We start from the raw sequence: 72,089 nt of genomic DNA, 5'->3' as shown, positions 1-72,089 counted from the left end.
GTAGTGGTAATTTTCCTGAGATTTGGGAAATTTTCCTTTATTTGGGCTGTAAGTACTGCTTTTTCAGTAAGGAAGAATGCATTGTACCATGTTTTAAAAAGTTTCATGAAAAATAATGAAAAGGCTAATGAGACTAAATAAAACGTATGTGCAATCATTACCAGGTGCCTTCATGTTTTACCTCGTTTTGCAAATTTTCAAGAATTAAAATTAAAAAAAGAGGTGTTATCATTGATTCATAGTGGTAGGATTTACTATGTCCAGGGTCCACTGGGACATATGGGATCCCAGACAATGGGTATCAAAACTCATAACTCATAACAAAAATTCTGAATTGGTCCTTTAATCAGCATGCCTTCCATTAGTGAAAACATATGATATCAACAAGAAAGTCAAAGGAGAAAATAATTGAGTCACCAAAGGGTTAGCAAAACTAAAAGCAAAAAAAAAAAAAAAAAATTAAAAAGTTAATCTGTTTTATGAAACTGACCAAGATAAATTAGCAGTCGTATTTTGTGAATAGATATTATTACTTGAAATTAGCTCTTTAATAATCTTAAAGAATTTCTGGCACATATAAGACAGCCACAAAATTGATATTTGTCAAGTACATTTGTTCTAAATAAGGAATCAGAGTATTTCTTAGTTGATAAATTTTTGTTTCATTAAAAATGCATATGTTCTTTTAAAGGTATAGCATTCCATGGGTTAGGCTAAGATTAAAAAAAAATTACTAACTGGTTATCTGAAAGCATGCTATATCTAATTTTAGATTTATATTTATAGAATAATTAGGACATTGACTTGCCAGAAGAGAAGGAGATAAACTAATGGACTTAAAGTCGTTTTTGCATGCACATGCTTATGTGAGTGTGTGGTGCCTGAGTGTGTGTGTTTTATGAACCTCAAAATTTAGAATTAAAAAAAAAAAATCACCACAAATAAAGCCTATTAAGTTTGATCCTGTGGTATTTTAGAATTCCTGTATTGATTCCATCATGGTATTTCTAGCGTATATTTTTTTGTGCGTGTGACTTAGTTGAAGATGCTCATCTTTATAAAGCAGATTTTGTGCTAAAACCGCCACTTTTCCTACAGGTTGTTCTAGAGGAAGAATTCTCGATTGCCTAAACACTGAAGTTGTCTCATTGCCAAGTTCAAGAAAATAAACTTGAAGTTATAAGCCATGGTTTATTTTCTGCAAATAAAGCAGGTTATTACTCATGTCTGCAAATGAGCCTGAAAAATGATAATGTGATATGTGTTGATATGAAATAATTCTGTTAGATTCCTTTAAAAAATTGGAAAATGATGCAGAATTGAAAAGACTTATAGAATCTGTTATATGTGAAAGTCTCCTTTTTTTCCCGTTGGTTGAAGGTATTTCACTGAAACCAGAGTTTATACAGTGTATCTTCAGGGGTGGAGAGCTCAATGTGTTAGATTAATTTTTTAACAACAGCCTATTTGGTAGTGTTAAATGTATTCTTCCCCTGAACTGTTGTGAATTTAATGAACCATTCTATATGTTGGCAGGAGGTATTAGTATCGGAATTATAATGGAACATTCTAATCCATATCTTTTTAGAGAGATTGAAAATATCTTTTTTTTTTTTCCATTTATGCAGTCCCAAGGTACCTGTGAGGAATTGAGACCTCTGAAAATGAGCATTTTTATTCTGCTCTGAGATATTTGTAAGATAACTCCTCCTTAAAACACACACTCAGAATGGTATCTTGTTAACAAAGTGGTTAACATCTATAATTTACATGTGAGTTCTACCCGTAAGTATAATGCCTAAAAGATCTTTAATTATCTCAACTACTCATGTAGTTTCACTTACATCTACCCAGAGAGCATCACGGAAGGTTGTGTGGTTAATATCAGAAACTGTTTACAGATTATTAGAGAGCTTGAAGTTTCTAAGTCGATTTTGCTATATATGTGAACACGTGTATTTCCACTTATTTATTTCCAAATTAATAATGCAATTCTTAACCGCATTTGATTTTTTTTATATCAAAGTAGTTTGGATTAAAGTATAAGAGATTCTGAAGTTCAAAATGGCAGCCATATATACATTCTTTACTCATTTAATAAGCATTCATTGAATACCTTTTTTATGTACTCTAAAAAAACTAGCTTCTAAATTGGACACAAACGATTACCATGCCAAATCCTCCAATACAGGTGGTTAGACAGGACTTCTGTCCTCAATAAATTTCTAAATTGAAACTGTAGTCGTTGCTTCCATAGTACAAACTCTTCGGGGCTCAGAGAGAAACAATTTATCTTTTTTTCGCGCTCACTTCTCCAAAATCTTGCCTTCCCCCAGCTTTTGAGTTTTACAGACCTTGTCTGTCTTATTCTACTTTAATGCCAGTAGAAGCTTTCTTTTCCAAAATCTTCTGTTTTTTTTTTTTTTTTTTTTTGCAGCTGTGAGATATGTCTCTAGGGCTCTATTTCTCCCGTTACCCTACTTTTTTCAAGCTGGCCCTAAAAAAAAAAAAAGATGTTAAAAAACTTCAACTTGCCTCTGGAGTTGTTCTCATTTTTCCTTTATCAAGTGTAGGGCTGAAAATGTTTCCTGTGTCAGATCGTTTTCTATTTCCTTTCTCTTTCTTTTGATTGTAGTACCAAAATTTATTTTCAAGACAAGATCTACTTCCTCTTAAATTTCTGATGTTCCCTTTCCAAACAGTACTTTTTTATTTTTGCAAATACACCAATTCTGAAGCTTTACCAGCTTCTAACTGTGGTTTTACCTCTGCCTCTAACAAATCTGATTCTTTGAAGTGTAGTATTCCAGATGCAGAGCTTTAGGTATCATTCTAATATCATGATTTACAATAATTTCCTGAAGGTTTTCCACTATTCTGAGTCTTAATAGATGACACATTCTTAATATTAAAGAGACCCACTCATCTGTTACATTTGTTCATAAACTATCCACAACTGGTTAAAGTTTGGGTCTCTCAGATCCTGGAGTCAACCTACTCATCAAGCCACATGGCAGAAGGCAGGAAAAGAAAAATCCGGTATCCATGTACATGAACTCTTAACACAGTATCCAGGACTAATCAGTGCTCTACGTGGAAAATGATCAATTAAGTTATAAAATCAACTCTCCTGGGGGTGAGGAATGGTAGGGTGGGGAGTATAGAGAAAACTATTGGGAGAGAGAGAAAATTAATGCAGGGTTAGAAATAGTACCTAAGTTTGACTCCCAATCCAGTGTTTCATTTACTCTACTGAGAGGTGCATTCTAGCTCTTATAATGTTTACTTACAGGAACTTTCAAATTCCTTTTCAGCTCATTTATTTTCCAGTGAAGTGAATGGTCTCCACACCATTTAATGTGGTCCTTTAATTTATGCTGACTTGAGATTTTCTCTTATTTCACATTCTAAAGATCTAGTCTATTGCCTGAAGTGCAAAGGCTTCACCTTGAAGGAGGGATAAGTCATGGAGAAGAGCCAAGACTAAGATCCCAGTGCCTAGAGGAAGGTAACAAACAGGGCCAAGTTGAGGAAGGTACAAAATCAGGCATGAAGTTAAGGGACCAAACTGGAGAGAAGACAGGTGAAAGAAAGTCAACTGCATGCAGGGGGCCTTGGTTGATGGTCTTGAGTGACTTGCTAGACCATCAGCTTCTAGGGTATTGTGCCCATTAAAGAATTAAAATCATAGATCCTGGTGCTAGAAGGTCTCATTCCCCATCATTTTTATATTGCCAGAAGTAGTGGAAAGTCATCCTAAACACATTAAGACCTAATTCTGCTCTTAAAACCTCTCAAAAGGGTCTGTCAAGGCCTTCTTCCATAATTTTTCTCAAAGTTTAATGTCTCTTCCTAAGAGTAAAGTCTTCCTTATCTCAAATGTAATGATTCTTTCTTGGGTCCGTTTCCCTAAAGATGGAGAACAATTGAGCCCCACTATCTTTGACAGCCATTAATTCTCCCCCTCAAGGTTATCTCTCCCCTGCAAAATAATCCTAATGCTTTTACATTTTCTTCATCTATCACATTTGTTGATAAAATGTTATTTGATTTGGCTAATGGAGTGGGAACTTATAATTATTGAGCCCCTTTAATGTCTCTGGAAACCCTGGTGGAGTAGTGGTTAAGAGTTATGGCTGCTAACCAAAAGGTCGGCGGTTCAAATCCACCAGATGGTAAACTCTATGGGGCAGTGCTACCTTGTCCTATAGGGTCGCTATGAAATCGACTCGACAGCAACAGTTTTTTTTTTTTTTTTTGGTTAACGTCCCTGATGTGGTTTAGTCATTTCACGTGTGTTAATGAATTTGATTCTCTTTGACGCCCTATAACCTGAGTCGATTCCAACTCATAGCCACCTTATAGGACTGAGTAGCACTGCCCCATATGGTTTCCGAGACGTGGCTGGTAGATCTAAACTGCTGACCTTTTGGTTAGCGGTCAGTCTCTTAACCACTATAGATAGGCTATCTTGCTGATTTAACAAATGAGGAAATTGGACTGAGGTTTTTCTGTGGATCTAGACTCACAGTCTAGAATATGAGAAAGATTGGCCAGCAGCAAATCTCTAATCTCTAGATTTGGTTTAGAATTTTTATTTTTTAAAATTAATTTTTGTTTTTATCAAAGTAATTCATGGACACGAATAAAAATCAAATAGGACTAAAGGACTTGAATAATGAGAGCAAACATTTAACCTAGCAGATACATATGTTGGGTGCTGTTCTAAGGATTTTTATGTATTAGCTCATTTAATATTTGAAATAACTTACTGTTATTATCTCAGTCTTATAGATGGGGAAACTGAGATTCAAAGAAGTTAAATGAATTGCCTGAGGTCACAGATCTTACAAGTGGTGAGTTGAAATATAAACTCAGTTTGTCACAAGGTTCTATGTCCGTCTTCTTCTGGTTAAAAGGGAAGCAGTAGAGCCCTGCTCCACTCTTCCCCACATCTGTTTCCTCTTCCTAGAGACAATTATTCTTACTCTTTTTGATATCTCTTCTGATATATTCCTGTATATATAAATAATACATTTGCATTGCCATTTCTTGATTTAGCAATTTTAGACATTCTTTATTGAGTTCCTCTATGTAAGAAAGGGGTTTAGCTCTTTTCCATTCCTTCCACTCCTATTTATGGCCTTACTCTCTTAATCTTTTTGTCTTATAATTTCTAGTTTGTCATCATTTACCTTATTATGAGTATGTAAATTCTGATTATTTATGAACAAACTTGTTTATAATTATTACATTTTCTTTCTCATATAATATTTATTTTCCTGGAACAAATAATTGCCTCATTTTTCATTTGCTTTGTTGGCTATATATCTATTCTTATTTTACCCATATATTCCATCCAATGTCATGTGGCTCTCGGTATTTTTTCCAGATGTTCAAATATATCAAACAACCTATACAATCGATGTTTTTCCTAATGCTCTCTCTCCTGAAATGCCCACTGTCCTGTTCCACTAATGACAAGTTGTTATCTAGGTCTGCTGCTTCTATTCTGAGACATTCTGTAATAATACTCATTCTTATTTCCTGGACTCCCTGTTTTTCTTTTTTGATTTACTACTTTCCTACACTATATTAATGTTTTAGCTATATACTGGTGTATAATCAAGCACCTCAAAACTCACTGGCCTAAAACTATTTATTATCACTACCATTGAGGGGGCTAACTAGGTTGGTTCTCTGCACCAGTGGTAGTGACTGGGGTGTGGGATGACTACAGTCATCTTAGGGTTTGATTGATTTGCAAAGTCCAAGATGGCTCTCTCACATAGCTAGCAGTTGGTTTTGGCTGTTGGCTGAGAGCTCAGCTTGAGCAGTCAAACCAGAGCACTTATGAATAGCCTCTTCATGTGGTTGGGCTTTTCTTAGCATGTCAGCTGGGTTCTGTGAGGAAGCATACTAAGAAAAAAAATTTCAATATGCCCAGAAGGAAGCTGTAAGGCTTCTTATTATCAAGCTTTTGAAATCCAGAATGTCACTTTTGTTCCATTTTATTGTTAAGCAAGTCACTAAGGCAAGCCCAGGGAAGAGAATAAAACTTCTTCCCTTGATGTGAGGAGCAGCATATGTGTAGAGAGAGGGAAGGAATAGTTGGCAGCCATCTTTGAAACTAGCTGTCCTACTGAGCTAATGATAATCTGCTATAGTAAACAAACCCCAGTGTTTCAGTGACTTAACAAAATAAAATGTGTAATTTACAAAAAAAACACAAGCAAAATAAAAAAAAATTATTTCTTACTCACTTTTCTCATCATGGTGATTGATTCACTCAGACTTCTCTCATCTTATGACTCCACTTTTTCTTGGGGCCTTGTAGTTTTAGCTGGAAGATGGGGAAATACAGGTTGAAAAAGAAACCTCTGCTCCTTAACCGCGTTAGCCCAGAAAGAACACACATCACTTCTGCCCTATCCTATTGCTGAGAACTTGTCATATGGCCAAACCTAGACACAAAGGGTGCCGGAAAAAGTAGTCCCTGGCTGAGTATCAGCCTCCCAACAGAAATGGGGAACCAATGGAAAGATTGAGTTTTGGTGGATAGTTAGTTGTCCCTGACACACTTCTTTGTAAGACCATGACTTTCAATAGCTTCTTGAGAAATAATGCTTGAGAGAAAACTATTTTGATTCAAATAGTTTACTAGGATAGAGAATTTTAGGTTAAAACAAGTTTTTCTCTTACTTTTTCTCTTTACAGTTGACTAAGTCCATCAATCTGATGTGATTTTGATTCTTATTCTTTAAAAGGGAATTTGTTTTTCTCCCTGAAAGCTTTGAAGATCATTCACTAATCCCTGGAGGTTCTGCATAGATGCAAAAATCCTCAATAAAATTCTAGCCAACAGAATTCAACAACGTATCAAAAAAAAAATGTACATTATGATGAAGTGGAATTCATACCAGGTTTGCAAAGATGGTTCAACATTAGAAAATCAATAAATGTAATCTACCACATAAATAAAACAAAAGAACTACATGATCTTATCAATCAGCACAGAAAAGGTATTTGACAAAGTCCAACACACATTCCTGATAAAAACTCTTAGCAAAATAGGAAGAGAAGGGAAACTCCTCGACATAATAAAACGCTTTAAAACCAACAGCCAGCATCATTCTAAATGGAGAGAGACTGAAAGCATTCCCCTTGAGAACAGGAACCAGACAAAGATGCCCTTTATCACTGCTCTTATTCAGCATTGTGCTGGAGGGCCTAGTTAGAGCAATAAGGTAAGAAAAAGAAATAAAGGGCATCAAATTGGTAAAGAAGAGGTAAAATTACCCCTATTTGCAGATGATATGACCTTATACATAGAAAATCTCAAAGAAATCCGCAAGAAAGCTACTGGAACTAATAAAAGGTTTTAGCAAAGTTGCAGGATACAAGATTAACATACAAAAATCAGTAGGATTCCCCTCCATCAACAAAGAACTCTGAAAAGGAAATCACCAAATCAATACCACTTACAATAGCCCTCAAGAAGGTAAATTACTTAGGAATAAATCTAACCAGGGACATAAAAGACCTATACAAAGAAAACTACAAAACACTACTGCAAGAAACTAAAAGAAACCTATGTAAGTGGAAAAACATACCATGCTTGTGGGCAGGAAGACTTAACATTGTGAAAATGCCAATTCTACCTAAAGCAATCTATAGATACAATGCAATCCCATCCAAATTCCAACAGCATTTTTTAATAATATGGAGAAACAAATCACCAACTTTATATGGAAAGGGAAGAGGTCCTGGATAAGTAAAGCATTAGGAAGAAGAAGAACAAAGTGGGAGGCCTCACTCTAACTGATTTTAGAACCTATTATGCTGCCCACGGTAGTCAAAACAGCAATGAGTTTGCTGTTTGTATTCTCACTAAGAATAACTAAGAATCAAGCAGATTGAAAACAAACATAGTTTATTACTTGCAGCAAGTAAGGAGACAAGGAAATCCATCTCAAAGCACTGTCTCCTTGAACAAAAGGCTATGAGGGAAAGGGGAAAGTTATACATATTCATTAAATTCCTGGTCAGTTGCATGCGTATTTATTGTGGGGCTGGGCTAGGAACTAGCACGGAAGTAGCAGATGGACCCCTGCTTCTGAAGTTAGGTGATTTTTAGTTTCTTGGCATGAGTCTCAGAGCTCAGACCTAACTTCAGATCACTGATTATCTGACAGCACATGTATGGGGGTGTGGTTTCAGTTGGTTTGTCTGAAAGACATTGGTAAGTAGGGAGATTAGAAGGAAACAGGATGGGGGGGAGCTCACAATCTTGCCTGCAACCTGCTGTCCAGAGTTGCCCTGCAAAATCCTTCACTGGCTCAGTCCCCAGCTCAGGGCCTGCCTGTTTCCTTACTGGTCTCAGAACTGGTACAATGATAGACACATAGACCAATGGAACAGAATTGAGAACCCAGATGTAAATTCATCCATCTATGAGCAGCTGATATTTGACAAAGACCCAAAGTCCATAAAATGTGGAAAAAACAGTCTCTTTAAAAAATGGTGCTGGCATACCCAGGTATTGATCTGTAAAAAACTGAAACAGGACCTATATCTCACACCATACACAAAAACTAACTCAAAATGGATTAAAGACCTCAATATAAAATCTAAAACAGTAAAGATTATGGCAGAAAAAATAGGGACAATGTAGAAGCCCTAATACATGGCATAAACAGAATACAAACCATAACGAAGAATGCACAAACACCAGAAAAGAAACTAGATAACTGGGATCTTCTAAAAATCAAACACTTATGCTCATCAAAAGCCTTCACCGAAAGAGTAAAAAGATAATCTACAGACTGGCAAAAAGTTTTTGGCTATGACATATCCAATAAAGGTCTAGTCTCTAGAGATACTGCAACACCTCAATGACAAAAAGACAAATAATCCAACTAAAAATGGGGAAAGGATATGAACAGACATTTCACCAAAGAAGAGTTTCAGGTGGCTAACAGACACATGAGGAAATGCTCACAATCATTAGCCATTAGAAAAATGCAGATCAAAACTACATTGAGATATCATCTTACCCCAACAATGCTGGTACTAATCCAAAAAGCAAAATAACAAATGTTGGAGAGGTTGTGGGGAGCTTGGAGCTCTTATGCACTGCTTGTGGGAATGTAAAATGATACAACCACTTTGGAAACAATATGGCACTTTCTTAAAAAGCTAGACACAGAAATACCGTTTGATCCAGCAATCTTACTCCTGAGAATATACCCTAGAGAAATAAGAGCCATCACACGAACAGACATATGCGCACCCATGTTCATTGCAGCAGTATTCACAATAGGAAAAAGATGGAAACAACCTAAATGCCCTTCAACGAATGAATAAAAAAATTGTGGTACATACACACAATGGAATACTATGCAATGATAAAGAACAATGATGGATTCGTGAAGCATCTCACAACATGGATGAATCTGGACAGCATTATGCTGAGTGAAATAAGTCAGTCACGAAAGGACAAATATTGTAAGGACCACTATTATAAAAAGTCAAGAGAAGGTTTACATTTAGAAAAAAGCATTCTTTGATGGTTACAAGGATAGGGAGGGAGGAAGAGGGGAAATCACTTACTAGATAGTAGACAAGTGTCAACTTCAGTGAAGGGAAGGGCAACACACGATACAGTGGAAGCCAGCACAACTGGACCAAAGCAAAAGCGTAGAAGTTTCCTAGACATATCCAAACACTTCGAGGGACTGAGTAGCTGGGGCTGGGCCTGGGATCCATAGTCTCGGGGGACATCTAGGTCAATTGGCATAACATAGTTAATTAAGAAAATGTTCTACATCCCACCTTGGTGAGTAAAGCCTGGGGTTTTAAAAGCTGGCAGGCAGCCATCTAAGATACTATTAGTCCCATCCCAGCTGGAGCAAAGGAAAATGAAGAAAACAAAAGACACAAGGAAAATACTAGCCCAAAGGACTAAAAGACCACATGAACCAGAGACCCCACCAGGCTGAAATCAGACCATCAAAGACCACCCTGACAGGGAACACAACAGAGAGTGCTGGACAGAGCAGGAGAAAAATGTAGGACAGAATTTAAATTCATATAAAAAGACCAGACTTAATGGTCTGATAGAGATTGAAGGAACACCTGAAACTACGGCCCTCAGACTCTCTGCTAACCCAGAACTGAAGCCATTCCCCAAAGCCCACTTTTCAGACAAAGACTAGACAGACCCCTAAAACAAAAAAGAATACACTGTGCTTCTCAGTTCAATCAGATATACAAGACCGAATGGACAGCTCCTGTCTAAAAGCACAATGAGAAGGCAGGAAGGGACAGGAACTGGAGGAATGGATACAGGGAACCCGGGTGGAAAGGGGGTTTTGCTGTCACATTATGGGGATCGCACCCAATACAAAACAATATATGTATAAATTTTTGAATGAGAATTTAACTTGAGCTGTAAACTTCCACCTAAAGCACAACAAAACAAAACAAAACCCTGGGGTTCTGGATATAAGTTTGCTATAACTTCACATGGATCTCTCATTCATTGCTCTGGGCACTTGTGGGCCCATTCAATTTGGAGATTCATAAGCTTTATTTATGGAAAATTTTCCTAAATGATTGCTTTCATAATTTTTTTCTTTTCTTTTATTATTTTTTGGTTTTGTTTTCTTTCTTGTCCACTCCTCTTAGTCAGGTGTCATATGCCTTGGATCGATTATCTTGAATTGTCTTATCTTTCTCTGTTGATTGTTTTTTAAATCTACTTTTTTGGGAGGTTTCCTTAACTTTATTTTTGAACACTTCTATTGAATTAAAAAGTTTTGCTTATCACACATTAAATGTCAACAAGTGTTCCTTCTTTTTTTCTGAATTTTACCTTTCCATAGCATCTTGTTCTTGTTCATAGGATGTATTATCTTCTCTTCTGATGATATTAATTATAATTTTTTAAAACTTAAAAAAAATTTCTTGCTTCTTCTATGCCTTCTAACAAGACACAAAACAAAACAAAAACAAAAATCCAAGCCTGTTGCCGTCAAATTGATTCTGGCACATAGTGACCCTATAGGGCAGGGTAGCACTACCTCATAGGGTTCCCAAGGCTGTAATCTTTACAGAAGCAGTGTCACATCTTTCTCCCACAGAGTGACTGGTGGGTTCGAACTGCCAACCTTTTGGTTAGAAGCTGAGCACTTAACCACTGTGCCACCAGGGCTCCTTCTATGCCTTCTATTATTTGACTTTGGTCTCCATCTTTCATGTTCGAGGCTGTTTTCATATGTCTAGTGTTTTTTCATTTTCCAATTTATGTTTAAGTGTTACGTAGTTGAGAATTAAATTATTAAAAATCTGATGGGGACCTCTGAGTGGGCAAAACCTCATCCTCTGGTGAGCCTTCCTGTACGGTGATCTGGCAGCAAGTTTATTCCTTTTACTGGGGAATTTCCAAAAGTCAGTGTTTGAAAGTCTTTGGGGGTATTCAGTTTTCTCCCAACCATAATCCCCTTGCTTGCAGACTAGAGGGTGGTACATATATCAAGTTCAACATCTACACCATGTGCTGGAAGCATCTTTTTCCTCTTGATAGTTAATTTTAAACTTATTTCAAAAGATGCTAAGGAGTTACCAGATGTTTCTGAGGATAGGGATGGGGACTCAGACTATGAGTAGCAGATTATGAATCTATGTTACCTGGTCGTTTGTATTTCATATATGGACTAGCAGCAGAGAAAGTACAAGATTTTGGAATCACAGGACCTGGTTGTAAACCCCAGCCCTGCCACTACTTGCTGGGCGACTTGAAGAAATTTGCCTAACATTTCTGAACCTCAGTGTCCTTATATATAAAGTACTAATGACACCAACTTTCTGCAAGGATGCTCTGAGGGTATAAGGCAATGAGGGTAGAAAGTGGGCTTATAGTGATATTTAATAAACTGGGCTTTTTAAAACACCTTCTGAAGTATTGTTCTGACTACCAGTAAGTGGAAAGTTTCCAGAGCTACTGGCAAATATTCTTTCTTACTTTCCCCAAAAAACCTCATTTAAATACTTGAGAGAAAAGCTATCTCCTTATCGTTCCCATGAATCTTCTTTGCTTCTCATAATGCAGAAATGAGTTACAGGCTTGGAGATAGCAATATCAGGGCAATATTTTATAGTGTTATTGCACTTTGTATCCAAACATGCCCTGAGGATTTTATAAGCAAAAATGAAATTTCTTCACATCCCTGTGGCATAGGCATTTCATTACTAAATTTATAGACAGATAAACAGTGACTCACAAAAATGAAAACTTTTTTCCTCAATCTTGGCAATGACTAATGGAATTCAGGAGAAAATAGCTTTCTATGGACCTGAAAGCACCTTGTATTCAAGTCTTACGATTTGAATCATCCACTGTGTACCTACAGACTGGTGTGAAGAGTAAGGTTAAAGAAGACCCTTCTTATAAAGGCACCAGGAGTTATGTTGGGGAGGGGAGAAGAGTGTCAGAGGGAGTATCAGTGGAATGCAATATTGTAAAGACTGGGTTTTACTGGAGTACAAAAGAAAAGGTGTAAATGAGAGTCAATAAATCCAATGGAAAGAGAGGGAGTCCGGAGACTGGATTCTTTGCTTAACTAGCTGTGGTCATGGGCATGTCATTCATTTTAATAAGTGTAAATTGATTATCTACGATGTGCCAGCTACACTCAAAGTCAGCACTCTATTGAATTTTTGTCTTTAATCAGAAAATAATCCCAGTTCTTTCTTCATAGGTCTAATATGTGCATAGATAAAAATCTTTGAGATTAGTTAGTGTGATGGTTAGGGTTGCATGTCAACTTGACTGGGCCATGATCTCTGTGGTTTGGCAATTCTGATGTAGTTTGGCAATTATGTAATGACGTAATCACCTCCATGATGAGATCTGATAAAATGTAATCTTCTTCATGACGAGATCTGGTATGAGCAGCCAGTCAGTCGAAATGGAATTTACTTGGGGGTATGGCTTATACCCAATATATATAAACTTTCTGGCAAAGTTCACTGGCTTTTGCTCTGCTCTGGATCTTGCATTTGACTTGGTATCACCTCAACTCCAGTTCTTGGGACTTGAGCTGATAGTTTGCCATCTTACCTGCTAATCTTGGATTTGTCAGACTCTGCAACCCATAAGCCAGCAGCCTCCTGTCTGACCTGCTGATTTTGGGTTCTTCAGCCCCTGCAGCTATATGAGTTAGGAGACGCCTCAAGCCTGATGCCTGACTCACAGGCTTGGAACTTTCCAGCCTCTAGAACTGTGTGAGCCATTTCCTTGTTATAAATCTCTGTCTCTCAATATATGCACGTGTGTGTATATATATATGTATATATATATATATATGTTGTTGTTAGGTGCCGTCGAGTCGGTTCCGACTCATAGAGACCCCATGCACAACAGAACGAAACATTGCCTGGTCCTGCGCCATCATTACAATCGTTGTTATGCTTGACCCCATTGTTGCAGCCACTGTGTCAGTCCACCTCATTGAGGGTCTTCTTCTTTTCCGCTGACTCTGTACTCTGCCAAGCACGATGTCCTTCTCCAGGGACTGATCCCTCCTGACAACATGTCCAAAGTATGTAAGACACAGTCTCGCCATCCTTGCCTCTAAGGACCATTCTGGCCGCACTTCTTCCAAGACAGATTTGTTCGTTCTTTTGGCAGTCCATGGTATATTCAACATTCTTCACCAACACCATGATTCAAAAGCATCAGCTCTTCTTCAGTCTTCCTTATTCATTGTCCAGCTTTCACATGCATATGATGTGATTGAAAATACCATGGCTTGGGTCAGGTGCACCTTAGTCTTCAGGGTGACATATATATATATATATATATATGCTTCACTGGTTTTGCTTCTCTAGAGAACCCAGCCTAAGAAGGTAGCCTTTACTAATGCAACATTTGAATTCATTAATAATATAAATTAATCTTTATGTGTACAAAGTTTCACAAAGCAGGATCTGTGGGGATTTCAAAGACAAATAAAGATACAATTCTTCCTCCCCCAAAGTGTACACTACAACAGAGGAAGTAGACACGACAGAATGAACTGTAATGCAAGGCATATGATGATATGTTCTGCAAGAAGTTTAAAACATTCTAGAGTAGAGAGATTAAGGAGCGTCATTCTGCCTTGGAAAGACCAGAGGGAGTACCAAAGAGGAGAAGACCTTTATAAATATATAGAATCTTGATAAAGGGAGAAGTGGAGGAAAGAGATTATAGGTGGAGGAATTAGTATTCAGAAGGGCATACAGGACAAAATATTGACATTTGGGGAAATAACGAGTGGGACTATAATGTGGTAGAAGAACATCAGAAGACAACTGAAGAAAATCACTTGTGCCTCAGTATTCCCAAATGTAAAAATAGGAAACATAAGAATATTTATACTAAGTCCTTTTTAAATGCAATTTCAGTGTTTCTGTAAACTAGAGAGTAGGTCAACTTAAAAATGCCCATTGGAGAATTGGAGTAAAACCAATCAGGTGTCCTAAAGAAGAAAGCACCACTTAAATAGCCATTGGGGAATCTCTTCCTGAGAGGAACTTGACCCTCTTCTCTTAGCGCTCTTTAAAAATCCCAAGGGAAGGACTCTAATTGCTCACAGTGCTACTGCTCCAATCAAGCGTTGTGGCATGGAATGTGGGATTTCTAAGAAGATGTGTATTTTAATTTGAGTTCTTGGTTATGGTGGTGAAGAAAGAAAAGGCAGGAGAAAGGGGTGGGGAATGAAGTGCTGTTCAGGTCAGAAAAAAACAAAAAAAACAAACAAAGAAACAAACATAAATTGTCTGCTAGGGTAACTTGCCCCAGATTTCATGGGTAGTAAGTGGTGAAGCTGGTATTTGAGTTTCAAACTTCATGATCTTTCCAAATTGTTATGTTAATTCTTAAATGAGATAACCTATGTAAAATTTGGAAATTTATGAGCTTCATTTCAAGTATTACATTATTAAGTTCTAAAATTTCCATTGGATTCTTTATTATTCCTTTTATTTCTCTACTGTTTATTTAATCATTGTGCATATTTTTTCTTTAAATTCTTAAACATATTTATAATAGCTGCTTAAAGTCTTGCATCTTATGTCCAACATCTGTATCATCCCTATACCGTTTTCCATTGACTGTTGCTGTTATGGACCACATTTTCTTACTTCTTTGCATGTCTAGTTATTTTTATTGTATGCTGGACATAGTTAATGCTACATGGTCAGGGGTATGGATACTTTTTGTGTTCCTTTGAAATTTGTTGAATTTCATTTTGGTGGGCAACATATTTCTTGTGGGTCAACTTCATCCACTTGATGTCAAGCTTTCAGTTTTGTTAGAGTGGGCTAAAATAGGCCTAACTCTAGAGACAGAGTAGTACCACTCCTGAGGTATGGAATTCCTGGGATCCATTTGAATGCCTGGAATTTTCAGCAAGCATTGTCCACTCTGGCCAGTAGGAACTCATATTCTTCCCAGAACTATTCTCTGGTAGGTATTGTAGAGTCTAGACCTATACCTGCAAAGCTTAACAAATACTTAGGGGACCATTTTTGCAGATTATGGAGCTCTTTTTCTGTCCTTTTCCCTCCTCTATAGTTCCCTGGCCTATAGATTCTAGACAACTCAGTCGCCTCAAACTCTGATCTCTGCTACTATGTACTCAGACTACTAGGCTTTGGTTGAGCTCCATGCCACTGCAGTGCAGCCTGGAAAGTGCCTCCAGGCAGCAATTTAGGACAATCAGTAGGCTCACCCTGTATACCAGTTGTCTGCATATTGCCTCATTGCTCCAAGTCTGCCCCGTTCATTTCCAGGACCCTAACTGATACACCTTGTATATTCCATTTTCTCAGAGATCAAGTCCAGTGCTGCCCTTTTGTCTGATGTCTGAAAAGAATTGCTTCAAACATTTTTTTCCAGTATGATAGTTGTTTACAGTAGGAGAGCTAGTCTAGCACTAGTTATTCCATTATTGTGAGAGGTTTCATAAACTTCATAAATCACATATACACTTGGGTAGTTGCCAAGTAGGAGCCTGGAATTCAAAAGTCAGACTTTTGGATTATTTTATTGTATATATATATATATATACATATTTTGTACCACTGATGATGTAACAAAGGTTAGTCCAGAAATATCAAGATAGTTTCTCTGTGAAAGCTAGAAGGTAATCCATCTTGCAATGCCCATTATGTAATATCGGGCCTAAGGTTTCAAATCAGAGAAAGTTAACGATGCTGGTCTGAGACATTCAGATGTGCTAGAGTTCCTGGGTATGTAAGCAGTCAATGCACCCAGAGTCACTCTGGAGGAAAGGGCTGGTGATCTACTTCCAAAAAACAAAACAAAACAAAAAACAACCATTTGAAACCCTATGGAGCAATGGAGCACAGTTCTACTCTGACACATGTAAGGCTGCCATGAGTCAGAATTAACTAGATGGCAATTGGGTAGTTACTGATAGTGATAGTAAAATCAGTACAGAAGTCCTCCTGAGTGCCTCATTTTCTTAGTCAACCAGATAAATAAGGTCATTCTCATAGATTGGTAAGCAGAACTGGAGGCAAGAGCACCAAAAGCCATGCAGTGTAAAGAGCTTTAAGGGATCAAGGATATGACATGAGAACCATCTTTCATTTTTGAAGGGCTGTCATATGAAAAAAAAAAGATTGTACTTGCTCTTAGTCACCTACACAATAGGAGTAAGATCAATGGGTGGTATAGAAAGAAATGATTTGGTTCAGTTGAAAGACACTCTACAAAGATGGAAGAGGTGGCCACGGGAGGTAGTCAGCTTCATGTCAAAGGAGGTGTATTAGTTTTCCATTACTGCTGTCCTCACACGTCTGTCAATTTATTGTACTCTGGTGGCTTGCATGTTACGGTGATGCTGGAAGCTATGCCACCGGGATTTCAAATACCAACAGCATCATCCATGGGGGACAGGTTTCAGTCGCACTTCCAGACTAAGACAGACTAAGAAGGACCCGGCAGTTTACTTCTAAAGAAATTAGCCAGTGAAAATCTTATGAATAGCAGTGGAACATTATCTGATATAATGCTGGAAGATAAGCCCCTCAGGTTGGAAGGTACTCAAATTACGACTGGGGGAAGAGCTGCCTCCTCAAAGTAGAGTTGACCTTAATGATGTGGATGGAGTAAAGCTTTGGGGATCTTCATTTGCTGGTGTGGCAAGACTCAAAATGAGAAGAAACAGCAGCAAACATCCATTAAAAATAGGAACATAGAATGTATGAAGTATGAATATAAGAAAATTAGAAATCATCAAAAATGAAATGGAAATTATAAACATTGATACTCTAGGCATTAGTGAAGAGAAATGGATTAGTATTGGCCACTTTGAATTAGACAGTCACATGGTCTGCTACACTGGGAATGACAAACTGAAGAGGAATGACACTGCATCCATTGTCAAAAGAACATTTCAAGATCTGTCCTGAAGTACAACGCTGTCAGTAATAGGGTAATATCCATATGCCAATACGACTATTATTTAAACATACTCACCAATCACTAGTGCCAAAGATGAGGAAATTGAAGATTTTAACCAACTTCTGCAGTCTGAAATTGATCAAACATGCAATCAAGATGCATTGGTAATTACTGGTGATTGGAACACGAAACTTGGAAACAGAGAAGAAACAGTAGTTGGAAAACACAGCCTTGGTGTCAGAAACCATACTGGAGATCATATGGTAGAATTTTGCAAGAACAATGACTTCTTCATTGCAGCTATCTTTTTTTGCCAACATAAACGGCGGCTATACTTGTGAAACTCACCAGATGGAGTAGACAGGAATCAAATGGACTACATCTGTGGAAAGAGATGATGGAAAATCTCAATATCATCAGTCAGAATACAGCCAGGGGCCAGCTGTGGAACAGACCATCAATTGCTTGTATGCAAGTTCAAGTTGAAGCTGAAGAAAGTTAGAACAAGTCCACAAGAGTCAAAGTATGACCTTGACTATATTTCATCTGAATTTAGAGACCATCTCAAAAATAGATTTGACACATTAAACACTTAATGACCAAAGATCAGATGAGTTGTGGAATGACATCAAGGATAACACACATGAAGAAAGCAAGATGTCTTTAAAAAGTCAAGAAAGAAAGAAAAGACCCAAATGAATGTCAGAAGAGACTCTGATCTTTGGTGAAGGGAAGGACAATACACAATACAGGGGAAGTCTAAAAACGGAAGGAAAAAAAAAAAAAAGAAGAGGCTCTGAAAGTTACTCTTGAATGTAGGATAGCTAAAGTGAAAGAAATAATGAAGTAAAAGAGCCAAACAGAAGATTTCAAAGAGTGGCTGAAGAAGACAAAGTAAAGTATTGTAATGAAATGTGCAAAGTCCTAGAGTTAGAAAAGCAAAAGGGAAAAACACGCTGAAAAAAAGAAGAAAAATTCAAGCCTTAAGTTGCAATACTGAAGGATTCGACAGGAAAAATATTAAATGATGCAAGAAGCATCAAAAGAAGATGGAAGGAATACACAGAGTCCCTGTACCAAAAATAATTGGTCTATGTTCAGTCATTTCAGAGGAAGCATATAATCAAGAACTGATGATGTTGAAGGAAGAAGTCCAAGCTGCACTGAAGGCATTGGTGAAAAACAAGGCTCCAGGAATAGATGGAATACCATCTGAGATGTTTCAACAAACAGACGCAGCTCTGCAAGTGCTCACCCTTCGATGCTAAGAAATTTAGAAGACAGCTATCTGGCCAACTGACTGGAAGAGATCCGTATTTGTGCCTATTCCAAATAAAGATGATTCAGCTGAATGTGGAAATTATTGAACATATCATTAATATCACACACAAGTAAAATTTTACTGAAGAGCATTCAAAGGCAGCTGCAGCAGTACATCAAAAGGGAACTACCAGAAATTCAAGTCAGATTCAAAAGAGGACGTGGAACGAGTGATATCATTTCTGATTTCAGATGTGCCTTGGCTGAGAACAGAGAATACCAGAAAGATGTTTGCTTGTGCTTTATTGACTATTCAAAGGGATTAGACTGTGTGAATCATAACAGATTGTGGATAACATTGCAAAGAATGGGAATTCCAGAACTCTTAAGATGCTCATGGGGAACCTGTGCATAGACCAAGAGGCAGTGATTTAAACAGAGCAAGGTGATATTGCATGGTTTAAAATCAGGGAAAGTGTGTGTCATCATACTTATGCAATGTGTATGCTAAGCAAATAATCCGAGAAGCTGGACTATGTGAAGAAGAACCTGGCATCAGAATTGGAGGAAGACTCATTAACAACCTTCGATATGCAGATGATAGAACCTTGCTTCATGAAAGTGCAGAGGACTGGAAGCACTTACTGATGAAGATCAAAGACCACAGCTTTCAGTATGGATTACACTGGAACATAAATAAGACAAAAATCCTTAAAACTGAGCCAATAAGCAACATCATGATACATGGAGAAAAGATACAACTTGTCAAGGATTTCATCTTACTTGGATCCACAATCAATGCCTGTGGAAGCAGCAGTCAAGAAATCAAAAGACTCACTACACTGGGCAAACCTGCTGCAAAAGACCTCTTTAAAGTGTTAAAAAGTAAAGATGTTACCTTAAGGACTGTGGTGTGCCTGACCCATGCCATGGTGTTTTCAGTCGCCTCATATACATGCAAAAACTGAACAATGAATAAAGAAGAGCTAATTTTTTTTTTTTTTTTTTAAGAAGGTGTTAAGAAGGTGTTGGTGAAGAATATTGAATATACCATGGTCTGCCAGAAGAATGAACAAATCTGTTTTGGCAGAAGTACAACAGAATGCTCCTTAGAAGCGAGAATGGCAAGACTTCATCTCACATATCGGACATGTTATCAGTAAGGACCAGTCTCTGGAGAAGTACATCATGATTGGTAAAGAAGAGGGTCAATGAAAAAGAGGAAGACCCTCAATGAAATGGATTGACACAGTGACTGCCAAAATGGACTCAAGCATAACTACAACTGTGAGCATGGTGCAGGACCGGGCAGTGTTTCATTCTGTTGTACATAGAGCTGCTATAATTCAGAACAGACTCGACAGCACCCAACAACAACAGTGTCACAAATCACCACAAACTGCTGCTTTAAACAACACTCATTTATTATCTCACAAATCTGTTGATGAGAAGTTCATGCAGGCTTAGTGGTTGCTCTGATTAATTTCTCACAAGGCAGAAATCAAGGTGTTGGCCAATCTGGGCTCTTATCTGGAGGCTCAGAGGCAGAATCTACATCCAGGATCATTCAAGTTGTTAGCAGAATTCAATTCCTTGTGGCTTTAGGACCGGGGTCTTATTTTCTTGCTGTCATCAGTCAGGATTTGTCTTCTACTTCTAGGGGCCGTTTGCATTTCTTGTAGCCGCGTCCATCTTCAGAGTCAGCGATGGAGTTTTTGAATCCTTGTGCTTTGAATTTCTCTTGCTACTCTTTCTTCCTTACACTTTTGCCTCTAGCTGGAGAAAATTATCTGATGTTAAGGGCTCATGTGATTATATTAAGTAACCTGGATAATTTCCCTTTTTCAAAGGTCAACTGTGCCATATACCATAATGCAGTCGTGGGAATGATATGTCATTACATTCACACGTTCTGGGGACTAGGGTCTGTGGAATCTCGTGGGATAATTTTTAAATTCTGCCTATCACAGGAGATATTCTAGTGGAGGGTGAATGACCAGTCAACAGGATGTTTCCAGGATTCTCAAACATGGAATGGGCCCCTTGACTAAATGCACTTTAAGATCCTTTACAATCCTGAGACATTACGAGTATTTTATTTAATACAATAAAAAAAAAAATCTAACAGTTACTGAAACTAGGGACTATAAATAGGAACATGTTAGGGGAAATCGTTAACCGGAATAGTAAATTTAACTCATTGCTGTTCTCACTTTGACTAATAAAAGTATAATGTAGCAGGTACTTTTAGTTACAATGTTGTTGTTAGGTGCTGTCCAGTCAGTTCCGACTCATAGCGACCCTGTGCACAACAGAATGAAACACTGCCTAGTCCTGAACCATCCTTATAATCGTTTATGCTTGAACTCATTGCTGCAGCCACTGTGTGAGTCCACCTCGTTGAGGGTCTTCTTCTTTTCCGCTGACCCTGTACCCTGCCAAGCATGATGTCCTCCAGGGACTGATCTCTCCTGACAACATGTCCAAAGAACGTAAGACATAGTCTTGCCATCTTTGCTTCTAAGGAGCATTCTGGTTGGACTTCTAAGACAGATTTGTTCATTCTTTTGGCAGCCCATGGTATATTCAATATTCTTCGCCAACACCACAGTTCAAAGGCGTCAGTTCTTCTTCAGTCTTCCTTATTCACTGTCCAGCTTTCACATGCATATGATGCGATTGAAAATACCATGGCTTGGGTCAGGTGCACCTTAGTCTTCAAGGTGACATCTTTGCTCTTCAACACTTTGAAGAGGTCCTTTGCAGCAGATTTGACCAATGCAGTGAGTCTTTTGATTTCCTGACTGCTGCTTCCATGGCTGTTGATTGCGGATCCAAGTAAGATGAAATCCTTCACAACTTCAATCTTTTCTCTGTTTGTCATGACGTTGCTCACTGGTCCAGTTGTGAGGATTTTTGTTTTCTTTATGTTGAGATGCAATCCATACTGAAGGCTGTGGTCTTTGATCTTCATTAGTAAGTGCTTCAAGTCCTCTTCACTTTCAGCAAGCAAGGTTGTGTCATCTGCATAACGCAGGTTGTTAATGAGTCTTCCTCCAATCCTGATGCCCTGTTCTTCTTCCTATAGTCCAGTTTCTTGGATTATTTGCCCAGCATACAGATTGAATAGGTGTGGTGAAATGATACAACCCTGACCCACACCTTTCCTGACTTTAAACTAATCAGTATCCCCTTGTTCTGTCCGAACAACTGTCTGTCAGTTTGTCATACCGTGGGGGCTTGCATTTTGCTGTGATGCTGGAAGCTATGCCACCGGTATTCAGATAACAGTAAGGTCACCCATGGAGGACAGGTTTCAGCTGAGCGTCCAGACTAAGACAGACTAAGAAGAAGGACCCGGCAGTCTACTTCAGAAAAGCATTAGCCATTGAAAACCTTATGAATAGCAGCGGAACACTGTCTGATATAGTGCTGGAAGAAGAGCCCCCCAGATTGGAAGGCACTCAGAAAATGACTGGGGAAGAGCTGCCTCCTCAAAGTAGAGTTGACGTTAATGATGTGGATGGAGTAAAGCTTTCAGGACCTTCATTCGCTGATGTGGCAAGACTCAAAATGAGAAGAAACAGCTGCAAACATCCATTAATAATCAGAACCTGGAATGTACGAAGTATGAATCTAGGAAAATTGTCAGTTACAATGTTAGGTACACAATATTTCTTTCTTTTCCCGCTTATTCCCACTGCACTGCAGGGTTCTGCTCTACCTTTCAAAGCATCAAGAATGCTGATAGGAGCTAAAGCTTTCATTCATTTACTGGATTTTTTTGAGCCCCTTTTATGTGACAGGTTCTTTTCTGTGTACCTCAGGATTTCCGAAGATGAGGAAGACATGGTCTCTTCTCTCAAGTAACTTATAATCTAATAGAAGAAACGAAATGTTCACAAACTACTCTTATATTCGACCAAATGTGGTGTTTTCTTATAAATTGGTTGGGGAAGTGTGTAGATAAAATACCGTGAGGATTAAAAGGAGGGTAGGATGATTGTGTTGCCTAGGGGAGTCTGGGAAATATTCTGGGGAAAAGTTGACTTTTGACCTAGGTCTTGAAGGTTGGGGAGTATTCAGGAAGGTAAAAAACCCAAACCTGCTGCCATTGAGTCAATTCCAGCTCATAGCGAGCCTATAGGACAGAGTAGAACTGCCCCATAGGGTTTCCAAGGAGCACCTGGTGGATTCAAACTGCTGACCTTTTGGTCAGCAGCTGTGGCTCTTAACCACTATGCCACCAGTGTTTCCTTCAGGAAAGTAGAGATAGGGAAATGGCATTTCAGGCAGAGGGAGATGTGGGGACAAAGCTGGATACTTAGGCTGGAGTCATTTTGTAGGGCCTTGAACAAGTCTGGAGAATTTAGCTTGATTCAGTATGCAGCAGGGAGCATTCTGCTAAATGTGTAAAACAACGATGTTAACCTCCTCCCCACAAACTTTACTGAAACAAGGCAATGCCAATATTCATAAAGAACATATGCACAGGATTCTAATGGCATGCAGTAAACTTTAACAACAAGTAATAAACTAAAAATATTCCTAGGGTAGAAAAAAACACCTAGCTTTATCCTGTTTGTTCTTTTTCCTTTGCCTTTGAATTTCACCGTTCCTGTTCTGTGGTTTGAAGCTTCTTTGTGTGTGCGTCAATGAAGCTTCTGCAACGTTATAAAAGCCTTGGCTACATTATAAATTCTACTGTTTTTTTCTCAGCTGTTTTACCTACGTCTGTCAAAAGCATATTTTGAATCAGATGGAATGTATATATTCAAAGCCATTTAAAAAATTCCTTTTAAAAATAAAGTAAAATCAATTTTACTTCTTAAAGTATTCCCAGGTTGTCAGTCCTTTGATAAAGAGGCTTATTTCATATAAGAATTTTATATACCATAATTCAAAAGCAGTTGCACAGGTTTGAGGTCTGTTTGATCCTGCAAGGGCTTGTAACTTCTTGGGACTAGGTGTTATTGAAGATGGCTATTCCATGACACTTAGAAGGTGCTGGCCCATCCCCAATCTTCACATGCAAACTCCAGGGTCACTGATACTTCTGAAATTCCCACATCAGGGCTTCAGATGAATTATAGCTAAAGCCTTTATGTTGGTGTTAGTCACTGACATCTACCTCAGTGTGACCAAAGTACCTAAGAGTGAAGTTTAAGAAAGAAGATCATGAGGGTGCTGGCTATAGGAGTGGGCCAAAAGGGGGTAGTGAGTATCACAGAAGCGTGTAGGGAAAGGCATTATCGGGGGCAAAGGGCTCCAAGAACACACAGCCCTTTCTCCATTTGATGGTTGCAGCCAAATGTTATGTACAGTTACCGTTTGTTTGATATCACTCCTGATTTCTAGAAACACTTGGGGGACTCAGAAAATGCCAGCCCTGAGGGTCACTATGAGTCAGAATCGACTCGATGGCAACTGGTTAGTTTTGGGGCAGGGAAGAGCTTAGGTGTCAATTACAGTGGTCTTTTACTTGGGTCTCACAACAAGCTGGGTTACTGAAGGTAGAGCCCCTTCTACCGTTCCCTCATTGCTTCCTCTCTCTCTTGCTTGAGGGTTCTTTCCAGATGGTTTCTTTGAGACACAACAGTGCGCTTAGAATTGCAGAAACCTGGATCTACATCTTTCTTCTACAGCTTACTAGCTGTGTGACCTTAGCAAATCACCTAACTTCTTCTAGCTCGTGAGGCTATTACGTGTGAAAATGTTTGATCCGTATTAGATATATCCATTGGATTAATTTCTTTTGTATTATGAATGCATTTAATTTTGGAAATCTCTATTTCTTTTTTTTTTTTTTAATTTTTATTAAGCTTCAAGTGAACATTTACCATTCCAATCGGTCTGTCACATGTAGGTTTACATACATCTTACTCCCTTCTCCCACTTGCTCTCCCCCTATTGAGTCAGCCCTTACAGTCTCTCGTTTCGTGCCAATTTTGCCATCTTCCCTCTCTCTCTATCTTCCCATCCCCCCTCCAGTCAAGAGTTGCCAACACACTCTCCCGTGTCCACCTGATTTAATTAGCTCACTCTTCATCAGTATCTCTCTCCCCCCCACTGACCAGTCCTTTTCATGCCTGATGATTTGTCTCCGGGGATGGTTCCTGTCCTGTGCCATCAGAAGTTCTGGGGAGCATTGTCTCTGGGATTCCTCTAGTCGCAATCATACCATTAGGTGTGGTCTTTTAATGAGAATTTGGGGTCTGCATCCCATTGGTCTCCTGCTCCCTCAGGAGTTGTCTGTTGTGTTCCCTGACAGGTCAGACATCGATTGTGGCCGGGCACCAACTAGTTCTTCTGGTCTCAGGATATTGTAGGTCTCTGGTTCAAGTGGCCCTTTCTGTCTCTTGGGTTCTTAGTTGTCGTGTGACCTTGGTGTTCTTCCTTTGCCTTTGCTCCCGGTGGGTTGAGACCAATTAATGTATTTTAGATGGCTGCTTGTTGGCATTTAGGACCCCAGGTGCCACAATTCAAAGTGGGATGCATAGTGTTTTCATAATAGAATTGTTTTGCCCATTGAATTAGAAGTCCTCTCAAACCAAGTTCCCCAGACCCCAGCCCCTGCTTCGCTATCCTTTGAAGCTTTCATTTTATCTCGGAAACCTCTTTACTCTATTTCTTGTCTACCCTCTTTAACAGAGTTTTTTTCTTTAACAAGCATAGATTGGCATTTTTCTATGTTCAGATCTCCATGTTAGACATTGTGAGAATGGTAGAGTTGAAATAGACACGACTGTGCTTCATTATATGGTTCATCACATGTATCACTATGACCTCTAGTGACTGGAATGATGTCTGATGAAGATGCGAGAGTCATAAGGATGGACACTTAGCTTGTCACAAGTGAGATTTTATTCAGCAGAGTCTTCATATGTAAGGATTTAGAATGTGTGGTTTTGGCTACTCATGACACACCTAAAGCTCATGAGCTGTATGTAGTCATTTATAATTTAGCTTGGATCCACATTTGAATTTCATGAGCCCACTCTGGTGGCGTAGTGGTTAAGTGCTACAGCTGCTAACCAAGAGGTCAGCAGTTCAAATCCGCCAGGTGCGCCTTGGAAACTCTATGGGGCAGTTCTACTCTGTCCTATAGGGTCGCTATAGGGTCACTATGAGTTGGAATCGACTTGACGGCAGTGGATTTGGTTTTTGGTTTGGTTATGAGATTGGTGAGTAACTTTGGCTGATGGTCCAGTGTTACCAACTCAGTAGGGCTTTGCTACTCATTGGTAGTAAACAGTAAAGTTTGTGATGAGGTGAAAATGTTCTTTGTGACATGCTGCCAGAAAGAAGACCAATGAGTTGGTTCTGATATTGGAAGAAAAGAGAAAATGAATGAAGAGATTTAAGAAACTGATGGCTCTTTGGCAGTTTTGGATAAATAAAACAATTGAATGCTAAACCTGGTGATGGCAAACCAAAACCAAACCAAACCCAGTGCCGTTGAGTCGATTCTGACTCGTAGCAAACCTATAGGACAGAGTCGAGCTGCCCCATAGAGTTTCCAAGGAGTGCCTGGCAGATTTGAACTGCCGACCCTTTGGTTAGCAGCCATAGCACTTAACCACTATGCCACCAGGGTTTCCTTGGTGATAGCATGAATCTATTACATGAATGGATGGAACCAAATGTTCATTTTAGGTAGAAATAAGAAGGTAGTCCAAGAAAATGGGATAGTTGTCAGAGGGACACAAATCAAATTCACATCCATCACTGCTGGCGATGGAGGAAGAATGATGTCCCCGTGGGAAGGAGCTAGTTGATCTCCCTGACGTAATTCTTCCCAGAGATTCAATTTTTCTTGGAATTTTGCACCAGCTACTGTTATTACTCAGCCGACCTCCAGGAGGCATTGCTCTCTCTTAAATAAGGATAACCAGCAGGGACAAGATGCTTGCCTTAGTCCCTTGTAGCACAACAGGGTTGAGGCTGGTTTACTAAGGGCTGAGGATAACAAACTGGGAATGAATGTTGCCTGGCTAGGTATTTGGTATTACAAGCTGTAGTTATTTTACGTTTGAGACTTCCTAGCAGAAGTCTTCTTATCTAGCTCCCAGGCTACCTTCATTTGTCGCAGTTCATCTTTCCATTTCCACTTGGGGTGCTTCCCAGGGTGTTCCACTCCTCAAAGTCCAGACCCAAGAAACTGAGGCATAGACAGAGTTACTGCTCTTAACTTACCTAATGTTTGCCTACTCTGGTTTTCTATTAGAAGACCTTTTTCCTGGTGTTTTAAATCAGAAAAATGTGTTTTCTTCAAGGGAGATGCTTACCTTCAGGGGAGACTTCTTCCTCTGCATTCCAGGATGGGGCTTTATGGACAGGAAAAATATCTTTACAGTGTTGTAATGAAGAAGAATGTGGCATCGGGATATGCGATAACACAACTTGCTTGCTGAAAGTGAGGAGGACCTGAAGCACTTACTGATAAAGATCAAACACTACAGCCTTCAGTATGGATTACACCTCAACATAAATAAAACAAAAATCCTCACAACTGGTCCAGTAAGCAACATCATGATAAATGGAGAAAAGATTAAAGTTGTCAAGGATTTCATTTTACTTGGATTCACAATCAATGCCCACAGAAGCAGTAGTCAAAAAATCAAACAGTGCATTGCATTGGGCAAATCTGCTGCGAGAGGCTTCTTTAAAGTGTTCAAAAGCAAATATGTCACTTTGAGGACTAAGGTGCGCCTGTCCCAAGTCATGGTGTTTTCAGTCACCTCATATGCGTGCGAAAGCTGGAAAATGAATAAGGAAGACTAAAGAAGAATTGATGCCTTTGAGTTATACTGCGGGCAAAGACTATTGAATATACCATGGGCTAACAAAAGAACAAACAAATCTGTCTTAGAAGTACAGCCAGAATGCTCATTAGAAGCTTCATCTCACGTACTTAGGACATGTTATCAGGAGGGGTCGGTCTCTGGAGAAGGACATCATGCTTGTTAGAGTAAAAGGCAGTGGGCAGTTAAAAAATAAATTTTGGTGGAAAGGTTTCATTATTATTTGATAGTAATGATACGATATCTAGTTTATGGGAGGCTTACTACTTGTTAGGTACTGTGTTAAGTGCTTTTGGTGGAAATTTTTTTTTTTCAGTCATTGCTCTCAAAAACTTTAGGTGCTTTTATTATTTCCATTTTGGTTTTATTACTCCCATTCTGCTGATGAGTACAGGTTATTTAATGTGTCTGGTGATGGAGTAGGGGTGTGAATTCCAGCAGTCCGGCTGTGGAGCCTGGGTTCTTAAACACTGTGCTGTATAGCCTTTCATATACAGACCAGTTTCATACTGTATGTTGGAATCATTAAAGATCCACATGTTGTCGTTAGGTGCCGTTTAGTTGGCTCCAACTCAGCGGCCTTGTGTACAACTGAACAAAACACTGCCTGGTCCTGTGCCACCCTCAAAATAGTTGTTATGTTTGAACTCATTGTTGCAGCTGCTGTGTCAGTCTAACTCGTTGAGGGTCTTCCTCTTTTTCGCTGACCCTCTACTTTGCCAAGTGTGATGTTCTTCTCCAGGGATTTGTCCCTCCTGATAACATGGCCAAAGTATGTGAGATGAAGTCTCACCATCCTTGCTTCCAAAAAACACTCTGGCTGTATTTCTTCCAAGACAGATTTGTTCATTCTTCTGGCAGTCCATGGTATGTTCTACAGCCTTTGCTAACATCATAATTCAATGGCATCAATTCTTCTTCAGCCTTCCTTATTCATTGTCCAACTTTTGCATGCATATGAGGCAACTGAAAATATCATGGCATGGGTCAGGGACACCACATAGATCCACGTAGGTCATTGGAAATTTTTAGTTATATTTTACTTCCATTTACAAGCAAAATTGTATTCACTAGAGCAGCATTTTCTAACCTTCCTTAATGATAACAATCACATGGGTGGCATATGGGGAATGTGATTTCACAGGAACCTAAAATGTTGAGTTTTTAAAACGTTATTTTAAGGGGCCACTCCAGATGATTCTTACCTTTAGGGAAGATTCAGAAATTCTGAAGCGATGAGTGTTCGTGGTTCTTATCGAATTAGGAGCCCTCTAGATGCCATTATAAACTCAATTACTGTTGCGCCCACTACAGGCTTGACTTTTCTTTTGTCCTGAGCCTTTATTGCCAGCACCTTTTCTTAGCTAACAGAGGGCTTGCTTCTGCCCACTGCCATCTCCTTTTCAAAATGGACTAATAGTTGTGCAGCAAATCTCCACCCTCTACTTCTCTCTGAACTTTCCTTTTTCTAGTTGGATCTTCCAGGCTCCTAGTGTGGCTACTCACTTAAAACAGGTATTCCTGGTACAGGATCTTTGAGACTCCCCAGTGGTACACATTTTTTCTTGATGCGTAATTGGAGTACAATCCACTGCACATATTTAAAGTGTACAATTTGATAAGTTTTGACACGTGTATGCATCCATGAAACCCCCATTATAATCAAGATAATGAGCATATTATATCCATCGTTCTTAAATGTTTCTTTGGGTGCCCCTTGTAGTCCCTCCCTACAACCCTTCTTCAACCCATCTTGAACCTCCAGGCAACCAATAATTTGCTTTCTGTCTCTTTACATTAGTTTGCATTTTCTAGGATTTATTATAAAATAAAATAAAATCATAGAGTGTCTTAGTTATTTAGTGCTGCCATAACATAAACTACCACAAGTGGGTGGCTTTAAAGAATAGGTATTTATTGTCTCACTGTTCTGGAGGCTTGAAGTTGAAATCAAGGCATTGATTCTAGGGGAGGGTCCTTCTTTGTCAGTAGTTTCAGGAAATCCTTGGTAGTCGTTGGCATTTGTCTTCCCTCTGTGTATGTATGTTTTTGGGTCTATTCTGCTGCTTTTATAGCACTTAGATATGATTAGGTTTAGGCCCATCCTACTCTGATATGACTTCATTAACATAAAATGAAAAATCCTATCTCTAAATGTGATCACATCTCTAGGTACAGAGGCTAGGACTTCAATACATATTTTTGTGGGACACAATTCAATCTGTAACACAGAGTACGTACTCTCTTCTTTTTTTAGACCTGGCTTCTTTCAGTCAGGGTAATGATTCTGAGATTCATCCATATTGTTCTGTGTGGCAATAGTTTACTTCTTTGCATTACTGAGTAATATTCCATTGTATGAATATACTAAAATTTTTTTGATCCATTCACCTGATGATTATTATTTGGGTTGTTTCCAGTTTTTGACTATTACAAATAAAGTTTCTAAGAACACCTGTGTACATGTTTTTGTATGAACATAAGTTTATATTTCTGTTTGGTAAATACCTAGATGTAGAATGGCAGGGTCATATGGTAGGTATATGTTTATGAAAAACTGCCCAACTGTTTTCCAAAGTGGTTGTACCATTTTACATTTCACAGGCAGTGTATGAGAGCTTCAGTGCCACCATATGCTTGTTAACACTTGGTACGGTCAGTTTTCATTTTTCTAGGGTATATACCTAGGTGTGGAATTTCTGGTCCACACAGCAACTCTGTGTTTAATAATCTGAAGAACTGGCAAGTGCTTTCCAAAGCAGCATCACCTTTTACATTCAGACCAGCAAGGCATGAGAGTTTCAGTTTCTCCATATTCTCACTAATACTTGTTATTGTCTTTCTTTTGATTATAGCCATTCTAAACCAAAACCAAACCCACTGCCATTGAGTAGATTCCGACTCATAGCAACTCTATAGGACAGAGTAGCACTGCCCCATAAGGTTTCCAAAGTCGTAACCGTTACAGAAGCAGACTGCCACATCTTTCTCCTGCAGAGCAGCTGGTGAGTTTGAATGGCCAACCCTTCAATTAGCAGCTGAGCGCTTAACTGCTGCCCCACCAGGGCTCTTACAGCCATCCTAGTGGGGGTGAAAGGAGCCTGGGTGGTACAAGTGGTTCATGATCAGTTGCTAAAGTTTGGCATTTTGAGCCCAACCATTGGCTCTCTGAAAGAAAGACCTGGTGATCTGCGTCCATAAAGATTACAGCCAAAAAAACCCTATGGAGTAGTTCTACTCTGTAACATATGGTGTCACCATGAGCCGGGGGCAAATGGGATGGTAGCTGATGACAATAATAGTGGGAGTGAAGTGGTATCTCATTGTTGTTTTTATTTGCATTATCCTAACGACTAAAAGGAGCCTTGATGATGTAGTGGTTAAGAGCTCGACTGCTAAACAAAAGGTCCGCGGCTCAACTCTACCAGTTGCTCCTCCTCGGAAACCCTTTGGGACAGTACTGCTATGTTCTATATAGTCACTATGAATTGGAATCGACTCAACAGCAATGGAGTTTTAATGACTAAAAATGTTGAGCATTTTTTCATGTGCTTATTTGCCATTTCTATACCTTCTTTAGAGAAATGTCTGTTTATATCCTTTGTCATTTTGTAATTGAATTATTTGTCTTTTTATTATTGAATTGTTTTATTGTTATGCTGTTAGGTGCTGTTGAGTAACAGAATAAAACATTACCCGGTCCTGTACCATCCTCACAATCATTGTTATATTTGAGCCCACTGGTGCAGCCACAGTGTCAATCCTCCCTCTTTTTTTGCCTACCCACTACTTTACCAAGCATGATGTTTTTCTCCAGCGAGTGGTCTCTTTTGATGACATGCCCAAAATATGAGAGATGAAGCCTTGCCATTCTCACTTCTAAGGAGCATTCTGGTTGTACTTCCTCCAAGACAGATGTGTTCGTTCTTCTGGGAATTCTTGATATGGTCAATATTCTTCACCAACGCCACAGTTTGAATGCATCCGTTCTTCTTTGGTCTTAATTTTTCATTGTCCAGCTCTCTCATGCATATGAAAACCCAGAACCAAACTCATTGCTGTACAGTTGATTCCAATTCAAAGGGACGCTATGGGACAGGGTAGAACTGCCCCATGGGGTTTCCAAGGAGCAGGTGATGAATTTGGACTGCCAAGCTCTCAACCACTGTGCCACCAGATGGTGTAAATATCATGTCTTGGGTCACACGTGCCTTAGTCATCAAAGTGACATCATTGCCTTTTAACACTTAATATGTCATTTGATTTATTGACTACTTCTTCTGTGGGCATTGATTGTTGATCCAAGGGGATAAAATCTTTGATAAATTTAATTTCTTTGTGAGTTATCCTGGTGTTGTTTAGTGGTTCGGTTGTAAGGATTTTCTTTTTTTTTTTTTTTATGTTCAGCAGGTCTTTTGGGATTATTTTCAGCAAATTTTTGCTGGAATGTGATAATAATTGTTTGATAATTTCACATTCTGTTTGATAAGAATGGGTACGAATATGGATCTCTTCCTGTTGTTTGGCCAGGTAGCTGTCTTCCAAATTTCTTCCTTTTTTTAGAAATTATTTTTTATGTTGTTGTCGAGAATATAAACAGCAAAACGTACATGGATTCAACCATTTCTATATGTATGGTTCAGCAACATTGATTACATTCTTCGGGGTGTGCGCCATTCTTGCCCTCCTTTTCTGAGCTCTTCCTCCTCCATTAACATAAACTCACTTTCCCCTAAGATTCCTATCAAAACTTTCGAGTTATTGTTGTCAATTTGATCCCACATAGATCTTAAAAGAACATAATGCTCAAGGCAGACATTCTTTACTAGTTAAGCTAAGCTAATATTTGATTTTAAGATTTCAGGGGATATTTTTGTTTTAACCAGACTTCTTGACATAGATGAGTAAGTACTTTTAGTGTTGCATCTGTTTATTAAAGTTTCTCAACTGGTATTCCATGAATTCCTGGAGACTTGTTTTCACCAATGCTTTCAGTATTTTTTTTCCTTCAGTACCAGCAGTTCTTAATCATATGCTACCTCCTGGAATAGTTGAATGTCGGCCAGTTCTTTTTGGTACAGTGACTCTGTGTATTCCTCCCATCTTCTTTTGATGCCTTCTGTGTGATTTAATTTTTTGCCTATACCAAAACTGTTGCCACTGAGCCAATTCTGACTCATAGCAATCTTATAGGTAGAGTAGAACTGCCTTATAAGATTTCCAAGGCTGTAGTCTTTATGGAAGCAGACTACCACATTTTTCTCCTACAGAGCGGCTGGTGGGTTTCACTGATTTGTTTGTCCATCTTTATGCCAATACTAGTACAAATAGACCAATGAAACAGAATAGAAAATCCAGAAATAGACTTACAAATATATGGAGGACCAATTTTTGGCAAAGGTACAATATCAATACAGAGAATGATATCCATAAGCAAAAAAATGAAGCTGGACCTCCTTCCTCAAAACATACACAAAAATTAACTTAAAATGGTTCACAGACATAAATGTAAGACATAAAATTGTAATACTCTTAGAGAAAACATAAGAATAAATCTTTGTGACCATTAGGCAAAGGTTTCTTAGATACAAGTTACACAATAAAAATAGATAAATTGGACTTCATCAACGTTAAAAAAAATTTTTGCAAATAATACCATCAAGAAAATGAAAACTGACAGAATAGTATCTCACAAACTTGCTAAAGTCATTTGTTAGTTCTAATAGATTTTTTTATAGATTCCATTTGGATTTTCTACATAGACAATCATGTCATCTGCAAACAAAGACAGTCTTACTTCTTTCCAATATAGATTCCTTTCATTTCTTTTTTCTTGCTTTATTGCACGGGCTAAGACCTGCACTATTATGTTGGATAGAAGTAGTGAGAGTGGATATCCCTGTCTTGTTATTGATCTTAGGGAGAAAGCATTCAGTCTTTTACCACTAAGTATGTTAAATGTAGTTTTTTCAAAGATGCTATTTATTGGGTTGAAGACATTCCCTTCGATTACTACTGAGAGTTTTTATTAGGAATAGAGACAGAATTTTGTTAAATGCTTTTTCTGCATCTATTGAGATGATCATATAGGGCCTTGTTTTTTTTTAGTGTGTTTATATGGTGAATTAAATTGATTTTCAATTGTTAAAGCACACTTGCATTTATGGGATAAATTCCACTTGGTCGTTACATATGATTTTATTCAATTTGTAATTTTTTTTTTAGAATTTTATATCTATGTTTATGAGGGATATTGAATCTATATTCATGTATATTAACTGTATATATTTAATACTATCTTTCTGGTTTTGTTATCAAGAGTAATTTTAGCCTCATAGGTTGAGTTGTGAAGTATTCTATCCTCTTGTATTTGCTGGAATCAGTTGTAGAATTGGTAATGATTTTATCCTTAAATGTTTGAAAGAATGCTCCAATGAACCCATTTGGGCATAAAGTTTTCTTCTTGGAAAGTTTTTTTTTTAATAGTTAAGTGGTTTATTAGGGAAGTAACAGGTTACAATTCAGGATCAGGAACTACTCAGGTTACAGTTCTTGGGTCAGGACAGCTTTTAGGCCGTGTCTGCATGCAGGCCTCTCTCTGGCCCTCATCCCCGCACTGCTCAGCCCATCAGCCTGGCCTCTGCCCTGCTCAGGCAAGTGTTAAAAAGCTCTTTAGCTTTGTTAAGTGCCTGGGGGCACCCCACTCCACCAGGAATCCTTCTGCTGAAGGTGCTCAGCTCTTTTGCTCTGTGGATTGGTATGCCTACTGTAGCCACCTTGCTCCATGGGCTGGGAAGCCCACCATGCCTTCTTGTGCCAGTCTCCTGGTTTTGCTGCCACAGTTTCTCTGCTGCTGCTTTGCACGGTCTCATGCCGTCTCAGATGTTACAGCTCTCTCTCTCTCTGTCTCCTGGTTCTAGGAAGTTTTCAGTGTAGGGACCCTGGGTCAAAGGATGCACTCTTCTCCCATCTCTTGTCCTTGGTGGTAGTGCGGTCCCCCACTGCCCTGGAATTGGCTTTTTTTTTTTTTTTTTTTTAACTCTTTGGGTGTATATTTATTTATTTTACTGTGCTTTAAGTGAAAGTTTACAATTCAAGTCAGTTTCTCATGCAAAAATTTATACGCACATTGTTATGTGACCCTAGTTCCTCTCCCTACAATGTGACAGCACACTCCTTTCCATCCTGTATTTCCCATGTCCATTCAACCAGCTTCTGTCCCCCTCTGTGTTCACATCTCGCCTCCATACAGGAGCTGCCCACATAGTCTCATGTGTCTACTTGAGCTAAGAAGCACACTCCTCACTAGTGCCATTTTATATCTTTTAGTCTGGCCTAATCTTTGTCTGAAGAGTTGGTTTTGGGAATGGTTTTAGTTTTAGGTTAACAGAGTCTGGGGACCAAGACCTCTGGAGTTCCTCCAGTCTCAGTCAGACCATTAAGTCTGGTCTTTTTACTAGAAATTGAGGTCTGCATCCCACTTTTCTCCTGCTCCATCAGGGATTCTCTGTTGTGTTCCCTGTCAGGGATTCTTGGAAAGATTTTTCACTACAAATTCACTTGCATGAAATGATATTGAAATATTTAGGTTATCTATTTCTTCTTGAGTGCTTTGGTAGTTTGTGTCTTTGAAAATATTTATTTCAGTTAAGTGGTTGAATTTACGGGCATAAAATTGTTCTTAACATTCTCTTACATGCTTTTAATATGTGTAGAATTTATAGTGATTTTGGAGCCCTGGTGGCACAGTGGTTAAGAACTCAGGCTGCTCACCAAAAAGTCGGAAGTTCGAATCCACCAGCTGCTCCTTGGAAACCCTATGGGGCAGTTCTACTCTGTTCTATAGGGTCACTATGAGTCAGAATCAACTTGATTCTTGTCTTTTAAAATATAGGTGTTTAGTGCTATAAATCTTCCCCTAAGTACTGCTTTAACAGCATCCCATACATTTAAAAATTTTGTGTTTTTATTTTCATTCCATTCAAAATATTTTCTGATTTTACTTTTGATTTATTTCTTGACACAGAGAATACTTAGAAGTCTTAATTTCCAAATATTTAGGGATTACTTTAGAGATCTTTTGGTTATTGATTTCTAACTTAATTTCGTTTGCTAAGAGAATATACTTTGTATGACTTGAATTCTTTTTACTTTATTGATTAATTTTATGGCTCTGAATATGGTCTTTGTAGGTCAATGTTTCACGTGCATTTGAAAAGTATGTGTATTGTGTTAGTGCTGGGTAGAATATTCCGTAAATATCATTTAGATCAAGTTGTTTCATGTTATTGTTCAAGTTATCTATATCATTCCTAATTTTCTGTCTACTTATTTTATCAATTATCTACAAAAGAGTATTGAAGTATCCAATTATAATTGTGGATTTTTCTATTTCTCCTTGTGCTTCTGTCAGTTTTCCTTCGTGTACTTTGAACCTCTGTTACTAAGTGCATAAACGTTTAGAATTATTATGGCCTCTTGATGTATTGACCTCTTTTTTCCTCTGTATTTCATTTGAGATAGTTACTATTGCTGTGTCATTGCAGTTTCTTCTGATCTTATTCAATGTATTTTTTATCTCAAACGTTGTGGTTTTCATCAGTAAAAGTTTGACTTGTCTCTTTAATATGTTCCATGTCTCTATCTTTTTGACCATACAGAATGCAGTTATAGTAATTGTTGTAATGTCCTTGTGTGATCAGTGTAACATCTGTGTCTGTTTTGGATATTTTCAATTTATTGACTTGTCTTACTTTATGTCTTCCATTTTCCTGACTCTTTGCATGCCTGCTAAAATAGTTGCTTTTGTGCCTTGGGGATTTTTATACCCAGGTCAATGAACCATTTTAAGTTTGGGAGGGCATGAAAAATATGCTTTCTTTCATAAAGTGCAAAAAGGGCAATTTTTAAAAGGGAAAAAAGAAAAGAATTCATGTCTCCAACACAAGTTTGGTCACAAGCAGATCACTTTAACAAAGGGCACATATGGGAGGTAAAGGAGGATCTGGAAATGGATTCTGTTAAAGTTTTCTGAACTCATGTGTCCATTAAAAATTCTTCCAGTGAATCCAGGCTTACTTTAGTTTGAAGCACTGCAGAATTAGAGAATCCTTTCCCAGTTTCCTTGCAGTCCAACCAATTATAGTATGAGGTTACATATAACTTTTTTGCCCAAGCTTATCTTGATAATGGTTATCCTTGCTGTTCATAATGCATGTCGTCATCTTGAGTCTCTCACGCTCCAAATAGTCTTGTATCTACATATGCTACAGCCTACTCATACATGAAACTCAGGACTGGTACTTGATTCCAACAAAAATATCCACAGTATCACACTTACCTATGATTTTAAGGAAGTTTGGTAAAAATTTTTGGAAGATTTAGGGAGTTACAGCTAAGGATTATGCAACACGCCCTTCTGTCAACTTAACCCTTCTGTGCCTCAGTTTTCACAATTATAAAATGAGGGTAATAATGCCTGTGTCATAGGTTGTTATGAGGACTAGATGATGACTTTTATTATCCCAGTTGTCTTTTCTTCCTTCTTTCTTACCTCTTCACCCTCATTTCTCCAAGATTGCTTTCCTAGGAGCGCCAATATTTTTTCCTTTTAAGCTTCCCTTGATGGCAACTAGGGGGGAACTAACATTCATATTCAGAGGGACTAAACTCTTCCATAGGAAACTGTCTCCCTAAGATGAATTCTGAACCAGTTGTTGGGAGAATAAATTTTTCTCTATCTTGATAGTTGTGTACTTATAGCCTTTTTATGCAACATCAAAGTAGGTCTTTGAGGCTTATTCTTAAGTCTGCTACTATCAAATGATGTGTCAGTTCTAGGAAATTGGCATCTGAATGACAACTCCCCTCTACCTCAAACACAACAATATATATTGGAAATGCTTCTCTTGCTAATGGGTTGGAAGAAAGGCCTGATTCTGTTCTGTAACTGTGGAACAGTGGCATAACCCACTTTGAAATGCCCATAACCCAAGAGAGAAGTTTGGCATAAAGCAATCATTCAACAAATATTCACTGAATGGAACAATTCAGTATTTAGACCTTTCTCAAAACTAGTTAAAGCCTAAAGACCTCCATTAGAATGGTACTCATGAATGGTTTATTTATTCAACATGAGAGGCAGTGTAGGGTAGTGGCACAGGTAGAACCAGATGGTTAAGTTTCAAAATTAGCCCTCTCCACATACTTGCACCTCAGTTGTCTTCTCTTTAAAATGGGAGCAAGAGGCAGTTGTTCAGACAGAACAAGGGGATACTGATTGGTTTAAAGTCGGGAAAGGTGTGTGCCAGGGTTGTATTCTTTCACCATACCTATTCAGTCTCTATGCTGAGCAAATACTCCAAGAAGCTGGACTATATGAGGAAGAACAGTGCATCAGGATTGGAGGAAGACTTGTTAACAACCTGCATTATGCAGATGGCACAACCTTGCTTGCTGAAAGTGAAGAGGACTTGAAGCACTTACTAATGAAGATCAAAGACTGCAGTCTTCAGTATGGGTTGCGCCTCAACATAAAGAAAACAAAGATCCTCACAACTGGACCAATGAACAACATCATGATAAATGGAGAAAAGATTGAAGTTGTCAAGGATTTCATTTTACTTGGATCCACAATCAACACCCATGGAAGCAGCAGTCAAGAAATCAAAAGACGCATTGCATTGGGTAAATCTGCTGCAAAGGACTTCTTTAAAGTGTTGAAGAGCAAAGATGTCACCTTGAAGACTAAGGTGCACCTGACCCAAGCCATGGTATTTTCAATCACATCATATGCATGTGAAAGCTGGACAATGAATAAGAAAGACTGAAGAAGAATTGGTGCCTTTGAATTCCGGTGTTGGTGAAGAATATTGAATATACCATGGACTGCCAGAAGAACGAATAAATCTGTCTTGGAAGAAGTACAACCAGAATGCTCCTTAGAAGCAAGAATGGAGACTGCGTCTTACATACTTTGGACATGTTATCAGGAGGGATCAGTCTCTGGAGAAGGACATCATGCTTGGCAAAGTACAGGGTCAGCAGAAAAGCAGAAGACCCTCAACAAGGTTTGATTGACACAGTGGCTGCAACAATGGGGTCAAGCATAACAACGATTGTAAGGATGGCGCAGGACAGGGCAGTGTTTCATTCTGTTGTGCATAGGGTCACTATGAGTTGGAACCGACTCAACAGCACTTAACAACAATAACAACAAAATGGGAACAATTATAATGCCTATCTCATAGTGTTATTGTCATAATAAAATGAGTTAATACACAGAAGATGTTTAGAACAGTGCTTGACACATAGTAAGCACTCTATAAATGTTAGCTGTAATATAATTGAACCACCACTTGTCTATCAGTTTATCATACAGTGGTGGCTTGCATGTTACTTTGATTCTGGGGGCTCTGTCACTGGTATTTCAAATACCAGCAGAATCACACGTGGTGGTCAGTTTTCAACTGAACTTCCAGACTAAGACAGAAAAGGAAGAAGATCCTGGTGATCTACTTCTGGGAAAAAAAAAAAATTGGACAGTGAAACCTTCTAGATAGCAGTGGACCATTGTCTGATATAGTGCTGGAAGATGAGCCCCCCAAATTGAAAGGTACTCAAAATACAGTTCAAGAAGAGCTGTATCCTCAAAGTACAGTTGACCTTAATGCATGGATGGAATAAAGTTTTTTGTGACCTTCATTTCCTGATATGGCACAAGTCAAAATGAGAAGAAACATCTGCAAATATCCATTAATAATCAGAATGTGGAATGTATGAAACATGAATCTAGGAAAATTGGAAGTCATAAAAAAATGAAATGGAGCATGTAAAGATAGGCATGTAGGCATTAGAGAGCTAAAATGGACTGATATTGGCCATGTTGAATTGGAAAATCATGTGGTCTACTATGCTGGGAATGACAAATTGAAGAAGAATGGTGTCGCATTCATTGTCAAAAAGAACATTTCAAGATCTATCCTAAAGTACAACGCTGTCAGTGATAGGATAATATCCATATGTCTACAAGGAAGACCAGTTAGTACAACTGTTATTCAAACTTAAGAACTAATCACTAATGAAAAAGTAGAAGAAGTTGAAGATTTTAACCAACTTCCCTGCAGTCTGAAATTGATTGAACATGCAATCAAGGTGCATTGACAGTTACTGGTGATTCAAATGCTAAAGTTGGAAACAAAGAAGAAGGATTGGTAGTTGGAAAATGTGGCCTTAGTGATAGAAGCAATGCTGGAGATCGTATGATAGGCTTTTGTATGATCAATGACTTATTCATTGGATATACCTTTTTTCAACAACATAAATGGCAACTATGCACATGGACCTCACCAGATGAAACACACAAGGATCAAATCAGCTAGATCTGTGGAAAGAGATGATGGACAAGCAAGCTCAATATCATCACTCAGAATAAGGCCAGGGGCCAACTTCGGAACAGACTATCAATTTCTCATATACAAATTCATGTTGAAGTTGAAGAAAATTAAATCAAGTCAACAAGAGCCAATGTATGACCTTAAGTATGTCCCCCCTGAATTTAGAGACATTCTTAAGAACAGATTTGAGCATTAAGCAGTAATGACCAAAGATCAGATGAATTGTGGAACATCAAGGACATCATACATGAAAAAAGCAAAAGGTCACTAAAAAGACAGGAAACAAAACAAGACCAAAAAGGATGTCAGAAGAAACTCTGAAACTTACTCTTGAACATAGAGTAACTAAGGCAAATGGAAGAAATGATGAAGATTTCAAAGGGCAGCTATATAAGACAAAGTAAATTATTATAATGAAATATGCAAAGACCTGGAGTTAGAAAACCAAAAGAGAAGAACACGCTCTGAATTTCTCAAGCTGAAAGAATAGGTCAAGGTTCATTTCAAAAGGTCACATATGATCAAGAACCAATGGTACTGAAGGAGGAAGTCCAAGCTGCATTGAAGACTCTGGTGAAAAAGAAGGCTTCAGGAATTGATGGAATGCCAATTGAGATGTTTCAACAAATGGATGCAGCACTAGAGGTGCTCACTTGTCTATGCCAAGAAATTTGGAAGACAGCTATCTGGCCAACCGACTCAAAGAGATCCATATTTATGCCTATTCCCAAGAAAGGTGATCCAACTAAATGTGGAAATTATCTAGCCATATCATTAATACCACATGCAAGTAAAATTTTGCTGAAGAAAATTCAAAAATGGTTGCAGCACTTCATCAACAGGGAGCTGTCAGAGATTCAAGCCAGATTCAGAAGAGAACATGGAACGAGGAATATCATTGTTGATGCCAGAAGTATCTTGGCTGAAAGCAGAGAATATCAAAAAGATGTTTCCCTGTGTTTTATTGATTATACAAAGACATTCAACTGTGTGGATCATGACAAATTATGGAAAACATTGCAAAGAATGGGAATTCCAGAACACTTAATTGTGTTCTGCCAAGAGGCAGTCTTTTGAACACAACACAGGGATACTGCTTGGTTTAAAATGGGCAAGATGTGTGTCAGGCTGTAACCTTTTAGCATACTTATTTAATCTGTATGCTGAACAAATAATCCAAGGAGCCTGAATATATGAAGAAAAATGCAGCATCAGGGTTGGAGGAAGACTTGTTAACAACCTGCATTATGCAGATGACACAACCTTCCTTGGTGAAAGTTAAGAGGACTTGAAGCACTTACTGATAAAGATCAAAGATACAGCCTTAAATTGGATTACACCTCAATATAAAGAAAACAAAAATCCTCATACTTGGGCCAATAAGCAACATCCTGATAAATGGAGGAAATATTAAAGTTGTCAAGGATTTTGTTTTACTTGGATCCATGATCAAAGCTGTTGAAAGCTGCTGTTGTTGTGTGTCATCCAGTCAGTTTCAACTCATAGTGACCCTAAACTGCCCAGGTCTGAACAATTTTTGCTATGTTTGAGCCCATTGTTTCAGCCGCAGTGTCAGTCCATCTCATTGAGGGCCTGTCTGTCCTGATGGCACGTCCAAAGTGTGTGAGAAGACGTCTCCCCATCCTTGCTTCTAAGGAACATTCTGGCTGTACTTCTTCCAAAAGAGATTTGTTTATTCTTCTGGCAGTCCATGGTGTATTCAGTATTCTTCACTGACACCCTAATTCAAAGGCATCAATTCTTCTTTGGTGGTCTTTATTCATTGCCCAGCCTTTGCATGCATATGAGGTGATTGAAAATACCATGGCTTGGGTCAGGCGCAACTTAGTCCTCAAAGTGACATCTTTGCTTTTGAACACTTTAAAGAGGTCTTTTGCAGCAGATTTGCCAAAAGCAATGCATCATTTGATTTCTTGACTGCTGCTTCCATGGGCTTTGATTGTGGATCCAAGTAAAATGAAATCTTTGGCAATTTCAATCTTTTCTCCATTTATCATGATGTTGCTTGTTGGTCCAGTTGTGTGGACTTTTTTCTTTATGCTGAAGTGTAATACATACTGAAGGTTGTAGTCTTTGATCTTCATCAGTAAGTGCTTTCAGCAAGGAAGGTTGTATTATCTGCATAACACAGGTTGTTAATAAGTCTTCCTCCAGTCCTGATGCCCAGTTCTTTTTCATATAGTCCACTTTCTCAGATTATTTGCTCAGCATACAGATTGAACAAATGTGGTGAAAGAATACAACCCTGACACACACCTTTCCTGATTTTAAACCAGGCAGTATTCCCCTGTTCTGTTTGAATGACTGCCTCTTGGTCTACATACAGGTTCCGCATAAGTACAACTAAGTGTTCTGGAATTCCCATTCTTTGCAATGTTTTCCATAATTTGTCATGATCCACACAGTTGAATGTCTTTGTATAATCAATAAAACACAGGAAACATCTTTCTGGTGTTCTCTGCTTTTAGCAGAGACACCATCTGACATTAGCAATAACATCCCTCATTACATGTCCTCTTCCAAATCTGGCTTGAATTTTTGGCAGTTCATTGTTGATGTACTGTTGCCACCGCTTTTGAATGATCTTCAGCAAATTTTACTTTTGTGTGATATTGATGATTTTACTTAATAACTTCCACATTGTTTTGGATCTCCTTTATTTGGATCTCTCTCAGTTGGTTGGCCAGGTAGCTGTCTTCCAAATTTCTTGGCATAGACAAGTAAGTACTTCCAACATTGCATCCATTTGTTGAAACATCTCAGTTGGTATTCCACCAATTCCAGGAGGGTTTTTTTTTTTTTTTTTTTTGCCGATGCCTTCAGTGGAGCTTGGACTTCTTCCTTCAGTACCATTAGTTCTTGATCATATACTACCTCCTGAAATATTTGAAAGTTGACAAATTCTTTTTGGTACAGTGACTTTGTGTATTCTTTCCATCTTCTTTTACTTCATCATTTCTTCCTTTTGATTTAGCTACTCTATGATCAAGAGCAAGTTTCAGAGTCTTTTCTTACATCCATTTTTACTTTTTTTCTTTCCTTACTTTTTTTAATGAACTTTTTCTTTCTTCATGTCTGATGTCCTTGATGTCATCCCACAACTTGTCTGGTCTTTTAGTCATTAGTATTCAATGTACCAAATCTGTTCTTGAGATGGTCTCAGAATTCTGGTGGGATATATTCAAGGTCGTACTTTGGCTCTCATGGATCTATTTTAATTTTCTTCAGCTTCATCTTGAACTTCCTATGAGTGGTGGTCTGTTCTGCAGTCCCCTGGTCCTGTTCTGCCTGATGATATTGATCTTCTCCATCATATCTTTCAACAGATGTAGTTGATTCTTCTGTATTACATCTGGTGAGGTCCACATGTACAATCACTGTTTAAAAAAAAAAATTTTTTTTTATGTTATTGAGAAAAGGTATTTCCAGTGAAAATTCTATCATGCAAACTCCAGTGTTGTTTCTATTACCAAGGCCATATTTTCCTACTACTTATCCTTCTTTGTTCCCAATTTTTGCATTCCAATCCCCAGAAATTATCAATGCATCTTGTTTGCATGTTTGATCACCTTCAGACTGCAGAAGTTGTAAAAACCTTCAGTTTTTTATCTTTAGCATTAGTGGTTGTTGCATAAATTTGAACTAAAAAAAAAAAATTTTTTTTTTTTTCTGGTTGTATTAACTGGTCTTCCTTGTAGGTGTATGATATTATCCTATCACTGATAGTGCTGTATTTCAGGCTAGATCTTGAAATGTTCTTTTTGACAATGAATGCAATGGCATTTATCTTCAATTTGTCATTCCCAGCATAGTAGATTATAGGATCATCCAATTCAAAATGGTCAATATCGGTTTATTTCAGTTCACTAAAACCTTGGATATCTATCTTCAAGTGTTCAATTTCATTGCATGGAAGCAGCAGTCAAGAAATCAAACCATGTATTGCTTTCGGCTAATATGCTGCAAAAGACCTCTTTAAGGTGTTAAAAAACAAAGATATCAAGTTGAGACCTAAGGTATGCCTGATCCAAGCCATGGTATTTTCAATCACCTCATATGCATGTGAAAGCTGGACAATTAATAGGGAAGATCAAAGAAGAATTGATGCCTTTAAGTATGGTGTTGGTGAAGAATACTGAATATACCATGGACTGCCAGAAGAATGAACAAATCTTTCTTGGAAGAAGTCCAACCAGAATGTTCCTTAAAATAGAAAATGGTGAGACTTCATCTTCCATATTTTGGACATGTTATCAGGAGGGCCCAGCCCCGGGAGAAGGACATCATGCTTGGTAAATTAGAAGATCAGCAAAAAAGAGGAAGACCCTCAGTAGGATGGAATGACACAGCAGCTACAATAATGGTCTCAAACATAGCAATGATTATAAAGATGGTGCAGGGCTGGGCAGCACTTCATTCTGTTGTATATGGGTCGCTATGAGTCGGAACCAACCCAACGGCACCTAACAACAACAACATAATTGTTCAATGAGCATTTCTGCATTGAGTGTCAACAGTATCTCATAAATTGGGATGGGTGCTGGGATTTATGGAGATAAAATAGAATCCTGGACCACAAAGCATTTAGGGCCTTCTGTGGGAGGCCAAGAATTAGAACCAATGAGAAGTATGGCAATTAAGGCTGTGTTGGAGCCATGCACGGAGCACTGTGAGAGCACTGATAGGGCATCTCAAATGGGGGCAAGAATTTTGGATTTCAAAAAAACCATTTACTGTTTCTCCCCCCTGAGTCTTTACACTTACAGAAATGTTTTATACGACAGATGATGACCTAAATTTCATATCATTTTTTTCAAGTCCACTTCAGTTCTAGCAAGTTGTACAAGATAAAAGAAACATTATTTCTAACATGCTGACCTTGGAGCTGTCAATAAGGTAGAAATTTCAGGGTTACCAAGGAAAGAGTACTCAAAAAAGTAGTTTACCGGGTTTTGCTAGCAGGAATTCTGGGAAGATGACAGCCTAAACAGTCCATTGTTCTGACCCTCCCCTACAAACACAACAATAAATACAACAACGAAATGGCACTCAGCTTTTAGGGAAGCAGAGGAAAGCAGCAGGGAGCTGCAGAGAGTTAAGAATCAATGAAACAAGTCACATACAGTAGGAAAACTGCTTCTCCTACTGTCCTTGCCCCTCCCCCCAGCCACAGGGGCTGCCAGCTGCTGTGAATTGAGGAAGTGGCCCTAGAAAAACAGCCTGTTTTCCTAAGGGACAGGACCCCAAACTTCTGCTCTAAAACCAACAAGGCAGACTTTCCCAGGGGGGCCGTTTGGAGTATGTGAGCTCCTCTCCCACCTGCACACTGTGAATTGCAAGCCTACCGTGAATTGCTACAGAAATCACCCAGCAGAGGAGTCTACTCTCATAGTCAACGCTCTATCTGCCTTGCTGCAGACTCCATAGCTCATAGCTTTGAAACCAACAGGATAGACGTCCCAGGGTGTCAGTTTGGGTGTGTCTGTTCCTCCTTCTGGTCAGCTGACTGAGGATCCTGTATACTAGGAAGTAGGCATCTTGAGTGAAGGCTACACCCACAGACAACATACTACAGGAGCAACAAGAAATACCTCCCTGGGAGTTTGTTCAGGTGGTGACAACCCCTTCCCCACCCAGACACTGTCACCCGCAAGCCTGGAGTGAATTGCTGCGTAATGCTCCTGGAGTGGATTCTGCTCCCATAGTCAGCACTCTACCTGCCTCTCTGAGCACCCCATAGATCAGGCCTCTGAAACCAAGAAGACAACCTCCCCTCGGGGGTCAATTTGGGTTAGTCTGCTCCCATTTCCAGTTGGTGCTAAGAACTGCTATATGAGGCTACTGTGTGCTAGGAAGCAGGTTATCTTGAGTGGAGTTTGCATTTACAGTCAACAATCTACCAGGAGGGTGGTAGGGAGTAGTGATAGCAACAAGGCAGGCTTCTGTGGGAATCTGACCAGAGCTTGACATCTCCTCCTCCATTTGGTAACTGTTGGTTGCTAGGGTGTTGCAAACTGCTGCAGAAGGCTGCTGGAGTGGAGTCTACTCCCATAGTCAACACTCTACCTGCCTCCCTGTGCACCCCATAGCTCAGGTCTCTGAACCCCACAGGACAGACCTCCCTGGGGATGAATTTGGGTCTGTCTACTTCCCCTGACAGTTGGCACTGAGGACTGTTGACTAAGGCTGCTGTGTGCTAGGAAACAGGCATCTTGAAAGGAGTCTCAAAGCTAACACACTATGGGATGGGTTCTGATAGCAACAAGGAAGACCTCCCTGAGGGTCCATTCAGAGTGTGACAATCCCTCCCCCACCCAGTAATTCAGTAACTGCTGGCTGCTGAACTGATGCAAACTCTTACAGAAAGTGCTCTACAGTGGAACCTGGAGGAGAGTCACCTAAGGGTCACCTAAGAGGAGACTGCCCCACCACCACCACCACAGGGCCTCTGGGGCTCTGAAACCAACAAGACAGATCTCTTAAAGCTTCTGGGGAGTGTCAGGCCCTCCTCTTCCTGAGACAGAGGAGAGTCTGCTTGTGCTTCCCCTGAAAGCCAGCTCAGATAGGAGCAACCCCCACAGAGCAGGGAAGGAAGCTTCAGACAAAACTGGGGGGCAACACCCAGCCCCAAAGGGACTTCTTGGGTGTGGTTCTCTGAAAACATGGTCATGGAAACAGAGGAGGGAAGGGAGTAATAACCAGAGAGAGAGGACTGTGCCATCTGGTGGATAGATTGATTAATATAAAATATTTTGCCTGAAAGGTGGTGCCAGCTGGTGGATGGATTGATGACAGCATGTCTTCTGGTATGTTTGGGAGAGAATGAAAGTTGCAAATGGTGATCTGGAACTTTCAAATCCTAATCAAGCCAGGAAGGGAAAAGGAGCTATCACAGAGAGGGAGAGGAAATGATAAGGAAAGGCTGAAGGCTCTGCCTGCCTAAGAGTTTTTTGCATAAAGTAGTGTGGACGAAACCACCAAATACTGGGAGAAGTGAAAAAAGTTAATGCTCTTGAAAATTCCAATGCCGCAACAATGAGCCAGAAGACACACAAAAAACAGAAACAATGACCATCCAAAGGGAATGAAAATGCATCTAGGGATGACCAAATAATGAAAAAAAAAAAAAAGACAAGAAAAGGAAGAATACGTTAATATTAAAAGTAGGTAAAGACCTACGGGAAAATACAGAAAAAGAGCTAAAAGAAATAGGAAAACAGTGCAAGAACAAAATGAAGGTCTAAAGAAAAAAAAGAGATATTGCAACTGAAAGGGACAATAACTGAAATGAGAAGCACAATAGACTTACCAACAGAGTTAGCAGGCAGAAGAAATAGAGAATTAGAGGACAAGATAGTTAAAAGATATTTAAAATTATAGCGACTGAAGAGCAACAAGAACAGAGACTCAAGAAGGCTGAACACAGTTTAATGGAATTATGGGATAAGAACAAGAGACCTTATATATGTATCATGGGAATTCCAAAAGGAGACGAGAGAGAGAGACAGAAAGAATATTTGAAGAAATAATGACAGAAAATTTCCCCAATCTAATGAAGGACATGAGTCTACAAATACAAGAAGCTCAAAGAACCCAAAGCAGGATAAACCCAAAGAGATCTACATCTAGACACATCATAGTCAGGCTCTTAAAAAGTAAAGAAAGTATCCTAAAAGCAGTGAGAGAGAAGTAAACAGTCACATACAAAGGATTGCCAATAAGACCAAGTGCCAATTTCTTCACAGAAACAATGGAGGCCAGGAGGCATTGGAAAGATGTATCTGAAGTGCTGACAGAAAACAACAGCAAACTGTCAACCATGAATATTATACCTGGTGAAAGTATTCACCATCCTTCAAGAATGAGGGTGAAATTAAAACATTCCCAGATAAAGATAAGTTGAGAAAGTTTATATCTACCAGATCAGCCCTACAAAAAATGCTAATAGGAATTCTATAGATGGAAGGGAAAAGACACTAAAAGTAATTCAAATACTTGTCCACGCATTTCCCTTTATTAGGGACCTTTCTTATACATAAAAAGAAAGATCCCTAATAAAGGGAAATGTGTGGACAAGTATAAGGGCTAGTAATAAAGTATTTATGCATTCCTGATAATTCTAATTATGTTGTCCTTCATGTTTCTTAATAACAAATATGTAAAAAGCAAGGATAAAATTATGTTACAGGGTACATGAAATATAAAGACATAATTAGTGATAATGAAAGCAAAAGAGGGGGAGTGGAATGATATAGATATAAAACTTCTTGTATGTTGCTGAAGTTAAGTTGGTATCAACCCACCCTAGAGTATTATAAATACAATCTGTTAAATACAACATTCATGGTAACCACTAAGAAAACATGCAGAAAAGGAAAGGAGAAGGGAACCAAAATGACTCACCACAACAAATCAACAAAATATGAAAGCAATCGGTAGTAAAGGACAGATAAAGAAGGCTTAAAGTACACAAAAAACAAATAGCAAAATGTTAGACGTAAGTCACTTCTTATCGCTAATTACACTAAATGTAAAGGGACTAAATGCTCCAATCTAAATGCAGAGAGTGGTAGAATGGATTAAAAAAAAAAAAAAACCCGACCCAATTATATGCTGTTTACAAGAGACACACCATAGACCCAAGGACACAAAATAGGCTACAAGTGAAAGGATGGAAAAAACATTTCATGAAAAGAGAGCTGGAGTAGCAATCTTAATATCAGACAAAGTATACTTTAAGACAAAAATCTCTTAGAAGAGATAAAAATGGACATTATACAATGAAAAAAAGGGTCAGTTCATCAGGAAAATTTAACAATCGTAAGTATACATGCACCCAACATTGGAGCACCTAAATATATAAAGCAAATACTGACAGAATTGAAGGGAGAAATAGATAGCCCTATAAAATAATACACCATTTTTATTATTGAACAGAACATCTAGAAAGAAGATCAACAAGGAAACAGAGAACCTGAATGACACTATAAACCAACTAGACTTAACAGACATACATAGAACACTCCACCGAACAACAGCAAAATACACATTCTGCGCTAGTGCACATGAATAATTCTCTGGTATAGACCACGTGTTAGGTCACAAAGAAAGTCTTGATAAATTTAAAAAGATTCAAATCATATCAAGTATTTTCTCTGACCACAATGCAGTGAAGGTAGAAATTAATAACAGAAAACAAAAACAAACAAAAAACTAGGAAACATTCAAAAATTAAACAACAAACTATCAAATTACCAATGGCTGAAGGAAGAAATCAAAATAGAAATTACAGATTTTTTAGAGTGAAATGAAAATGAAAGCACAACATACCACAACTTAATGGGATGCAGCAAAGGCAGTACTCAGATGGAAACTTATAGCAATAAACACCTACATGAAAAAAGAAGAAAGATCTCAAAGCAACAGTCTAACTCTACAACTCTAGGAACTAGAAAAAGAGGAGCAAACGGAGCCTAAATCTATCAGAAGAAAGGAAATAACAAAGATCAGGGTGAAATAAATAAAATCCAAAACAGAGAAACAATAGAGAAAATCAATAAAACCAGAAGTTGGTCCTTGGAAGAGGTCAATAAAATAGACAAACATTTAGCTAGATGGGCAAAGAAAAAGAAGTGAAAAGATGCAAATAACCAAAATAAGAAACAAAAGAGGGAATATTACTAATGATCTGATAGAAATAAAGAGAAGTTTGACAGAATATTATGAACAACTGTACGGCAACAAACTGAATAACCTAGCTGAAATCGGCAAATTCTTAGAAGCATACAACCTACCTGAACCTGACTCAAGAGAAAATGAGACTCTATTCACGGATGATATGATCTCATATATAGAAAAATCCCACAGAGTCCATAGGAAAACTTCTAGAGATAAGATAATAGAAGAATTTAGCAAAGTTGCAGGGTACCAGGTCAATAAACAAAAATAGGTTGGGTTTCTGTACACCCCATAATGAGAAATCTGAAAGGAAGTTAGGGAAACAATTCCATTTACAGTAACATTTAAGAGAATAAAATACCTAGGAGTAAATCTAATGAGGGATGTGAAGGACTTATACAATGAAAACTATAAAACACTGTGAACGAGATTAAAGAAGACTTAAATAAATAGAAAGATGTTCTGTGTTCATGAATTGGAAGACTTACTGTTAAGATGCAATACTACCCAAAGTGATCTATAGATTCAACACAATTCCAATCAAAATTCCAGTAGCCTTCTCTACAGAAATAGAAAAACCAATCCTCAACTTTATATGGACTGGCAAGAGGCCCTGAATAGCTAAAGCAATGTTGAAAGAGAACAAGGTAGAACCCACACTTCTTGATTTTAAAACATACCATATAGCTACAGTGATCAAAACAGCCTGGTCCTGGTTTACCAGTAGACATATAGACCAATGGAATAGAACTGAGAGTCCAGAAATAAATGCACACATCTATGATCAACTGGTTTCTGACAAGTGTGCTAAGTCTATTCAATGGGGAAAAAAGAGTTTCTTCACAAAAACAAATTCAGACTGGTTTAAAGACCTAAATGTGCGTACTAAAACCGTAAAATTCTTAGAAGAAAATGTAGGGACAACACCGTCAGACTTAGCTTTTAACAATGGATTATCCAATATAGCAACAAAAGTACAAACAGCAAAAGAAACAAATAAATGGGAACTCATAAAAATCAAAAACATTTTTTCATCAAAAGACTTTCCCAAAAAGTGAAAAGACAAGCTACTAACTGGGAGAATATCTTTGGAAACCGTAAATTCAATAAGAATTTAATAACCAAAATATATATAAAACTTCGACGACTTAACAACAACAAAATAACCCAATCATAGCATGGGCAAAGAACTACAATAGGCATTTCACCAAAGAGGACAGCCAAATGGCCACCAAACACATGCAAAGATGTTCAGTTCATTAGCCAGCAGAGAGATGCAGATCAAAACCACAATGAGATACCATTTCATTGCCACTAGAATGGCTAAGATAAACAATAATAACAACAAAACAACAAAAAACAGAAAATAAAAAAATGTTGATGAGGGTAAGGGGAAGTTGGAACATTTATCCATTGCTGGTAGGAGTGCAAAATGGTACAGTCATTGCGAAAAACAGTGTGGTGATTCCCGAAAAAACTAAAGATAGAACTACCATACCCACTGCTGTAGATTTGATTCCAACACATAGCAACCTTATATGACCCAGCAACTCCACTCCTAGGCATATATACAAAAGACTTGACAGCAGATACTCAAACAGAGAATTGTACACCAATGTTCATTGCAGCGGTATTTCTCAATAGACAAAAGGTGGGAACAACCAAATGCCCATTACTGGATGAATGGATATACAAAACATGGTGCATGTACTGCAATGGAATACTACTCAGCCAGTGGGAGAAATGAAGCCTTCATACATGCTATAGTATGAATGGAGCTTGAAGATATTATGCTGAGTGAAATAAGCCAATCACAAAAGGACATATTGTATGACCTCACTTATATAAAAAGACAAGAAAAGGCAAATGTATAGAGACCCAAGTTTATTAGTAGTTACCAGGGGCAGGAGGGAGGGGGGAAACGGGGATTAATGGTAATGGAAAAATCTCATTCATTAAGGGTAGCTTTGCACAGCCAATTATTATACTTGCTGTCATTAAGTTGTACACTTGTAAAAAGATGAAGTGGCAAAAATTGTGTTATAGATATTGTCTTAGTTATCCAGTGCTGCTATAACAGAAATTCCACAAGTGGATGGCTTTAACAAAGAGAAATTTATTCTCTCACAGTCTAGAAGGCTAGAAGTCTGAATTTGGGGTGCCAGCTCTAGGGGAAGGCTTTCTCTCTCTGTGGGTTCTCGGGGAAGGTCCTTGTCATCAATCTCCCCCGATCAAGGAATTTCTCAACACAGGGACCCCAAGTCCGAAGGATGTGCTCTGCTCCTGGCGTTTTTTTCTTGGTCGTATGAAGTCCCCACGTCTCTCTGCTTGCTTGTCTCTTTTGTATCTCAAAAGAGATCGATTTAAAACACAACCTAATCTTGTAGATTGAGTCCTGCCTCATTAACATAACTGCTTTTGACCTGCTTCGTTAACATCATAGCGGTAGGATTTACAACGTGTAGGAAAATCATATTAGATGACAAAATGGCGGGCAATCACACAATACTGGGAATGATGGCCTAGAGAAGTTCACACACATTTCTGGGAGACACAATTCAATCCATGACAGATATATTTACAACACTGACAAAAAAAAGAGTAGCTACTGAGGCTGCTTATATATAGCCAAACACCTCATAGGATTTAGTTCCTTGGTTTGGATGTTTAGGGTCATTGTTTTATGGGCCATTCCAGTTAATTGGCCAATAATGTGTTTAGTGTTTCTGTTCTTTCTCATAGTTCATTGTGTACTGCCAGGGTCTTAAAAGCTTGCAAATGGCCATCCAAGGCACGACAATTGGTCTGTATTCACCTCCAGCAACAGAAGAAGAAGGCAAGTCAGGAATATGAGAAGGATATGGAATGTGTGGCTAATTGCCTCCATGAACAACTGCCTACAATTACTGATCATTTAAAAGATTCCATAGCAGAATCCTTATCAAAAGGGGGAAAATGCAGAACAGAATTTAAAATTTTCATGGACTTTAGGCTTTTTGGCACCTTGGAGCATGGGTAGACCCCTGGAACTATTGCTTTGAGAAAACCTTTAATGCTTAGACCAAAAGTACCCCCTGAAGTCTTCTTAAAACCAAATAATTTCGCTTAACTCGTATGAACGGTCTGCCTTGAGCATTATGCTCTTTTAAGAACTATCTATATAGGATGAAACTGACAACAGTAACTTGAAAAATCAGATGGGAAACTTAGGGAGCAGTAAGTTTATGTTAATGAGGCAGGAACAACTCAGAAAAGGAGGGTGAGAATGGTTGCAGAACCCAAAGAATATAATTAATGACACTAAATTGTAAATGTAGAAGCTGTTGAATTGGTGTATGTTTTTCTGTATACATTCTCAACAACAATGAAATAAATAAAATCTAGAAAACAAAAAACAAAACAACAACAAAAAAAGTGGTTTTTGGAAGTTTTTTTTTTTCTACTAAGGGAAATGGTAGCAATTCCAGTGTGAACAAATAAATGTTTTGGTAAAATCAGAGGTAGCAGAAATATTAGCTGCTTGGGAGAGTTGGAGAATGCTTCTCAAAGAAGATTGCATTTGAACTAGGTATTGAATGATGAGTTGGAACATGTCAGATGGGAAAAGGTGCTCCAGAAAGATAAACCAGCATGTAGAAAGGCCTGGAGGCATGGAAGATCAAGGTGTGTTGAAAGAATTTCAAATAGTTCAATTTCCTTGCAGTATAGGGGTTGGGAGAGCAAATGGTTGGCATATTTGGAAATAGAAGGCTGAGGATATTAAGGAGCTTGAAATGTCATGTAGAGATGAAGAGAAACCACTGAATGATTGTAAGAAATGGAGAGACTCGATCAGACTTGGAATTTGGAAGATTGCTCTGGTGGCCAGTGTGGATAATGGATTGGCATTGCAAAATGAGAGGCAATTGCAATGGTCCAAGTAAGGAAATGATGAGGTCTGGAGAAGGGCAGGGGCTGTGGAGACTGGTTTATTGTTGGGCCTGGATACCGCCAGCAAGTTCAAGTCCATGGGATGATTCTCTGCCATTTAAGACTCTGTGGATTTGTACAGCGCATCTCAGTTTACCTAGTGCATTTCAGTGTTTACCAGTTCTTTGTGCAGGTGTCAGGGGTATGTTTTACATCCCCATTTGGCAGAAAAAGAAACAGTTTCTTTGAGGTGAAGTGACTTATTCAAGGTCACAGAGCCAGATGGTGGTGGTGGAGCAAGGCCAAGAATCCAGGTATCTGGATTCCCATCCCAATGCCCTTTGCCATATGTACATAGATAATTCTTCATAATTCCTTTCTTCTTCATCATCCTGAAAAACATAAATGCCAATCTCTAAATTTTGATCACCCATGGCTCTTGTTACTTCACTCTTCCTACGTGCTCCTGACACCCCAATCTTCTTTCTAGATCCCTTGAGATTTGGTTTTGTGGTTACGTTTTGGTTTCTAGGTCTTCTGGTTTATAATTATGGAACCCCTGTAGTTTCTGGCCTAGTAGGACCATATTTTACTCTTTTATCCTAAATCATATTTTGTTGTTGGCTATTTTATTCTTGATAAGGATCTCATCTTTATTTTTGAGGACAAGGCAGGCTGCCCGTGTATTCCTTTGATTACTTTTGAAAGTCACTCTCTATGTACCATCGATCCTTCTCTCCATAATTGTCTATTTTCTCGAAAGAAAAGCCCTATAAAAGTATTAAATTAATGACTACCTTTAAGAGTAATTAAAGGTGGAAGATTTATAACAGGTATCCACATTCCATTGCTCTTAAAGGATTCTTTCCTCTTTCAGTCCCCACCCCTCATTTTTTTTATCTCTCTAATATAAATCTGAGGAATAGTGATAAATTTGCTCCATTAGTTCCTCTTGGGCCCCCTTGGCTTCCTCTCTCTGTTTTTACCCTACTTAGCTGGTTCCCCAGAGCCTCCCTGTCTGTGAGCACCTCAGCTCTGATACCCCTTAGCATTTGCTCTTGGAGGCCTCTGCTGATTTAGCCATCGGATGTGAAAAGAAAAGTTAGAGGTCTTTAACTCCAAGCACTTGCCTTTACAGATGAGAAAACAGAGCCATCAAGGGTGAAAATGGTTTGCCAAGGACATGCAGGCAGTTGGTTGTGGGATAGCACTAGAACCCAGGCCTCCTGCTCTCAGTCTGGGGTTTTTGCACTGTTTCACCCTGACTTCTGTCTCAACAAAGAAAATAGTAATTTAAATTAAATGTGACTCTTGGAAATCACAAGGAGCAGAAGATAGTTACTGACCTCACAGGTTGGCTGGGTGGCAAGTTTAAAACACATGGCAGGTTAAATGACAAGGCAAAGTTACTGTATGCAGTAACCTGTCAGAGGACCAGAGAACAGATACAGATACGAAGGTTAGATGGGTTCAGAGGAGGCCAATCGCAGACTTTAGAGTCAGCCAGCCATGGGTTTGAATCCCAAATCTGCTACTTGCTTGATGAGTGAACTTGGCATGTACCCTCCTGTCATTGAGCCTCAAGTTGTTGAGAACAACTTGAAGTTGCTGAAGCAATAGAGAGGCTGGGACTTAGTTCGCACTCATTAAATGGCAGCTGGAAAAGCCTCCTTGGTGTAGGGAAGAATGGAACAGGTTTAGAGGGCTGAGTGGTGTGTAGCTATGAGAAAAAAACACATTGCCACCAAGTTGATTCCGACTCATAGTGACCCAATAGGACAGTGAAGAACTGCTCCATAGGATTTCCAAGGAGTGGCTGGTGGATTCAAACTGCTGACCTTTTGGTTAAAAGCCAAGCTCTTAACCACTGCGCCACCAGGGCTCCATGAGGAAAAGAGAGGCAGAATTATTAGGGCTGAGGGCTGAAGCCAAGGGGCTAAGAATCGGTGGCCATGATGGGGGGCCAAGGAGGAGGTCTGGCTGGCTAGAGAGGAAGTTTTGGAAGAGAAGTCATGGAGTACATCTGGAAAGGTAGGTGGGGCTGGATTGAGGCAGGTTTGGCACACAAAACAAAGGAGTTTGGAATTAGAGCCATCAATTCCTATAATGTTAGAATTGGCAGAACCTGAGAGACATCTAGACTCCTGATCCCCAAACTGAACTTTATATAACACTGGGTTTGGTGCAGTGCTAATAGATATTCTTTGGTCAAACATGCCTGGGAATTCTAGATTAAACAAAGCTAAGCAAGTTTCCTTACTCAGAACTTCTTTTGAAAACCTTTTATTATAAATTCCCAAGAAAGAAATAGGAACATTGTGTTTCCGAAACTTATTTGATCACGGAACTGTTTTTAAGCTGGGCACCAATAAGGTCTTGTGTATTGTCCAGGGAAATATAGTATAGGGATTGCCAACCTAGATCAGCTGCTTGAGGGCAGTGCCTCCCAAATATTTCTCTTCCTTCTTGGCCACTGGTGTGCTGGCCTGAAGTTGCTTGACCAACTCCCATTTGTGCACCATTGTGCAGGGCAGAAAGGGTTTCTGCTCCTCGGAGCTCCCCAGAGATTTCTCCCAGGGCCACCTTTGTCCTCCAGATTGTCTCAGTTCCTTATCAGGACTTTATTCCACACAGAGGGCCAAAAGAATTTTTCTAGGGAGAGAATTATGGCCTAAAGATACCAGGAGCCCTGATGGCACAATGGTTAAGTGCTCAGCTGCTAGTGGAAAAGTTGGTGGTTTGAACCCACACAGAGGCTTTGCAAGAGGAAGACTTGGTGATCTCCTCCCATAAAGATTACCCTATAGGGCAGTTGTACTCTGTCACAAAGTTGCTATGAATCAGAAATGACTCGACTTGACAGCACCCAACAACAAAACAAAGATACCATAGCAAATTGGTAGTCAGCTTCCTGCTTGCAGGCCACCACAGTGCAGGTGGGGATGCTCACTCTTCCCCAAATGCACCGTGAATGCTCATGTTTTGGCGCCTTTGTTCCTGCATCATGCATTCTCCCTGCCCACAACACACACATACACCCATGCATTTCTCACACAGCGGGACTTGATTAATTCATTCCAGCAAATCCTAGTGAAATACCTGGAACATAACATTTTCACTCTTAACACTTAATTCATACTTATTCTGTAGTTGTCTGTATAATGCTCACAGATTCAAGGGGTAATTTTTGCCTTTATACCAATCAGTGTAGGGTTTGGCATGTACATGGCACCTTTACATTCGTTCTGCCATTTTTGCTCCTTATGACAATCTTAAGAGTGAAGAACGGTAGGGATTATGGTTCCATTTTATTGCTGGGGACTCTGAGGTGCAGAGAGGTTAAATTTCCTATCTTAGTGTTTGACCCCTGACCTCTAGACACCTGTCCATGTCTGTCCTTTCCATGGCACCACATTGCTTTCCAAGAAGCATCATCTCCCACAGTTATATATCTTAAGGCATCTGCCTTTTCCTTTTTTTTTTTTTAAATCTCTCTATCTCCTCCCCCTGACCCTGCCCACTGCAGTCTTCAATAAAACCTGCTCCTCCTCCCCTTCAGTTCCTCACAGCACAATCCACACTGAGAGTCATTCCAGTATATTCTTTTTCCCTCATCCCCTGTGGGACTTGATTCTAGGTGGGTCTAGAGCCTGGACGTGCCAGGGCTGATGCCCTGGGAAACTGACCTTAGCAATGAAAGGGGTTCTTACCAGTTCTATGCACTGGGGCAGGCAGGTGGAGTAGATGGAGTTTCTAGAAAAGTGGGGTAGCTAAAAGTATATACACCCACCAGCCACTCTTTGGAACTTGGGAAGCCTCACATGGATCAGGCAGCCCCACCGTCAGCAAACAGCCTGGTTGAGACTTGGAAGCTGGGGCGTTTTTCCTTCAATGTGGAGACTACTGCTGAGGCGCTTGCTTTGTACAATTTTCCTAAAGTAGCTCTCGTGCCTTTTATTTAAAGTAAAAGAACTTGGATTCTATATACCTATTGCTGTCTTTCTGTCAATCTCATTACCCCCTGACCCTGCATCTTTAAACAACTGCTGTCTTCTGATGCCTTCTCCCCATCTCCACTCTTACTGCCTTAGTCCTGGCTCTCACCTCCCTGCCATGATCAAATTCACCTTGCTGTTGTCCAAATGGCCTCCTTGCCCCTGCCTCCTGACTCCTGCCTCCAGTTCTGCTCCTTGCTGCAGATATTTCAGTTGAGTCGAATGAGCACGCCCAGTGCACTTCTCCCACCACATCACACAGCTCCGCGCACTAAACCAGGGCAGCCCCGGAGTGAGACACCTCTTTTTCACCTCCAAGCATCTATTTATGCTATTTCTTCTGCCCAGAACATTCTTCCCTGCTCATTCCGCCCCCCTTTACCCCATGTTTCTTGTTAATTGCTACACCACCGTCATGTTTCAGCTTAACTACGATTCCTGGGCAGCCAGTGTTGACACCCTTAAGACTGAACAAGTTGATTCCCCTCAGTGTGCCCATCTTGCTGCATTTAATAGCCCGTTCACCTGACTGTTTTACTCTCTGAGGGCAGGGACCTCATTGCTCTCCAGAGCCTGGCCTATAGAAGGAACTCCATAAATATTTGTGGAATCAGTGAACTTTCTGCTAGGTTCTCTGCTGGGCACTGAGTATTTCAGGCCTTGAAAACACTCATTGCTGTAAAAATTATCCTAAAGCACAATTGGCCAGATCATCTCTCTTCTTAAAAGCATGTCACTATTGAAATCATCAAGACCAGACTCCCTTGTGTGGTGTGGAAAACGTTCCCAACCTGGCAGGCTGGATGAACCGTTTTCCCCTGGGGTATCTGTCGAACATTACACAGGCTTCACCATGGCACTTTCCCCTTAAAAAAAAAAAAAATAGGCTTCTGATATTCTGTTTTCTACTTTTTCTCTGTCCAGAGCCTGAGTTATCCCTGGGCTCCTCTTGCCTAGCACCTGGCCTGGAGCCCAGTGGGTGCTAAACACATGTTTGCATGATTAAATTTCCAAAGAGTCAGAAAAAGAGGAAGGGGAAAAAATGCTTATGTCCTTCCCACATCTGCTATCGAAAAGAATAATGAGGAACACAGAGGCCTTTGGGACCCTTGGAAAGTCTCTGTCTGATCACACATTGTTGTAAGCACCTGATGGAGGGATTCCCATTTAATTGCTTTGGTCTAGGGCTTTTCACGCAGGACTTTTGTAAATCCAGTAAGGTGGTAATTTGATTGGGATGTCAGGTTCCTGGGGCAAGGCAGGAGGTCGGAGGGATACCATGGGCTGAGCTTAGCAGGGGTGGCTGTGAGGAGGCAGGGACCTTTCTGAGAGGCAGAGAGAGAGAGGTGAGGAAGTGGCTCTACCAGCTGGAACTAATGAAGACCCCAACCCAAAACCAAATTCACTGTGGTAGAGTCGATTCTGACTCATAGTGAACCTATAGGACAGAGTAGAACTGCCTCACAGGGTTTCTAATGCTGTAATCTTTGTGCTAAGGTTGAGGTTCTGCCTTTAAGGCAGAAGTAGGCTGGGGAACGTGATATTATTTATGCCATTTTTTGGATCACTCCCTGCCCCATTTAGATAGCTGCACTCCACCGTAGGGTCAAACTAGAAGCATTTTTCATTTTCTTATCCACTCCTATCTTCTCTTCTCTGCTACTAGGTGAACTGGTAGATGAAACTCAAGCTCACTGTTGGATGCAAAATGGTAAGAATCTAAGTCAGAGATTGAATCGAAATCAAGATATTGACCTTCAGAGTGTAAAAACAGTGTTCTTCCTTAACTCAAATTGAGAGTGGGTTGAGGGTGGGTCCTTCGAGCTACGGACGGTACTCGTCAAATAAATGTCCTTTCCCCAAGCCTCTAGGGATCTTACGCAGGAGAATGGAGGACCTGCTTTTTAAAGTACTACAAAGACAAAGGTTCTGAAATTCTCTTCAAGGCATTGTTTTCCAGAACTGTGTTTGGATATTCATCAGGACAGTAATTAAAGGAGCTATATATTTTTCTGGGAAAATATTAGACGATGCAGGAAGCATCAGAAAAGGTGGAAGGAATACACAGAGTCTTTATACCAAAAAGAATTAGTCAATGTTCAACCATTTCAAGAGGTAGCATATGATCAGGAACCGATGGTACTGAAGGAAGAAGTCCAAGCTGCTCTGAAGGCAATTCCAGAACGCTTAATTGTGCTCATGAGGAACCTTTACATAGATCAAGAGGCAGTTGTTCGGACGGAACAAGGGGATACTGATTGGTTTAATGTCAGGAAAGGTGTAAGTCAGGGTTGTATTCTTTCACCATACCTATTCAATCTGTATGCTGAGCAAATAATCCGAGAAGCTAGACTATATGAAAAAGAATAGGGCATCAGGATTGGAGGAAGACTCATTAACAACCTGCATTACACAGATGACACAACCTTGCTCGCTGAAAGTGAAAAGGACTTGAAGCCGTTACTAATGACGATCAAAGACCACAGCCTTCAGTATGGATTGCACCTCAACATAAAGAAAACAAAAATCTTCACAACTGGACCAATGAGCAGCATCGTGATAAATGGAGAAAAGATTGAAGTTGTCAAGGATTTAATTTTACTTGGATCCACAATCAACACCCATGGAAGCAGCAGTCAAGAAATCAAAAGACGCATTGCGTTGGGTAAATCTGCTGCAAAGGACCTCTTCAAAGTGTTAAAGAGCAAAGATGTCACCTTGAAGACTAAGATGCGCCTGACCCAAGCCATGGTATTTTCAATCGCATCATATGCATGTGAAAGCTGGACAAAGAATAAGGAAGACTGAAGAAGAAATGATGCCTTTGAATTGTGGTGTTGGCAAAGAATATTGACTATACCATGGACTGCCAAAAGAAGGAACAAATCTGTCTTAGAGGAAGTACAACCAGAATGCTCCTTAGAAGCAAGGATGGCAAGACTGCATCTTACATACTTCGGACATGTTGCCAGGAGGGATCAGCCCCTGGAGAAGGACATCATGGTTGCAAAGTACAGGGTCAGCAGAAAAGAGGAAGACCTTCAACGAGGTGGATTGACCCAGTGGCTGCAACAATGAGCTGAAGCATAACAACGATTGTAAGGATGGCGCAGACCAGACAGTGTTTTGTCCTGTTGTGCATAGGGTTGCTATGAGTCAGAACTGACTCCAATGGCACCTAACAACATTTAGTGCCCCAAACAGCATCCTATTTAGCTCCATATTAGAAGCTATCTTGCTGTATTGTAATCACCTGCTACATGCCATAGTCTTCACTAGACTTTGTGTTCTCCCATACAGGGTCAGAATTTCATTCTTCTCTCAATAACTTCATAGAAAGTGAACCCGTATCTCTAAAGACCACCCAAGCATTTGAGTTCAAGTCCCAGGTCTGTTAGTTGCTAGCTTTGTGACCTTGTGTAAGCCTGTTACTGCTTAGAGCCTAGTTGTGTCAAAGGTAAATTGGAGGTAATAGTACTGAATTTGCATAGCAGTGTTCAGAATAAAATGAGATACTTTAAGTAAAACACGGTGTCTGATTCATAGCAGAAAATTAGAACCTTTGAATGAATGGATAATTCATCTTCACTACTGGCTGAAGAAATACGAGGAGGTTCTCTTTTTTTTTTTTTTTTTTTTCTCTTAGCTGCCAGTCTCCTCCTTTGGGACTTTGTGGAATGGTGCTTCCAGACTGATTGCTGTGCCTACAAAGGACAAAGCATGATGTCTTCTCAAATTTTATTTGAAAATAATTGACTTTGTGATTACCCTTGCAATATTTGAAAAATTAATTAAAAACAGAAGGCATTCTATCAGAGGCATAGTGAGAAAAGTAAGGTTCCAAGACTCTGAACACCTGGGTTTTAATTCTGACTCTGACATTTGTTAGTTTGTGAGCTTGAGAAAATCACTACTCATCTCTGAGACTCAGTTTCCACAGATGTTAAATGGGAATCAGGATCCTCAATTAATTAAGGGACTCTGAGTCCCACCTCTTGTGGGGAAACATGAAATGTCGAAGATGGTGTTCAAATGGTCTATTGACAAATGCAGAACCAGAAAGAGGAAGGGACAACATAGTCTAGACAAGCCTGGACCCTGCCCAGCCCCTGACTCAGTGCAACTGTTGATACCTATTCCAAGCAGCTGTTCCTTGGAAACCCTATGGGGAAGTCCTACTCTGTCCTATGGGATCGCTATGAGTCAGAGTCAGCTCAACCACATACAACAACAATATTCCAAGGACATGGTAGAAGTTCCACTCACGAGGGCTGGGTCCAAATCTAAAGGGGAAAATTATTTCCATTTATGCTGAAAGTGTGACTAGAGATATGGCCCTTTAAAATTTCAAACCTGATAATGAATGGTAAGACTAATTTCTACTATTGGAAAAGCACAGGGCCAGGGACTTCTCAGCAGAGTACCTTCCTCCCTCAGCAAAGGGAACACAAAGGTGGGTGTCCTTATGGTTTTTTGATGTGTAGGAGAGTTTGTCTCCTTTGTGGTTTCCTTATTATCTACACCTATTTTTCTAAATTTAAGCCTAACTTTTATTTCTTTGTATCACCTTGTCTTCCTCTCCATATGAAAGATCTATAACTACATTTTTTAGTCTCACTTTATTGTTTTAATGTTTTCTTCCTTTACGTGATAACATTGCTGTTTCCCTGTTTTGAGCATTTTTTTAATTGATTTATTTTTGTGATTTCCCTGTCTCAGTTGGCATCTGATTGCTCTGCCCAGTGTTCTAGTCTTGGGTTGATACCTGATATTGACTTTCTAACCAAACAACTCCCTTTAGTATTTTTTGTAGTTTTGGTCTGGTTTTTACAAATTTCCTAAACTTCTGTTTATCTGAAAATGTCCTAATTTCACCTTCATATTTGAGAGTCAGTTTCGCTGGATATATGATTCTTGGCTGGCAATTTTTTTTCCTTCCATTTTTTATATAACTCATCCCCATTGCCTTCTTGCCTGCATGATTTCTGCCGAGTAGTCTGAGTTTATTCTTATTGGCTCTCCTCCGTAGGTGACTTTTCATTTATCCCTAGCTGCTCTGAAAATTCTCTCTTTATTTTGGTTTTGGTAAGTTTGATTCTAATATGTCTTGGTGACTTTCTTTTAAAATCTACCTTATGTGGAGTTTGATGAACATCTTGGATAGATATCTTCTCATCTTTCACGATATCAGGAAGTTTTCTGCTAACAAATCTTAAACAATTCTCTCTGTGTTTTCTGTTATCTCTCCCTGTTCTGGTACTCCAATCACTTGTTAGTTATTTCTCTTGATAGAGTCCCACATGATTCTTAAGATTTCTTAGTTTTTTAAAATTCTTTTATCTCATTTTTCTTCAAATATATTGGTGCCAAGTGCTTTATCTTCAAGTTCAGAAATTCTGTCTTCCTCTTGCTCAGTTCTGCTCCTGTCTTTCTATTGAGTTGTCTACATCTGTAATTTTATTGTTAATCTTTTGAGTTTCTGATTGCTGTCTGTCTGTGGATTTTTCCAGCTTATTAAATTTTTCATTATGCTCCTGAATAACCTTTTTAATTTCTTCATCTGCTTTATCTGTGTGTTCCTTGGCTTGTTCTGTGTATTGCCTGATTTCCTTCCTAATGTCTTGAAGGGTTTTGTATATTAATCTTTTGTATTCTGCCTCCGGTAATTCCAGGAGGCACTTTCATCTAGAAGATCCCTTGATTCTTTCTTTTGAGCACTTGTTGAGGTGATCATGCTCTGTTTCTTTATGTGACTTGATATTGACTGTTGTCTCCAAGCCATCTATAAGTTATTGTATTAGTTTATCTTATGTTTGCTTACTGTGTCTTAGCTTCTTGCTTTGTTTTGTTTTGATATGCCCAAATGGGTTGCTTGAGTGAGCTAGCTTGATTATTTTCACCTTTGGAGCTCTGACGTCCTGTCGCCAGATGGCTAGAACTGTTATCAGGTATATCATTCTAGGAGTCCATTCACTTTTCTTGTATGAATTCAGCTCAGGTGTCCAGGTAGTTGATCATTAAGTGTGTGGTACAGGCTCTGTCCTATAGTCTTAGAGGGGCAGAGATGATTGGTGTAGGTACCAGCATCTGGTTGCAGCAGGTGGTCGTGCTGTGAACAAGGCAGGGGGCTGAGAATTTTCCCCCAAATGTCTCTGAGGGAAGTGTGTCCCTGTTCTCTAGAGTGTACAGGTGGGTGGGTTCTGCAGATGGATCATGGGCACCCAATGTTCTTGGTTGTAAGGACTGGGAGGTATCAGTTGTCCTTGGACCCCTGTCATGGTTGGCTGGGTGACCTGAGTGGAGCTACTAGTCCTTAGGCCCCTGATGTGGGTAGGTGAGGACCCTGTTTAATAGGCAAAACAGTGTCAGATATCAAACACCCACCTCTCCACTGCACAGCTGAAACAGTTGCAGTCTGCCAGCAAGGGCCTGTTCTCCTGAAATAGGCCCACACAGGTCCATGCAGAGGGGAAAGGTACTCAAAGTCCACAGACCATTTATGCCTGGACAGGAGCCACTTCTGTCCTGAGCTCCCCCGGTTAGTGGAGCTGGCAAATTATCTTTTCCCCCAATTGTGAATTTATTCCTTCTCCAGGGCCTGGAGGATGGCTATAGGTGCTCAGCAGGGCCTGTCTCAGGCCCAGGGAAATCTACAACTGCTGTCACTGGCTTAGGGGGACGGCGTGGTAAAATATATGCAAGTACTTAACTTTTGCCAAGAGCGCCTTTATTCTCTGGTTCCGGAGGTGTTAGTAGGCTGTGTGGCTGGCTGCTTCTCCCTTAGGAAACAATGGCCGAACATTAGTACCACCCCGCCGCAGCCACTCCCAGGAATGGTGCCTGATGGCTCCCGGCAATTCAGGTCTGGTAACTCCTCTCCGCTTCTGAACTGTCTCTTCCTCTTCCTGCCCCTCAGTTTGTTTTCTAACCTTGCCTTTGATGTTCAGGGTTTCTAGTTTGTCATAAATATACTCATTTCACTTGTTTTTTCGGGTCTTTGTTGTAAGAGGGCTCACTGGAAGCGTCTGTCTATTCTACCTTCTTGGCCCTGCCTCTGTCCTTATGGTTTTATTCTAATGAACAGTGTGTTCCCCATTTATATATTCTTGGCATGAGACTATTAGCATGTTTGCCAGGCTCACGCCCTGCAAACTTGGAAGCATGTGCTTAAGTTATCAAATGAAATTTCCTAAAGCAGAGCTTCCAGTCGTGTTCTTGATCAGTTTCTCAATGACTCACCAAGTCCTTCAGAATTAAGAATCACCGGTGGTGCGGTGGTTAAGAGCTACAGCTTGCTAATCAAGACGTCATCAGTTAGAATCTACCAGCCACTTCTTGGAAACCCTTTGGGGCAGTTCTACTGTGTCATATAGGGTCTGTGCTTCATAGGGCTTTCAATGGCTGATTTTTCAGAAGTAGATCATCAGGCTTTTCTTCCTGGGCATCTCTGGGTGGGACTCAAATCTCCAACATTTTGGTTAGCAGCCAGATGTGTTATCTCTTTATACCACCCAGGGCCTCCAAAGGAAGCAAAAGTCATTACGACTCATCTTCAAACCTGTGGAGAGACGTTTCCTCTTTTTTCTGTGGGTATTATGTTTGCACACTGAAGAGAAAGTAGACAAAGAAGAGACTAGAATAAGCAAGAATTCTAAAAGGAACGGAGATGCTAAATCCACACTCTGATAACAGTGGGGCTGAAAATAGGAGACCAATTCCTAAGGCAAAATCAGCAGAAACTCTTGACAATCAGATAATCTGCTGCTGTGACAATCGAGTCTAAAGTCTCCTAATTGACTACAGTCTTCTGCAGAGCTGAGGACACAGCCGCAGCGGCATGAGCAGCAATCACACTGCTTTCTTGGCTCCAGGAAGTATTTTGAGCCCGTCAGCAAACCATCCATCTGCTCTGCCTTCCTCCTTTCCGAAAAGTGCATCTACAAGAAAGCCCAGGGCTGAAGGCCAGAAGAGAAGTGTTTGAAGCTTCCAGGATTCCTTTACACTTAGAAGGTCAGCTCTTTCTAAAAAGAGTTTCCTGTTCTTCCAGGGAGTCACCATGTAAGAAGGAGGGCATGCTTTTTGAAGCTTGCAGAAACCCACATCGAAATGCTCTGTTGAAAGGAGCTGCTTGTCCACCCTCCCGGCATTGCTCTCTGTAGGAAGCAGCCATGTCATCCTCCACAAGCCTTCTGAGGCATTCCTGCAAATACGGTTCATGTAGAATTTTTAGAGACATGAATTGTCATGGAAAGAGTGTAGCCAGCTACTAAGTGGGTTATGAGTCACCTTTTTCCGTTCACTTGACCATTTACTCCATTCAGGAAAGTTCTGTTAGATATTTACTACATGGAAAATACAATCCTGACTCATGACAACACCATGTGTTATAGATTAGAACTGCTCCATAGGGTTTTCTTGGCTGTAATCTTTATGGAAGCAGATCACCAGACCTTTTCCCACATGTTGCTGGATGAGTTCCAACAGCCAGCCTTTAGCTGATCACAAGCTATTTATGCCACCCAAGGCCCTGACAAACACTACCCCCTCCTTTACGTTGCATCCCATTCCTTTTAGATTTAAAGTCCAGGAGAGGAAAAAATATTTTCCAGCTTTGAATGAATATCAAGTGACTAAACAAATGCCTGGAAACCCTGGAGGTGTAGTGGTTAAGTGCTATGGCCACAAACGAAAAGGTCGGCAGATTGAATCCACCAGGCACTCCTTAGAAACTCTATGGGGCAGTTCTACTCTGTCCTGTAGGGTTGCTATGAGTTGGAATCGACTAGATGACAACAAGTTTGGGTTTTATACAAATGCCTGGCACATGGTAGACTTTTATAAATATATTAAAGGACTGGACTAGGGGCTGGAAATATTAAGATAGAGTGTTCCTCTTTTGATGACCTTGCAATATAGTGAGGGAGTCAGAATATAGGTAGATATTTATTAAAAACTAATTGCCATTGTGTCAATTCTGACTCATGGTTATCCCATTGTGTGTCAGGGTAGAACTGTGCTCCTTAGAGTTTTCAATGGCTAGTTTTGTAGAGTAAGATCACCAGTCTTTTCTTTTAAGGTGCCTCTGGGTGGACTTGAACCTCCAAACTTTCTGTTAGCAACAGCGTGGTAACTGTTTCACCACTCGGAGATTTAATGTGGTAAATTATAGAATGGAGAAATGTGTACGAGAGATGTGAGAATTACAGTATGGGGGGGGCGGTTAGTCTTTTCCTGAGTGTTGTATTCAATTCTTGACATCACTTGTTAGAAGCAGCCTTGGCAAACCAGAGCATGTTCTGCACGAATAGGTTAAGAGGGGCCACCCTGTCTCTGGAGGATTGTAGAAGGCGTTGTATTGTTGACGATGAAGAAGAGCAGACTCAGGTAGATGAGAAATAACCTCAAATCTGATGAGTCGTTGGGGAGAGGAAGATTTACAGTTATCCTGTGGGCTCCAGTAGATAGAGCCAAGGGCAGTCACTGGAAGCATCAGGGAGACACTTCCCTTAACAGTGTAAGTGAGAATTTTTCTAGCAATCAGAGCTCTAAGACAGTAAGTTACTAATTAATGGAGGTTCAGACAGAAGCTGGAGATGAGGTAGAGGTGATTTGTGTGATCAGGGCGATTGAGCCAGATAAAGGTTTTGTCTTAGTTATCTAGTGCTGCTATAACAGAAGTACCACAAGTGGATGGGTTTAACAAAGAGAAGTTTATTTTCTCACAGTAAAGTAGGCTACAAGTCCAAATTCAGGGTGTCAGCTCCAGGGGAAAGCTTTCTCTCTCTGTTGACCTTCTCACCAATCTTCCCCCCCCAGACTAGGAGCTTCTCCACACAGGGACCCTGGGTTTAAAAGATGCACTGTGCTCCTGGCACTGCTTTTTTGGTGGTATGAGGTTCCCCCACTCTCCGCTTCCTTCCCTTTCCTTTTATCTCCTGTAAGATAAAAGGTGGTAGAGGCCACACCTCAGGGAAACTCCTTTACATTGGATCGGGGATGTGACCTTAGTAAGGGTGTTGTGATTCCATCTTAATCCTCTTTAACATAAAATTATAATTACAAAATGGAGGACAGGCACACAGTACTTGGAATCATGGCTCAGCCAAATTGATACACACATATTTTGGGGGACATAATTAAATCTATGACAGGTTTCAAACTGAGCTCCCTGCTCCCTAGTTCTGTAGGTGCTCCAGGGCTATTCCAGAAGGAAATCAGAGGCTAAATGAGAGGGCTCACCCCCACATGCAGGCATGTATTAGAATCTGGGTAAGAATCTACTGAGCCAAAGATTCTTCTGACTTTTTCTTTTTAATTACTGAGCTAGATATCTACAAGACTCCCTCCAAATCCTGTGATCCATGATAAAGCTAATTTTAAACCAGATCATGTTAGCGTTTTGTCTTGATTTATAGAATGTTAGGGCAGGGAGAGACCTTTGAGATAATCTCTAAAAGTGATTCTTAACCTTTTGGGTTTCTTTGACCTCTTTTAAAACTTCATGGAAACTGTTCCTAGGAAAATGCACATATATCTTCACAATGAAATGTTGTCTGCAAAATGATTCAGAAAATTCACATTTTCCATGAAGCCTAATGGTAAGTTCTTCAACAGTCTATGAATCCAGGTTACAATTTTCTGGTTTAGTCCTACCCTGAACTTCTTGGAGGGGAAATGGAAGCCAGGATGTAGCACAGCGGGGAGGAAAGTATGTGGAACCTGGAGTCAGAAGGTCTTTTATTCATGTTCTGGCTCTGCTTTCATTAGCTGTGCTCTTGGAAGCTTTGGATTATTGAAGAAAAGTTTTACACAGTAGGAAATGAGGTAATCATTAAATGATTATAAAGAATGCTTTCTCAAGACTTCCTGAAATAGAGATAGGGAAAGACAAGTGATAAAACAGGCAACAGAAGCAGAGATGTAGAAACTGGATGGAAAAGGGGAGTGTTATGGATTGAATTGCACATCCCCCAAATGTATGTCAACTTGGCTAGGCCATGGTTCCCAATATTGTGTGATTGTCCACCATTTTGTGATCTGATGTGATTTTCCTCTGTGTTGTAAATCCTACCTCTATGATGTTAATGAAGCAGGACTCAATCTACAAAATGAGATTGCATTTTGAGTCAATCTCTTCTGAGACATAAAAGAAAGAAGTGAGCAGAGAGTCAGGGGACCTCCTACCACCAAGAAAGCAGAGCCAGGAGCAGAGCCCTTTGGACTTGGGGTCCCTGTGCTGAGAAGCTCCTAGACCAGGGGACGGTTGATGGCAAGGACCTTCCCTCAGAACCAACAGAGAAAGAGATTTCCCCTGGAGCTGGCATCCTGAATTCGGACTTCTAGCCTCCTAAACTATGAGAGAATAAATTTACCTTTCTTAAAAACCATCCACTTGTGGTATTTCTGATACAGCAGCACTAGATAGCTGGGACAGGGAGCAAAAACTATGTGTATAGAACAGAAACCCAATTGTCAGAACTGAACAGCTATTATCAGAATGACAAGCATAAGAGTCATTATGGATTGAATTGTGCCTTCCCAAAAGATATGTTGAAGTCCTAACCTCTGGTATCCGTGAATATGACCTTGTTTAGAAAAAGGATGTTATCAGTTGGGTTACCAGGCATTCATAGTGGAGTAGGGTGGGCCCTAATCCTATATGTGTGGTATCATTATAAAAGAGAAGAGACACAGAGAGACATACAAGGGAAGATGGCCATGTGACTACAGAGGCAGAGATTGCAGGAGGCAGAGCTATAAGCCAAGGACTGCCTGAAACTACCAGAAGCTAGGAGAAAGACATGGAACAGATTCTCCTCAGAGCCCTCACAAGGAATCAACACTGCCGACATACTGATTTGGACTTCTAGCTGTCAGAACTATGAAACAATCTATTTCTGTGCTTATATGCCACCCAGTTTGTGGTGCTTTTTTACGCAGCCCTAGGAAACAAATAAAATGATTAAGCCACAGCAGCATACAGAGCTCTGTCCTGAAGGTATGCACCCAACCAACTTCCAGGACTCCTTGATTTATACCCTCAGATTATTTTGGGATAGTCTGTACCTGTGGTGATGAAACAAAACCATGCATATTTAATAGAGGTTTTTGGTTTTAGGAGCCCTGGTGGCACAGTGGTTAAGAGCTTGGCTGCTAACCAAAAGGTTGGCAATTCAAATTCACCAGCTGCTCCCTGGAAACCCTATGGGGCAGTTCTACTACCTCTGATAAGGTCGCTGTGAATCGGAATTGACTCGAAGACAACAGGGTTTTTTTTTTTCCAGTGGTTTTAGAGAATTGTGAACTTAATGGGGTAGGTATCATGATACTCACAATTGATAGGGGATGGCGAAATCCGAAGGGTTTGTAAGACTAAGGCTTCTGTGGGTTAACATATACACTCTGCTTCCTTCTTATGTCAAGTTGAGAGGGTTCTAATCACCTATAGTTTCTTAATTTCTATATCACTCCAGTGGCTACATGGGTGATAATTGCCTGGAAAAGGGTCTCAGAGTTAATAGAGCAGGACATTTATAATACTATGAATCTTAATTTGTTTATGCAATATCGATAATTACAATTGCCTTGCTTACAGTTGTATCAAAATATTAAGGAAAGTTATACGGGTACAATTGCTTTGCAAACTTTGTGCATGTGGGAGGATTGTTCTCTTCTTGTCATTTAAGTTGCATGGCTTGGTAGTTGCAAGGGCAGGAAGTTGTTGTTAGCTGTTGTCAAATGGATTCTGATTGATGACGAGCTCCGTGTGTGCAGAGTGGAACTGCTCCATAAGGTTTTTAAGACTGATCTTTTGGAAGCAAACTGCCAGGCTTATCTTCTGAGGTACTTCTGGGTAGAGCTTGGGTTTCTTAACACTTTATGTGTAAATCACAGTTAAGCTTCTAGAGAAATATTTTGCCAATGTTTCTTAGAGAAGGGGGCTTGCTCAGCAAATTTCCCCCCTTCACCCACATCACCTCCCTGCCTTGTTGCTTTGTTGCCTTTTTTTCTCTTTTTTAATTTTTTTCTTAGATGTCAGGGCTGTTTTAAGCTGGTAGTTTTTTTCCAGGATGTAAATTCACACATTTTATAGTACCTTTTATAGTACTTGAAGGAGCCCTAGTTGCACAGTGGTTAAAGCACTTGAATGCTAACTGAAAGGTTTGAAACTGCCTGTGGCTCCTTGGAAGAAAGATTTGGCAGTGTGCTCCCATAGAGATTTATGGCCTTAGAAACCCTATGGGGTCTCTATGAGCCAGAATTGACTTGACAGCAGTGGGTTTTTTAATAGTACTTAATGCTATAATTCTTTGACTGATGATATTGAGCTTCTCCATTGTCTCTTTCCACAGATGTAGTCAACTTAATTCCTGAGTATTCCATTTGGCAAGGTCCACATGTATAGTCGCCATTTATGTTGTTGAATAAAAGGTATTCGCAATGAATAAGTAGTTGGTCTTGCAGAATTGTATCATGTGATCTCCATTGTTGTTTCTGTCACCAAGGCCATGTTTTCTAACTACTGATCCTTGTTCTTTGTTGCTAACTTTCCCATTCTAATAACCAGTAATTATCAATGCATCTTGATTGCATGTTTGATCAATTTCAGACTGCAGAAGTTGGTTAAAATCTTCAGTTTCTTCATCAATGGCATTGCTGGTTGGTGCATAAATGTGTGCATAATAGTCATATTAACCTGGTCTTCTTTGTTGGCATATGAGTATTATCCTATTACTGACAGCATTGTACTTCATGATATATCTTGACATGCTCTTTTTGATGATGAATGTGATGCCGTTCCTCTTCAATTCCTCATCCCTAGCATACATAGTAGACCATGATCGTCTGATTCACAATGGCCAATACCAGTCCATTTCTGCTCACTGATACAGAGGACGTTGATCTTCAAGCATTCCAGTTTATTTTTGACAACTTCCAATTTTCCTAGATTCTTACTTCCTACATTCCGTGTTCTGATTATTAATGGATGTTCGCAGCTATTTCTTCCCATTTCGAGTGGTGCCACATCAGTAAATAAAGGTCCTGAAAGCTTTACTCCACCCGCATTATTAAAGTCAATTCTACTTTGAGAAGGCAGCTCTTCCCCAGTCATATTTTGAATGCCTTCCAACCTGAGGGGCTCATCTTTCAGCACTATATCAATATGCCACTGCTATCCATAAGGTTTTCAGTGGCCAGATCTTTCAGTAGTAGTTCATCTGGCCCTTCTTCCTAGTCTGTCTTAGTCTGGAAGCTCCACTGAAACCTGTCTACCATGGGTGACCCTACTGATACTTGAAATACTGTGGGCATAGCTTCTAGCATCACAGTAACATGCAAGCCACCAGAGTATGACAGTCTGACAGATGCAAGGTTACATGCAAGTTCAAGTTGAAGATGAATAAAATTAAAACAAGTCCATGAGAGCCAAAGTACATCCTTGAGTATATCCCACCTGAGTTTAGAGATTATTTCAAGAATAGATTCGACGTATTGAACGCTAAAAGTAGAAGACCAGACAAGTTGTAGGATGACATGAAGGACATCA

This window comes from Loxodonta africana, chromosome 12 (assembly GCF_030014295.1).
Source record: "Loxodonta africana isolate mLoxAfr1 chromosome 12, mLoxAfr1.hap2, whole genome shotgun sequence".
Classification (NCBI taxonomy): domain Eukaryota; kingdom Metazoa; phylum Chordata; class Mammalia; order Proboscidea; family Elephantidae; genus Loxodonta; species Loxodonta africana.
Note: the sequence above shows the minus strand (reverse complement) of the source record.